We start from the raw sequence: 72,089 nt of genomic DNA, 5'->3' as shown, positions 1-72,089 counted from the left end.
TATCCAGAATGTGCCGAATCAATAGAAGAATGTAAAAAAAATGCTGACAAGTTAAATCAAACACCATTTGATTAAATTAATTATTGAATCTCAAACTAGTATATTTTTAAAAGTCTGAATCTTCTAAAATGCATAAACATATTTTCACTCACTCTCGTATATATTTTATTTAATTTGATATTGAATCATTTGTCAATATTAACACTTTATTTGAAAAATCTAATAACTTGATTATTTTATAAATTGTATAATGAGTTTTTTTCATGACCGTTTGATCGGTAGGGCCGTATTATTATGTACATAAAAGATGCGGCACCACCTCCACATTACAAGGGTGGAATTTAGCTGACCGTCAGAGGTGGATAATCTGCTTTCATCCCTTCAAATTATCTCCACCCCCTCCTGCCCATCCCTTTGCGTTGCAAATCTACTGCGTAAATGGACAAGTCAATCGTAATAACGAGCCCTGTAATTGAACGCTAGTACAGAACAGACATTAGAATTAAATTCTTATTAACATTTTAAAATACTCACATACAATATTTTTACAACTGTTAAATATGAAAATGGCTTCTCATATTCAACACGAAATTGAAATGAATGAAAAAAATGTATAAATATCGTTTTATCACGTGGGTAGGGGCAGGGATAGGCAGAGAGAATAGAAAGCCACACCAATCTGGATTTGCAGACGATCTTCGCCTTTTCCATATTCTTGCATCTCCTCATGCAAAGTGCCACTTATATAATTAGCTCACCATAAAAGTGGTTTAAAATTTAATTTACATTTAAAGCAATAACTTTGTGATTTTCCATTTTATAATTAAAATATAACTTTGTTTTAAAATGACTATAAATATTTTATTTTAACTTAATTATTATGTCTACCGGTTTCAAAACTAACCGCTTCTTTTTCAAGACTGATAAATACTAGTATTAATCAGTCTTGAAAAAGAAGCGGTTAATTTTGAAACCGGTAGACATTAAAATATTTTAAGTGATTTTGAAACAAGGTTATATTTATATTACAGTTTCAATTTATTACCAACTGTATACTTCAAACAAATATCACTTCCATTTTTAAACATTTAAAATAATACCTTACGAACCTTTATAAGAACCTCAGAAGCTTACACACATAACCTCAAAGTTTGTAATAAAGATAAACAACAAATATATGTGTTGCCTACTTTCAAAATCCGCCAGATCCATGTGAGTCGATTTTACAAAAAATGCGAAATTCTCTGGGTAACATTTATGCTTCAAAGATTTGTCTATCTTTTGATAAAATATTATGAAATAGAGAATTTTCTTTTTTTTAGTATTTAAAAAAAGCACGAAACACAAACCGATAATGACGTCATCTTAATTTTTGACCTATCCCCGCTCTCTGATTGGCCGATATGGGTCAGAAGGCAAGTTTCATGAATATAGCGGAATTTGAAATACAACGCTGTTTTTAAGTATTTTTAGCAGTGTTTTCAAGTAAATAAATATTTTAAACAATAAACCCTATATTTGGCATTCCGATAGAGTATTTATTTTAAAAGCTTATAGATTTGGATCTGGCAGATTTCGAAAGTAGGCGACACATATAATATATTCAGGTATATGTTTGTATGTATAGATATAAAATACACTGTAATTTTTTTATATAAATATTTTTTAATTACTTTAACCTTACAACAATGATGATGTCCCGATAGGTATGGCTTTTTACAATTTTTAAGGAATAAAATTAATATTCTAGTCGTCTTCATCTCATAAAAAGTATTTTAATTTATTTTCTCTCCTCCATTGATCCAGTCTCCCCGGTCTATATTGCGTGTGAGCAAACTGAGCGCCTCATATAAAAATCCCTCAAAAGGATGAGATAAAGGGATGAGAATCAATAAGTCGAGGGAGTATTTGTCCAAACATACCTTCGCCTTGTAAGATAACATACGAACTAGTACTTACATATGCTGTAGATCTATATCCGCTTTATGCCACATTCGAGGGCCAGCTTTACTACCTTCTTTCATTCATTGATTTACTTTGTGATAATATCTTCAACCTTCATCCTTAAAACTTCTCATCTGCACTCGAAAGTGCATAGAGCATTACATCATATAACCGCAGTATTATTTTGGTCGTTATTAACACATTAAGGAAAGGTGATCAGACCTCCGATTCAATATTGAATAAATATTAGTGTGAAAAAAACATTTAAATTTTTTCTTGAATGTTTTACGCGGATACTTTGTGGCACATTTTATAAACTTTATAAAATAAAACAACTTTGTTTTAACCACTTTTTCCAACCGGTTTTGACAAGAACCTTGTCATCCTCAGTCATGAGTGTTTCAACGTTTTAGAAATAGTACACAAACCCTGAGGATGTCAAGGTTCTTGTCGAAAACGGTAGGAAAAAGTGTACCAATAAAATGTGGTTAAAATAATATTTTTTTTATTTTATAAACATTCATATTTGTTTGACCCCCTCCTGGGAATCGAACCCAGGACCTCCAGAATGGTAGCCGAGCTTGTTGACCATTACACTACGTAGGCGGATAGGAGGGATAATATCTATCCATATTTAATTTCAGTATTTCTTGTTCAATACCACTGTATCTTAAAATGTACATATTGTGACATGCATTCCGCATCATTTTCAAAATCCGTATACGGGGGATACGGTGTTTGAAAGTGATACGGAATGCATCGAAACACGTGTCACAATAGATTTTATTTACCATATAAAACATCACATTTTTGATGGAATGAATTGTAATACTGTAATGTACAATTGTAACTCTGTCTTCGTGCAATAAACGACTAAGTTAACAACGCGTCTTTCCAAAGCGGTACCCTTTGCACCACTTGGGTGAAAATAGGGTCGAAGGAACCTTTTTTAAATGATAAATTAAATTAAATAAATGGTATTGTAATTTAATAAATACATAAATATAGTTACATGCATTTGTTACCAAAATACCTACTGTTATTTTTCCCCCTGTGAAAAACCATTCCGCCCATAACTTAATATATTTTTGGGATGTTTGCATGAATTTTCAGGTCTTTGCATGCAATGGTCTTGGATCCCTTTTACATGTGGTTACGATTGAAATGATTTAGAAGTATGGCTGATTGTGGTGCCATCAGTTAGAAGCAAATGTAATGTTTTTTGTCTTAAATATCATTTAAATTTTTGTTTATAAAATCATGAAAATTCTACCCATTCGTGAGGATGGCCAGAAGTTTTAACTAAAGAACACTTTTCCTTACTACCTACTTTACCACTTTATTGAGCTTACCTACTTCTGTAATTAACATTGATTTGAGGTAACCTTCAACAGTAACGTCATTTATTTTATTATTTTATCACCAAATGAAAAACCGTCCCTGGAACCCTCAGAAGAGAAGTAAAATATCCTTCACTTTATTCAGTCGGCATAAAATTCCTTTGTAAGTCAATCATATGAGAGGGGACGTAATATTAGTATGGGGCATGAAACGAGAAGCCTTAGGATACATAAAGATTAGTAACGTTCCTCGTCTGCTTACAGAGGAGATGATAGCTTACAATTAAGTGCAATTAGCCTTAAGTATTGGATTTCAAATGCTGAGACGATTGATATATTAAAATAACAAAATTTGATTTCACTATCCATAAAGCCAGTAAATAACGGAACAATGTATAAATGAGCTTTTTATAAATGGAAAATAGAGGTGGGTAGATGTAGCATAGATCGTATCTTTCAGCCATGTAGTATTTGATTGCATATTATGAATATATCTTGGTTTATACAATTTTATAAATATTTATTATTAAATGAGCTTTCGGTAAGGGAAAATTACATATTCTTATTACCCAATATGCTCTTATACTTTAGAGTAAAAAAGATCTTATGTTATTTATTATTTTGACATTTAGTCGTGAGACATGATTAAATTATAAACAAAACACTTAAAAATTTAATATATTTAACACGTGTGTATTTTATTGTTACGACTAGTTTCAGAAGCATCAAGTCCAAAAATATGTATTTAATTCAAGTGGTAAATTAGTGTTTTATTTAGAATTTAGAAGATCTTAGATGCAATTTAACGAAAACAATTTTACAACATTTCGAGTCTGTTTTAATACTTGTTCACAAATCTGGATTATCCCTAATTATAGTGGTTATTTTTCATACTATTTTTTGATATCTCAACATGGAAAAAAACATTATTCTATCTCACAATAGATGTCGCTAGTGAAGTTGCTAGTGATTCAAGCATAATATTTCGAAATTGGATCATATATGTGGAACTTCCAAGAATTTGAGGAGTGTGGTTGTCAATCATTTGTGCGTAGAATTGGTGAATTTTACACGTGTGTAAAGTGATCACTTAAACTAGTCTATGTCAGTAGTAAACCCCGTAAATACCCAGAATTCTTCATCTATGTTGAGATGTCAAAAAATTATACTTCTTTCATTCATTGATTCGGCACTTTGTTCATCTTCATCTTTCAAACCCCTTATCTGCACCCGATAGCGCATACTGCACTACATCATATAAACGCAGTGTTATCTTGATAGTTATTAACACATTAGGGAAAGGTGATCAGCCCTCCGCATCAATGAATGAAGGAAGTATTATTTTTAACATATTCTTCTTTATCTGTAGTGCTTTCCAACATGCATTATGTGAGAGAGAAAAAAGAGGGTAGAGCAGCGTTCAGCCACTCCACTCCACTACACTTTAGCTCCATAAATATTAATCATAGTTGTTCTACAATTCCCGGCTCCGACGTTTATCTTCCTTCATTATAGTTTTACATCTCCACAAATATAAATCAATATTGAGATGTTAAAAAGTAATATGAAAAACATCTTAATAATATCGTGTGGGGTGTCTATATCTAACTGGGTTTTATCAGTCTACCTCATGATAAAACCCAGGGGACCTTGGACCGATATTTACCTATAAGGCCACCCCTGGCGTATGTTTAATTCATAGCCGAGAAGAAATCCCGCAAGGTGCGAGGCATTGTGGGTGACTGGGGTAGGCACAGGTGGCAGGGTGAATCCGCCGAGGGGACGGAGTGGAGATTTCTATATTGAATCCCAGACCTTATTTAAGCGAAATGAAAAGTCTTTCGTCGTGTTTACATGATCGTAGCCAGACTCTGAAACAGGGAGCCGAGGGATGAGACAGATAAAATTCAAATTTAATATTTAAATTCCTTTCATCCGAGAATCGGTAATAAAGACTTTCATATAACGGAGATGGATGATATTCGGGCGACTTCTCGGAAGTAATAGAACCAATGCTGTTTTATAACCATCTTTGAAGTATTTTGTTTGCGTGAAAGCGATTGAGATGTGACGCTTCTGTATGCATAATGAGGACATCAATGAGACCAGGATATTATAATTATTTTGCAGGACCCGAATTCTTCATGACGTGAGCTTAACAACCTTTAACAACTTATATTTTTCCTTTTGACAAAAATAAATGTTTGTACATATGTATACGTAAATATAAATTTAAATAAAAAATTACTTACCAACCACCACGCCACTTCCGGGAGGAGCAAGCAGAGAGAATAGAACGCCACACCAATTTGACTTTGCACACAATTTTTGCCTCTTTTACATTCAGACTTCTAACCTGATCACTTTCAAGTACATATTTGAAAAACTTGATCATGCCTAGTTTTAATCGGTCTTTTACTACATCCACCACATTCGCCTCATCTATAGAATTCTCATTTCTTAATAGAAATATATATATATATATATATATATATATATATATATATATATATATATATATATATATATATATATATATATATATATACATATATATATATATATATATATATATATATATATTTATATATATTTAACAATTAAATAAAATAATAACAATTTGCTTATTTTAATACAAACTTGTTGCCTTTCACTTCGTTTTTTTACTATGAATTTTTATAAGGAAAGTAAAAGTAGGCAAGAAAAGTATGAATACTGCACAATATACTATACCTAATATCGTCTAATCAAAACAAAAAAATCTAGTTTCTTTCTTACAAGAGGCTGATATTTAAAATGGTCGTATTGTTGACATGATCTTTGATTAAATGATGGCGCAGTAATCAGTCTTTAATCATAAAAATCATACTATATTTTCGTGATAAATCGCTATGAAATGCATTTATTCATTTGGCTGAAATGCTCGTAACGCTTCCGACGAATACATAGTATTTCTGACGCACCACTGTTGACAATGAATATACAATTTCCCCATTTCCGGAGTCAGCCGATCGTCCCGATTCGAACTGAATGCATCACCTCTCTACAGCTGCACATTGTACGCGTGTACGGCTCTGTACGCCTGTGGGTCTCTACGTTCTTGAGATGGTAGTAAAACTATTTTCCTTCGGCGGATATGAGCGCGTGGAGCGTAGGAGGCCTTCGCTCGCGTCGGTGTGCGTGCGACACATGTAGAAAGAGGAAATCGACTTGCCAATCCTGTGATAATACATAAAGTTCTGTCGTGGGGACCACCTGCTGGGATGATGACATAGGCGTTCATAATCCCTTTTTTTAATTCATCCTATAAATATTAAAGACATAATATGACGATTTTTTAATGATTCGTTAACTAAAATTTGGTCTTTGTGACTTGAAGTGATCCTTTTTCTGGGAGTTTTGGGCAGTTTTCATAAGAACAAGATTTAAAAAAATTATATAGACCGCACACTGGGAGCATGGGTCTAAAGAGAGTTTTTGAATAAACTACGCCCTCAGGTCGGGGTAGCAGGTAAATGTATATATATATATATATATATATATATATATATATATATATATATATATATATATATATATATATATATGTATATATATAAAAATATATACATAAACACATATATATATATATATATATATATATATATATATATATATATATATATATATATATATATATATATATATATATATATATATATAATATATATATATATATATATATATATAAATAATCAGTAACATTATGCATGATACTCAATCCTACTTACAACTTAGCTTTAGAAGAATCACAATATTAGCTCAGCGACATCACCAAAATAAGTTTAAATTTACGCCTCTGAACTTGACGACAATGGTGTCTTTTTTGTTACGCGGGAACTTCCTTCGGCAGTGTATAGACCGTAAGACTAGATCATAAAAAATCTTTATCATCCACTTCTCTTTACTATCCATTACTTTTTATTCCCCTCTCTCATCAAAATGCTCGACTTAAAATACGACTGTACAAAAAAGTTAATCACCGCGAGCAAGTGTGAGCGTTAAATTCTCCGAGTCACATTCATAAAGTTATTACTTATGTTATATTACAACACGAGCCGCACCTGGCGCGAATAAAATACTGTACTCGGTAGCGAAAAACCCTTTTTGGAAACATTTTCTAAGGCACTCTTTGTCATTGACATTAGACGACTGGCTATGACAGGTTGTAATGTCAACAATAGAACGGATCTGTGTTGCCACAGCCAATCCATTCATCTGATTGGCTTCCGTTCCCGCCACAATCCCGACACTAGGGATGGGACTCGAAAAAGATAAGATCGTTTTTTGATATTTATCCCGTACAATATTTTACCCTCGTATAAAAATCCTACTTTATTTAACACAAAAAAATATATTTGATCGATTTCGCTACCTAGTAAATAAATTTCGTATATATTATAAAAATAACAAACTAATAAATGTATATAATATTACAAAAATTACCTTTATTCATACATATAAGACATTTATACTAAATAAAAAGAACTCAAGGAACTATTGATATAATTCAGAAAGGTGTGTTGAGATAGAATGAGTGAAGAAAAAACAGTAAAACAAATTTATTAAGCAAATATGATTGGTAATAGAACCAAAGGAAGACCGAGGAACACTTGGCATATTGGTGCGGCGTTCTCATCTCTCTGCTTTCCCCTACGGGGAAGTGAAGTGATAATCAATTACCTGGTTTTTTTTTATATTGTTTTCAGTAAATTTAAAATCACGTTTTGCTTTTTCGTTATCATTTTAAAACAACTTTTTGGCTTCTTAAAATTCTTATTTCCCTAAAACCTCCCCGAAATTTTTTTTTGTAGATTTTTTTTTATTCAAATAAGTTTATTTGATTATAAGTATTTCTATTCGTCCTCCAATTTTTTCAACCCTCCCAAAATTCGAACAAACTTTGTCGAAAATCAAAACGATGGCCGGTGAATATAATTCTAAATATCATGAAACGTTTAGTTAAATTTATATAATTAACATCGTGATTTGTGAATCAACTGAAATGAAATGCACCTTTATTAAGCTCAAAAAAATTCCATGGCCACTATCGATAAATGGATTTCCCGAACACTAAAGATCGATTTTCTAAAACCGTCCCCTTTTCCATCCTTATAAATCTTACTTCGGCACTCGTCCTAAAAGCTGAGACCCATTGAAAAGCCATGACAGGCGCAAAAAGAAAAGACGTCCAATCAATGTGCTGGTTTTTTCATCTAAGCAGAAGGTTCAACCATCAAAGACGATACCAAATTGGCTGTTATACGTTCGTGGGAGGACAAAAAGCTTTTCAGTCCGACACCTTGATTGGGAAGGCTAGTAGCTTTGGATCGTATGATAAATCTACGTCTACATAATAGGGGCAAGGAATATATGTTTACTGATTTATTGGGATTCATGTTAAAAACATTTTAAATCGTAATCGATGCAATATACTGGAAGGTTCTATGAGACACAGCCATGGTAGACACAGATTTTTGCGCAATATGGTTCTATGAGATATAGCCATGGTATACACAGATTTTTGCGCAATAAGCCATACTTTATTAATTTAAACCCTTACACAATATTAAATTGTTTTAATTTAATTTTTTGCATGACAATTGATTCAACAAAATATAGAAATGGCTTTAAAACAAGTTATTATCTATTTTATGTATTAAACGCACTGTTAACTGTGTGGTATGGTAATATAACACTCTCATTATAATGCATCGTTCAATTTGTATAAAACCACTGAAGTCACCACTTCTTTTTTACCGGTTTCGAATAACCGAATATTCCGTAACCGTAGTCATTGTTTTTAAGTGGTATTACAAGTGGTGTTTTTAAGTGGTATTACACATGGTTTTGAAGTGGTATTACACATGGAAGTGGTATTACACATTGGTTTTCAAGTGGTGTTTTTAAGTGGTATTACACATGCTGAACGATGAATGATAAGGAGAGTAACAATTTATAATCTTTGACATTTTTCATGGTACAATTCTTAAAAAACTATATTGTTATGTTTTACTTCTATTTTATACATTTTCTTGCTTGATCAACTCGAAATTTAAGCAAAAAAAATTAAAAATTTCCGTTAAAAATAAAAAAAGACCGGTTAAGGCTACTGATACTTAACTGATACATAAATATACTGAAATATATAAGAAGAAAAGTTATTTATTGTTTATGTACACACCTGTAAAAATTACATGTAAAATATCTCAGTTATTTACAGAATATACTGGATATTATTTACAGAACATACTCGTATTTGTAAGATTTTTATTTTATGAAAATTTTGTATTTAACTCATTATTTAAATAAATTATTTTATTTCTAAAGTTTCCTTAGCGGCATAGTTTGGCCACTAAAAGCTGCATAGGCTATATTTTAAACACGGACGCGTTGGAACATAAATGATAAAATTTTACGTTGTCCAGTTTAACGTTGATGAGATTACCTCTTTAATGCTTATGAAGAAATAAAAAGGCCGTAAATTTCATCGCACCCTTATGCGATACATAACAATATTGTTGTACATTGATGTCAGTGAAGGTGTTTGCCCAAAACAGAGTAACGTGTTTCTTTTTTCATTTTTCATTTTTACTTGGTGAATAAATATTACTTTTTGGTATTTATGAAGTAAAACTTAAATTAACAATGGATGAATATTATTACAAAGTCACTGCCGAATCAATTAATGAAATGTTTTTTTTTCCTCTACACTAATATTTTTTTTTTACTTTTGGTATAACAATAAAATTTTCCAAAAACTGTTTTCTCTAATTCTTACCCGCACGCAAAGATGCATAGGGCGCTACACTATACAGGAACAACGTAATCTTGATCTTGATAATATATGAAGGAAAGTCCTTTCCTGTAAAATATTTTAAATCTATAGCAATTAATAAGGAATGCAAAATCACTTATATTTATTTTAACTTTTCTCCCGCTGGAAATCGAACCTCCAATACTGTAACCAAACGCTCTAACTATCATTCAATGAAGGCGGATTACTAAATCCATTTAAAAATAATTAAATCATTTCCTTTTTGATATACTGTACCGAATAAAATACATGCCAATAAAAATTCAATAAATAAATAAATGACAGTACTCAGTACTTTAGTACACTAAGACCTCACTTTGCGTCGTAGATACGTTCCGAAAGATTCTCCGAAATTTAAACAAAATTTAAATTTACGAAACGTGAAATTACCTTTTAGAAAACTTGAAAATGAGTCTTAATTCAGTAACGACGCAAAGCGAGGTCTGATAACATATTTGAAAAAAAAAGATCATGGAATTATCCTCATTTTAATTGTTTTCCATTGTTGAACAGTTATTTCTAAAAAGATCAGTTTTTTTATCAAAGCTTTTGCAACAAAAGTAGGAATATTACTAAAAAGTCTTCCTGATTCATTAAAAATAGACAGTTTTGTGGAGAATGGGTTCTGAAATGAGGGTCTGTGTGTAAAAGACATATTCTTTTGTACATTCATATTATGTATATTCCACCTTGCAAAAAGGATAATTCAGGATAAATATTAAATTACCAGCATAACATTTTTATTGTACGTTTAAACATTGCCAAATGCTTGTGGAGCGAAAATAATTATAAAAAGCCCTCGCATAACTCATAAATTCATTTTGATGATTTTCACCACATTTTGATTCGGCCTTTCTTCATCGTTATCTGCGTGTTACCATACTTTGGAAATTATATATGTGTACTAGTCAAGCAATAATCATTAAAATAATGATTATTGAGTGATCTATTTTTTTATAATTTTTACCAGATGGTTCATTAAAAAATACATTGCAAGAGTATTTTGTATCCAGAGCTTCTGTACCAGTTTCCGGAATTTGGAGGAACTTTTAATGAATCATTTACTTCTAATTACCTGTACATTTCAAGAAAAAACTTCAATTTTAAAAAAAAAAAAAAAAAATTCACCTTTAGAAAAATTTTCTGCCCAATAATTTTTGGGTCAAAAATCTAGTCGAAGTAGGTACATTAGATTTTTAACCTTTTCTTTTTTAAACAAATAGGCAGGCTTTTCAAATTGCTTATTTTTTTGTCCACCTCCGTAGTGTAATGGTCAGCATGCTCGGCTACCGTTCTGGAGGTCCCGGGTTCGATTCCCGGGGGGGGTCAAATAAATATAAGTGATTTTTTCACTATAATATTTATTCAATATTACCCTGGACTGGTACCTGTAGCGGAGGGCTGATCACCTTTCCTTCATGTGTAAACGATCGAGATAACAATGCGTTTATATGAAGCAGTGCCCTATGCACCATTGGGGTGCGGATAAGGGTTTTATTATATATTTTTTTCATCAATTCACCATTATGATATTTATTATATACAATTCGTAGAGTGAACATACGGAGTCTGGTAAATAGAAAAAATATAATATTATTCAATATTCGTTCACTTTGTGTAATACCACTTAACTGTTGAACGATGAACGATAAGGAGAGTGTTATAATACCATACTGTTAATATAGAAATTCTTCTTAAATCCAAAATAAAATAAAAACACCATATTAAAATCTATACCCTAGAAATATTTGGAGTAAAGACCGTTTCACTTCATTTTAAACGACATTCCCTTATTTTTCCTCGATTTAGAATAAGACAAAAATGTTAAATGTGTAGTTCAAAAGTACTCTTCGTTTCACATACTTAGTTCATTCATCGTATAAAAATGCATTTTAGATTATTATTCTAAAAAGCTTGCATGTCCTTTGAGGTTATGTCAAGCAGTTTCCTATTTATGCGCCGCACATTCATTATTATATGTCAGGAAACCGCATTTGCTCAACACAAAGCGCCGCCTAACGTGGAGAACGTAAATTAAGGCACAGGAAATGTAAACGAAGTCTTTAAATAACTTCAAGTTTTTCCTTACCCTTTTCATAACCTCGTGTCAAGATGTCTGCTTTACACATTACGTCACCGTCCTCAAAAGCATTCCGTTTTTAAAATGTTTTCTCACATGCTGTGTCTAGGAACCTACCCAACTACATACTTTACCCTTTAAGTTTTTCTCCAATTGGTTTTCATATTATACAAACTTGGAAAAGCTTCACAAAAATGTTATGGAATAATTCAAAATTGTCACAAGTAACTAATAAAACATGTTAAGCTATTTCAATGATGAATGCATGAACGTGTTTATTTTTTTTTTAAAAAAAATCTCTGACTACAATAACTAAGTGTCAAGAAAGTACTCACAGTGCTATCTAGTTATAAAAGGCTGACTTAATTCATAAAAAGTTGAGTGATTAATATGTATCAGTGTGAATTTTAACAATTTCAGGCGACCAAAGGATGTTTCAACTGAAGTGAAATTGTTGTTGCAGAATTGCAAAGGTAGGCATTTAAGGGTTAATATCATTTAATTATTGATTTGGCGTTTAATTTGGAGAACTCCATTTTAGTTTATGTTTTAATTTTAAATCAAACACAGATTTCTTGAGTCTACTAACTTAGTAGACTCAAAAAATCTGTGTTTGATTTCAAATTAATACATAAAGTTAATATCATTGTTGTAAAAAAATATTCCCTTTGTCCAACAGTGTTTGTAAGTGTATTATAATATTTTTTAAAGGTCTTTAATAAATTACTAATATTGTTTTTATCAACTTTTAATAACAAGTAGGAGATATTGAACTTACAAGTGCATTTAGGAATTTCTCTCACATTAAACAAGATAGCACCATAACAACATACCTCTTTTGGTCAAGATAACTTGACATCATTTCCTAAACTGAAAATATCTATGAACAAATAAGTATTTATATTAAAGAGCTTAAAAAGTTCTTTCTCTATATTATATATAAAGTTGAGTAACCATAGATGGTGCCAAAAAATCACATGTGAAAGAAAAAAAATACAACTTTCGAAATGTGAGTACTGTGGTTGCAAATCATGGTCATGTTTATAAGATGATCACTTTTAACAGCCGGTGACAGGGCGTAAGCCCTATAAATACCCAACATCCATATTTTTCTTCATCTTTGTTAATATATCACCATACACAACTTGTTTTGAGAACTACAGTTAAACTAACAGGTTAAATTAACAGGTGAAAATACAAGCTTAAAAATAAAAGGTTAGTAGAACATTCGTGGTTCACGAAACTAGTCGTGTTTATATTAATTCAAAAAGTGGTGTTTTATAAGCACTTAATTTTAACATTTAGGTAGTCGTATTATTCTTCAAAGATAATGCCAAATCAATAAATAACATTTTCGACACACTCAATGGAACATAGGACACCACATCAAACCGATTTCAACTTGATCGATAAGAGTAAAATCGCTTGATATTCATATGTAGAAGAAAAACAATACGTTTTGGCTAACTAGAGCCTTAAAAATATTTAATACTCATATCTCCATACGGTTTTATTTATTACATTTATTAAAATATGGTACCTCGGGGAGTATTATAATCTCAAGTCAGATAATAACTATAAATCAGTCTTCTTATTCTTTATTTATGCGTCTCGCCTTCAAGTGGGCAATTTCACATAAAAATGTTGAACCCAACTCTAGATATCCCGCGGGAATACTAAACATTAGGTATGCCAATACTTATGTAAATCCCAGATAAAATTCAATTCAAAACTAATATCAAATTTCACATAAGTACGAGTGATTTTTAACAGGAATGACCATAAGAATAATGAAATGAATTTTCCACAACGATCAACATTTTTTGTCTAACGTAATAATAATAAAAATTAATAAAAAGCTTCTTTACATCTCACCAATAGATGTCTCTAGTGAAGTTCTAGTGATTCAAGAACAAGGTTTCTAAATTGGTTCATATATATAGAACTTCTAAGAATCTGAGTAGTGTGGTTGTCAATAATGGGTAGAAATGGTGAATGTTACACGTGTGTAAAGTGATCACCTAAATCAGCCTATGACGGTCGTCAGTCCCGTAAATGCCCAGACTTCCATATTCTTCTTCATCTTTGATGAGATGTCAAAAAATAATATGAAATATCAATAGCTTTTTTCTCTATTACACACTTTTTTTCTAAATTAATAACCCGCAAAGCTTTAGATGCTTGTCTGCAGGTAGGATAGTAAGGATAGGGAGGGTAAATGTGAAAAATACACCACAAACACCCAGACCAATTGGAAATAAATCTTTCTAAAATTAATTTTGCAATTGGCGGGATCGAACCCGCGACGCCATTTTCGCAGTCAAGCGTCTACCCAACTACGCCACAGCACCTGCCTTAATATTACTTTTTTTTTAATTATAACCCACAAAGCCTCTGCTTATGAGGCATGTCTGCAGGTAGTATTCTACTACTGTTACTACTACTATTGTAAGAACATGGAAGGTAGATGTGAAAAATACTTCACTAATACCCAGACTAGTTGAAAATAAATATTTCTTAAACTAATTTTATTATTGACGAAAATCAAACCCACGATGCCAGTTTTGCAGTCAAAAATCCACCCAATTATGCTACGGAGCCTGCCAATCAATTGAGATTCTTTTATTTTTAATTCACTTAGTACTATACCATATTATTAATAACATTTTTCGGATGATTAAAATTAAATTTAGATTTTTTTATTGATAACTTAACATAAGTAAAGATAATTAAGGGTGTTTGGATATTAACAGGGCTTACAACCTATCAGTGTCTGTTTAAGTGATCACTTTGTACGCTGTATAACATTCACCATTCTACCCATGATTGACAACCACACTAGTCAAATTTAAAATGTTTTATTTATGCTTCAATTGCAAATATGTATAGTATGATACTTCGTCGGCGACACCTATGTCGAAATTATTAAGTTTTCATTAGTAGAAGCTTTCCTTGAATGTTTTCACGATTCATCCAAAAAAAATTCCATGCTTAGAGACTGAAAATGAAAATATCGATGCAACTCATTTTTAGACTAAAAAATCATAATTTTGTGTGTTTTTCAAAATATTGTGGTATACATAATTTTTAAAATCTCTTTAATATAATTTTTATTTCTTCCAGTTTCCTAATGAACTGATTCTTACTTATGACTGATTATTATGATATTAAAAACTTAGTATTCTTAGTGTCCGCCTCCGTAATGTAATGGTCAGCACGCTCTGCTACCGTTCTGAAGATCTCGGGTTCTATTCCTAAGGGGGGTCAAATAAATATAAGTGATTTTTTCACTCTTATATTTATTCAATATTACCCTGGACTAGTGCCTGAAGCAGAGGGCTGATCACCTTTCCTTCGTGTGTTGACAATTAAGATAACGCTGTGTTTGTATAATGAAGTGCCTTATGCACCATTTGGTTCGGATAAGGGTTTAAATTTAACTGAAAAAAAATCTACAAAAATGTATGTAAAAAATTACTATTCTAAGGACATTAAACAGAATATCAAATCATTAATATTTTTTTTGTAATTTATTAAATCGGTTTATCACGACGTTATTACTTCAAAGATTTATTAAAAATAAGTCTGTAAATAATATTTCTTGTTGTTTTTTTTCCACCACGTGTTGTGGGCTAAGAATTGTTTGGTGGTGAGTTAATGAGACTGTGTCGAGGGGTGGAAGACGGTAGCAAGAAGCAACCCCAGCCCCTAGCGCTAATGTAATTCGAAGGATCGATTGAAACTCCATCGGCAATTAATCTTACCGAGTAAGGCGAGTTAGAGCAGCCATTAGCCAACTATCTGGTCTTGTGGCAGCAAATAACTGGTCTTAACACCTTTACTGAGAGAAATCGGTTTCGAAATGAAATTGTATTCTACAGCCTTCGTTTTCCCCATTTATAAGTCGTTCATTTTATCTCGTTAAATGAGATTTTACCAACTTCAAATATTTTTCGAGGAAAAACACTTTTACGGTATCTTGAACGATTTCTCGTATTTTGTAAGGTTTCGGTTTTCTTAAATCCTCGTTATCTTTACTAATAAAATTAAACCAATGGTACTTTACTAAAAAAGTATTTTTTAAATACTACAGAAATACGTTAAAAGTTTAAAAATTACTGAATCACTCAACAATACAAAAAGAAATTAGATTTGGTACCGCAATAAATGATTTATCCCAAAATAGTTAACAATTTTTTTTATTATTACTTTTTGACATCTCAACATAGATGAAGAAGAATATGAGAGTCTGTGAAAAAAAATTAAAGATCTCAAAAAATAATATGAAAAATAACTCCTATGTTTGGAGATAACATAAAAATTCAATGAAATTAATGAAAAATCTTCAACTTTCTTATACGAAACTTACTTCTTCTAAGATAAAAGATATCAAAATAAATATTTGCTCCAATTTGGCTAATAATTCAGACGGGTACGTCTCAAAACCGGTAGACTGAAATCTTGGTTAGTGGTTATTAATTACAATACTGACATTGAAAAAATAAGCTAAACTTTTTTTTCACGAAATAAATGTTATGAATTTTAAAAATATTAATTATCTACAATTCTTATGTTAGAAGTCAAAATAAAATATAGAACTAAGGCAAAATAAAGGAATGTTGTTTTTTTCATTTTGAAGATAAGGTATCGTATAATTATTTTTTTAAATACACTTAATATTTTTCAAATGGAGAAAAAACCTTCAGGTTTTACCTAAGAAGATCTGTTGCACAGTAAAAAGTTCAATAAGTGGCATCATATTTATTTTTAATACATTGTGTTATATTTTTAAACTTTAAAAACGTTCTCCAGAAAAATCAAGTTTTTTGATTTATGACGTTCTTGAAAGGAGTGAGCGATATTCCATATAGATGTACGATATAATACATCAGTATTTTAATATGTTGTAATTTTGAACACATAAAACAATGTTGAATTTATTTATATTGAATTTATTGGTTTACGATAATACTTAAAATATTCTTATCCTGTGCAAGTAAATCAAAATGTGTGTGTCGGGTTGTGGTCCCGTGATTAGTGTAGCGGACTCTTGAGTCAGAGTTTCTCGGCTCAAACCCACTCTACTACAATTTGATACCTATTTCTAATAATGAACCGCTTAGGCTCACAAAAATAGTATGAAATTGAAGTATTTTTGTAAATAATAAAAAGACAAATATTTCTTTTTTTTAAATAAAAAAAAGACTAAATGAACCTACAAAACCTCCAAAATACATTTATTTTGCAAAAGATCGGTGAGACACAGCTAAGGAAATTGAAAGTGAAGGTTGCAGAGCACATCGGAAAACACCAATTACGCTATTTGTCGGGAATGGAAACAAATGGAAGAACTGTAATGGAGTGTCTTGAATGAAAAACGAAATCTTAAATTAAGCTCATTGGCTGGGGTGGTGATACCATAGATTTGTTTTAGCTGCACTACTATCTCAAACGGGAGATATAATGGAAAAGCTTATTGAAATAATATATGCAGGAAACAATGTATTACATAATGTGACGAAGTGTTATTTTCAGTTTCGGATCTTTATTTAGCATCTATAGAAAACTAATATAATATTATTTTTTTGGTATTTATTTCATAGATACATACATTTTTTTACTAAGTATATGTTTTACGGCCCTTTGGGCATGGCCTGTGTTGATCCGAAATACTTACATGTTAATACATTTTTTAGAATCATTCTTTTTTATTATGAGTTTATGTACATTACATACGATAGATACAATAACAATTTACAGCATAAAGGTTTTACAATAAAAAAAATACACCTGGACTTTAATTAATTCACTTTCTACCTTGTCCCTTCCAACGATTATTATTTCTTATACCTTATAATGTGTCATGTATTTGAGATGTCTAAACGATAATAATTTTTCCAAATTTGATAAACACGTTTAAAATAATATTCATTCCTTTATTTTGAAAAAAGTATAAAAGTATTACACTCTAAGAAAAAAATAAACTCATAACATAATTACTGAGTACATTATTATTCAACCTAAAAAATTGTAACAGATTTGCAACAATAGCATTTGACTGATGACGATAAGATAATCCGTATTATTTTACTTGATATAAGTACTTGATTTATTATTTTTCATGTACATAAATTTAAAAGGTTAACGATTGATAAGGCCAAACTAAGAACTAGGATTGCATATAAGTTGGAAATAGTGGTGAATGTTTCACATGTCGCTCACTCCTTTCAACAACGCCATATAATATATCAAAAATCGTCAATTTTCAATTGTGCATGTTTTCGGAATGCCCGGATAATGTACTATATCCCAGCAAAAGTAGCATATTTTCAACTTAATATTTACCCTCTACATGGCAGAAAGTGATGTTTTTGCATTTGGATGAAAAGGTGTTGTTTAATTATTTTTTTAAATATACTAAATATTTTTCAAATGGAGAAAAAACATTCAGGTTTTACCTAAAAAGATCTGTTGCACAGTAAAAAGTTCAATAAGTGGCTTGATATTTATTTTTAATACATTGTATTATATTTTTAAATTTTAAAAACGTTCTCCTGAAAAATCTAGTTTTTTGATATTTGACGTTGTTGAAAGGAGTGAGCGAAGTGTAAAGTGATCATTTAACCAGCCTATGACTGTGATTATCCAGATGTCCATATATTTTGTCATCTGTGTTGAGATGTCAAATAAACCTTAATACTTTTAAGTTTAGTTTCAAATGTGTCTAAAAAATTAAATGAAAAAATATATTATAAAATATTTTTTTAGTAAAAACGGTTCTTTGTGAAAAAATCTTAGTTCTTTACTTTGATATTCCTCTTACATAATATTAGTTGCACTTTGCTCTCGCCGTCTAACCACACCTCCATTCGCTCAAAATCTCAAAATAATCAGCTAACAGTAGTTTCTAGCGTGGAACTTTGTGTTTGAACTTACACCGCCACATGGCAACTTTCTCCTACTGGATAACAGCCCCGAACCGAACCTTGGACCGTTAAAAAATAAAAACATCCCCTGACTAGTTTTATAACACCGCTAATGCGCTCACTTGTCGTGTGGGGGGTTTTAACAGCCACTGCAGCTCTGCATGGTGTGGGATAGAGGATGTTCCAAAACGGGCCAAAAGGACGATAATACCTCCCCCACAATTGAATTCGAACAGCTTTTGTGAACGTAATAGGATATTTCCATACTTTTGTTTTAATGATTTTACACGTTCATATTCAAATTGAAATTGTTATCAGATTAAAAACAATATTTTTAACCACTTTTTTTAAGTACTTTTCTTCAATCGGTTTCAACAAGAACCTATCATCTTCGGGGATAAACAAATACATGTTTATGCTTTTAAAATGTTTATCCTGTTTAGGGTTAACATTTGTAGGTTTATCCATGAAGATAACATGGTTCTTGTCCAAACCGGTCGGAGAAAAGTAGCTATAAAAAGTGGTTAAAAACAAAGTTTGTTTTATTTCACAAAGTATATAAAATGTGCCCCGCGAAAAACATTTAGGAAATAAAAAATTATCAAATCAAAAGTAAACAATTGCAATGCACAGATTGACTTATTAAATTGATGAATCTTGGTAAAAAATCTGGGTTTTGTCCACTAGAAGTTATTTATATTGACACCTCAACATACAAATATAATAGTAAGATCTATGTTAAGACATCGATATAATAATTAACTCTTAGGTGAAGAGACCTAGATATATAAACGAAAGTTATTACAAACATAATTTAAAATAAATATTGAATTTAAAATAAACATTTATTATAACAAAGTGACTACTAAATCTGGACAAACAAATATCTAGACACATTAAAAATTTTAAGAGCTAAAAGTTAAACTTAATTTGGATATATATTATGACAAAGTGACTGCTGAATTAATGCTGAACAAACCATAATATGGACATTATAATGTTTTGACTAAGATAATTACATATAAATTGAAATTGAATATATTTAAATAAACGTAGGCGTTCAAAATAGGAGACATGTTTATTTAGCTGCCCAATCTTCGCTGTAACTGCTTGCTTGCACACTGGAGGGTCGGCCGTCGGTCGGAAGCCCACCCCAGTCGAGGATTTTTCATATTTTTTCCATAATCCGCCATAGGTGGAGTGAAGCGCATTTATTTGCTTCAATTTGCCCCGCACCGCACCGGAGTGGTCCCAGGGGATGAATTCAGGACTCCCTCTCGTCTTCGTTCTTCCGCTGCTAGGAGACCAGAAGGGTAGGAGGAAATCTTCAAGAAAATCCGGCGCGATCGCCAACTCGAGGCTGAAGTATCGGAACGAACCTCTGGGAAATTTTCATATTTCAATCTGAATAGTTGAATTTCCCCTTAGCGGCGTTGTGACTTGGAGATTTGAACCCATAGGCGAGTGCACATTTATATATGAATTGAAATATAATTGAAGCATACGTTTCAATAATTACATCCATCAGATTTGCAGGAAATAATATTTGCATATCAGTATACGAAACACTCTCTTTATGGTTCATCGTTCACTTTGTGTAATACCAAATACAATTTTAAATGGTATTACGCAAAGTGTACGATGTGTTAACTTGATCGCTATAGTTATGACAGGAGAGTGTTATATTACCATACCACAAAGTTAATAACGCTTTTAATTTTCAAAATATATCAGTATACGTAATAAATCTTTATATATCATTTTATGATTATCATACTTTTTGTCTTTCAAGGACCTTTTTAACCATTATGTATGCTTATTATCTATTTGAAATATCATTATTACTCGTACCTTTACTCGTATTTTAATCTTAGTTTTTCATTACAATATTTATTAATATCAGATAGTGACTTATTGACCCTACGGGTTATATTGTATATCAATCAAAATTATAGGTGTCTCATTTTAAGGTGATGCATCTACAATTTTAATTTGAAAGATGATGGAAATCTAAGCAGTAATCCATTTTAATATGACATTAAGAGCAGGATTTACCTTGCCTAAATGTAAATACCGATCAGGATAATACTGCGTCAATACGATACAGTTCCCTAAGCAATTTTGATTGCAAGTAAGGGTTAAAAAAAGAATACACCATTGTTGAGTATAAAACATCAAGGTACAAAAAAATATTACAAATTTACATTAAAATATTATCCATCATTTTTTTATGAAAGAAGATTGAAGTTTGAGCATCCCAGGGTTACAATATATCAATTGATAGACTTAAGTAATCATTTTATACAGTTGTTGTAAGTTCACCATTCTGACTATTATTGAATATCGCATTCATTTTGTTTAAGTTATAAAATATATATATATATATATAAATATTTGTATATATATATATATATATATATATATATATATATATATATATATATATATATATATATATATATATATTTATATATATAAATATATATATACATAAATATATATATATATATAAATATATATATATATATAAATATATATATATATATATATATATATATATATATATATATATATATATATATATATATAAATATATATATATATATATATATATATATATATATATATATATATATATATATATATATATATATATATATATATATATAAATATATATATATATATATATATATATATATATATATATATATATATATATATATATAATATATTATATATATAAATATATATATATATATATATAAATATATATATATATATATATATATATATATAATATATATATATATATATTATATATATATATATATATATATATATATATATATATATATATATATATATATATATATATATATATATATATATATATATATATATATATATATTATATATATATATATATATATATATATATATAATATATATATATATATATATATATATATATATAATATATATATATACATATAAATATATATATAAATATATATATATATATATATATATATATATATATATATATATATATATATATATATATATATATATATATATATAGTATAATGGTCCGCCTCCGTAGTGTAATGGTCAGCACGCTCGGCTACCGTTCTGGGAGAACCCGGGTTCGATTCCCAGAGGGGGTAAAATAAATATGAGTGATTTTTTCACTGTAATATTTATTCAATATTACCCTGGACTGGTACCTGATGCGGAGGGCTGATCACATTTCCTTCATGTGTAAACGATCAAGATAACACTGCGTTTATATGATGCTGTGCCCTATGCACCATCGGGGTGCGGATAAGGATTTTATTATATATATATATATATATATATATATATATATATATATATATATATATATATATATATATATATATATATATATATATATATATATATATATATATTTATATATATATATATATATATATATATATATATATATATATATATATATATATATATATATATATATATATATATATATATATATATATATATATATATATATATATATATATATATATATATATATATATATATATATATATATATATATATATATATATATATATATATATGTATATATATATATATATATATATATATATATATATATATATATATATATATTTATATTTATATATGTAATGATCTAGGATTTCTTTCACATATGCAATTGGATTTTGATAGATTTGGAAGTATGATTTGAACTGATAATGGCGCCCTCAGATGCTCAGCCTTCCATAAGAAAACGATATCTCATGTTGAGATACCTTTAATATTGATATTTCATCCCTAGGTGAATAATCCAGTATCTGTTAAAAGAAATAATGAATATTTCAACATAATTCTTGTCGAATTGCAAGTACTAGTGAATCATAAAATAACTATGCTTCATTAATAAAACTCGGTAAAATTAAATAATTCATCAGGCACTATCTGTTATGAATTGATTTTTACAAAAAAATGAGTATCTACATAAAGAAATGGAGGAAACTTTCGTTTTTCCTCTAGTAATGTGCAGTCATGGTTGTGCCCTATAATTCCGTTACTAAGCCGGAACGTTACCGTGACGACCGGAGACAAAAGATGCCTCCGAATGGTATTGGACCGGTACAAATTTTACGTTCAGAGAGAGGAACAATACAAATTGCAAGGAGAATTTCCCTTTACATGACCGTTCAACTGCACACAGACATTTTATTTTACTGTGAAGTTGCATGCAGAGCTATCTACGTTGTGTTTTTTTTCTCCTCACGTTGTATTTACGTGAAATGGATCACGCTGTTTAATTAAAAAATCAAATTATTTTTTCACGTTTTGAGTGTGTCCAAATACTCACTTTGTGAACAAGTATTTAGACACACTCAAAATTATCCCTATCCGCGTACAAAATTGGTATACAGAGCACCGATTCATTTTGACGCGGTGTTAACTTGGTCGGTAGTTATATGATATACGGTCTTGCAAATTGCTAAATTTAGTAGTAAAATATATTAAAAAGGTTTGATCTGATGTAAGTAATGGAGCTCACTGCAAATGACATGGAAAAGAAATGGATGGTAAATAATTGTTAATTTTAATTATGAAGAGGAAAAGGGGTATTGACATTTAGTACAAGTTTTTTTAAGAGAAGATACTCTTAGGGTGTACGAATACTTTAAAAATCATTCATGTTATAATGAATATTTATATACTTATGTGTATAGATTTTAAATTTACCTTTTGGTTGTTAACGTTTTTTTTTTTAAATAGTGATTTGAAAGTTATATTAAAAATGATAATTTTTAAGTTCCACGCAGCAATTCAATAATATCCTGAAGGCAAAGTAGTAAATCTTATCATCCAGTCATGATTTTGACACTTAAATATTATGTGTAGTAAATTAAAAATACACTTTTGTTTGTGTTAACTAAGTAGGCAATCAAACCCGGGACCTCTATCTATTTAGACAAATGTAGTAACGATTACAGTACGAAGGTAGTGAATATCCGAAGCAAACTGAATACAAGACGCTCCCTTTCACAAGCTAAGAAGCCAATATTGAAATAAAGGACGTTTCGCATTTGGAATATCATACCCCCTTTAGCATCCCCACGAGAAAACAAATGCGATCAAATTAATTAAACCTCTCCATAATATAATTTTCTTGCCTCGCGGGAAGTGGCTTTACCCCGAATGGTGTTGTTCTTCGTTCGCGAAAAGCTTGTCGGACGACTTTTTGTAAACTCGTTTTGATTGGAATAACTTTTGTAATTTTTAGAATGAAAGGCGCCGGCATTGCGAATTTCCGCGGTGGTGAATCGTAAACTAAATAAACCCGATAAGTTGAACGAAAAGTCTTCAATCCATCGCCTTCTCGACTCTGGTATGACTCTGAATTCTTTACAAAAATGTCAAAGCCTCAAATGAGTACTGACCTTTAATATTTCGCTACTTGAAAAATTAACTAAAATACAAAATAAATATATTTTTCAGATTACGTTTTAAAAAACTCAAACAACTATATTTTTTCAATTGATTCGGCCGTCACTTTGTGGTAAAATCTATCCATTTTTAATTTCAGTTTTACTTAGTAATTACCACTATTTAATTTAAGTTTTACTTTTTAAATTAGTTTTACTTAGTTAATAGTGGCATTTACTCAGTAAAACTTAAATTAAGAACTACATTTTCTTCTGAAATTAGGGTAACATGTAATATTTAATCCTTAATATTTATTATTTGTAATTGTGTTTGTCTGATTTGTAATTGTATTGTCATAATCAAGCCTGTTTCCAACGTTTTATTGCCTAATTTCCAACAACAACAAAAAACGATTTCATAATACTGTGCAAGTAACATGTTTAACTTTTAAATGAAAAAAATATACTTAAATGAATAGCAGTTTTACATGATAAATATCACTTTTAACTTTACTTTGAAAATACCACTAATAGTGGTATTAACCAAGTAAATATTCAATTTAAAATAGATATGTCACTTTGTGATATATCCCCATCTGTTTTTAATTATTTTTTTTTGATTATTGAGAATATAAATTATTTCATTGATTTACATTTTGTCCGCCTAGTGTTGTACTTACCGTATTTGGCTACCATGCCGAGGGTTCATGATTCGATTCTCTGAAGAGTCAAAATAAATAAGTGTTTTTCACTGTAATATTAATTTCATATTACCCTCTACTGGTACCTGTACAGTAAGAGTGATCACTTTGCCTTCATAACTATCATCTTACCTTTGCATCAATGTAATGCAGTACCCTATGCGCTAATTAGTGCGTATAAGGGTAACAATTATACTTAACATTTGGTTTTTAAAAAAAATGATTTTGAATATTGTTATTTTTTTAAATATAAATGTATTTTATTATATAAGCAAACGAAATCTTCAAAATTCTATTTCAAGAATTGTTTAAAAGCTTCCAATTTCTATGAGTGCCTAATTTTTCAAATAAAACACAGATACATAAATTACCATATTAGTTTCCATTTGTTTTCTTTCTTTTTAAAGTTATCCAGATCCGCACTTTACTTTTTTATAAAATTTAACTTTTATTATAATTGTCATATTTAATATGTGAAAACAGCCACGCCGATAATTTAATGCAATTTATCTTTAATTGAATGTTAATTTTATACAAAAGTAGTAATTAGACATGCGAAAATCGAACCCTTCACCTCATTGGTCCCACAACAGTTGCGTATTAATGCTGTGCTTATACCAAATTTTCTTTACCAGATACTCGGTAGAGAAAAATATATTGAATTTGACTGATAAATTTATATATTTTGGTGAATATCAAGAAAAACCTATCAGCCAAACATTTCACTACAAAAAACATGACAGATTTTTTTTTTCAATGAAGTAAATATATATTTTTTTAATTTATAGATTTTTGTGTGTGTCCAAATCCTTATTCACAAATCTAGATTACTGGGCTTAGGAGTTATTTTTACATTTTTACATCTCAACAAAAATGAAGAAGATTATGGAAGTCTGGGTATTAACAGGGCTTATGATCTGTCATAACATGGCTAAGTGCTCACTTTACACACATGCAATATTCACCATTCTATCCATGATTGACAACCACACAACTCAAATTTTTGGAACTCCTACATATATCAAACATCTAAATAAGAGGATCATAAAACAACCATAGATAGCTCTAGTGAACTCACACATACAGCGTCATGATATTTATGATATACGTAGGAGTTTAAAAAAAATAGTATAGTGGATGTCAATCATGGGTATGATGGTGACTGAAAAGTGATCTGTAAAGTGATCATTCAACCAGCCTGTGGCAGATTCTTACTTTCACCTACCATCTACCTAGACTTAAATCTACCCAAACTTCCATATTTTTCTTCTTCTATGTTGATATGCCAAAACGTTCACCTGAAAAACCTTGCAAAAAGGGTGGCAGTTCTATTTTTGATGTTTTCACGTACCTACTCTTTTTATAGCGATTTTTATGGCGCATCAACCAATTCTACAAATAAGTTTATCGAGGTATACGAGATGGACTCCTTTCAAGTTTACCCAACCGGAAACAAAACCGAGACTTCATGAAAGGCGGCGAAACGTTCCAACCTACGCAAAGGAAGCAATCTATTTAATTAAAATAAATTCATGCAAGGCCTTCTTTAATCATATTTATTTTGTTGCCTAATCCGTTACTGTACACAAAAGATATTTATTTTGCTCCGCCATCTTATCTTCGATTCCAGATTTAACTTTTGGAGGGAAATAATTCATTGGAATCGCGCGGGAAAGTGTTTTGAGCCTATACATAAAATAACAATAACTCCAGCCTCCGGCAAAAAGGCATAAAGCAACCAAACATCTTGATTTCGTTAGTGGTTGTATTTATAAGTCAAAAGCAAAATAACGGAAATATAATTGCTACGATAAAAGTTGTAAGCGTGTTTCGGCAAACGCCGCTAGGGATGCGACAACCGTAGATCGATTTCCGAAAATGTCGATTTCATATCGAACAAAATTAAGTTGTTACACATCAACGAAAAACTTTTATTCGAAACTTTTGTTCGTTTTGATCTAAAACAAATTTGACATGATATATTTTAACTTCCTGGTATCTACTTCCGTTTATCGTGGAATTATTTAGTTTAAAAAGTAGATTACGTAATATGTATTCATTGTATTATTATTTGATGAAGAACTTTCTGCGATAGGTGTGTATAAATTTTAAAAGATAAGCTTGGCTCTTTTACAAGGCATTAGATTCCCGCCGCAAGAACGTCCACTGCTGACAGTACGTCGGGAGTTTTCGTTTGCACTTCGGGACGCGGACCTTACTTTGGAGGATACAAAGAAGCCGGCAGCTGACAGAAGGCCCTGGAGGCAGTTTGTGGAATTCGTATACTTTACAAAGGCAGTGAATTTAGATAAATGAAACTAATGAAAACACAAACCACATGAAAAAATCCAAAAACATTGTAAAACAGTATTCTAAAAATAACGTAATAATTTTTTTGACATCTCAACATAGATAAACAAGAATATGGAAGTCTGAGTATTTATAGAACTTATAACAGAGATTTATAGTCATATACTGGTAGGCTGGAACTAGCCTATGACAAGTCATAAGCCCTGTAAATACCAAGGCTTTCAAATATTTCTCCATCTTTGTTAAGATGTCAAAAAAAATGTGAATAATATAACCTTTCCAAATAATGTTACCATTATATTATTTACTATTTTACGGTAAGGTTCGGCTAATTGAAACTTAATGAAGCCATATTTTTGGGGCAAAACTAATTGTTAAGTGGACGATTAAAACAAATATCGCGATTCCGTTACGACTTCCCCGCCCTAGAAGATTTGCGAAAGATGCGCAGTACAATATCAGATACGGCGCGAGGGGTCCCGAGGGACTCTCGGCAAATAGCTTTTAAGATTCAGACGAATTGGATAAAACCAATTTCATAGTCTGTATTAAATGAATGGAGTAGGAAGGTACCTACCCTCTCGGGGAGGCCGCGGCAAGAGCACGAAGCCAAGACATCAGGTTGGGTACATCCATTGCTAATAATAGGGATGTACCCGGCTACAATATGCCGATTGAAGTATGACCAACCCTAAAACTTTATTTTCACGATTTCAACAAAATTATTTTAGGGTATATCTTTAAATTTTAACTGGACATTTAAGTGCTAAAATAATACACATTAAGTTAAGATTTCACATAAATTTAAATACTTAAATCGATTATATGTATATTAAGTTACAAAATAGTAAGAAAATAATAGTTCAAAACATTTACATATTTTATTACGTTCGAAATACTAAATAATTCAATGCAATGTACATTTTAAGGTACACATAAATTTGAAATCTTAAAATGAATGTCAAAACCATACTTTAGTTTATCATATTCTCAATATCATTAATATTTAAAGCATTAACTTTTTGGTAAGTCATTTTTCATTAACTTTTTGTCATTCACTAAGTTTATCAAGTCATTCATTTGTCATTAACTAAGTTTATTAAGCCATTCATTTGTCATTCACTAAGTTTATCAAGTCATTCATTTGTCATTCACTAAGTTTATCAAGTCATTCATTTGTCATTCACTAAGTTTATCAAGTCAAAACTGACATAACGTCGCCATCTTGGTTTTTCACTATCGCAAACTGTTTTATCGACGGAACACTTTTTGAATTAAAAAAATGGAGAAATACATTTCATTGCATATACATATAAACAATTGTAAATTTAAATATTTTAGCCATTGTCCATAAATCTTGCAGTTTCTATAACAACTCAAATATGATTGGCTGGCGAGCGCTGGAAAAAAAGAAAGAGGATTTAAACATTATTTCAAATATGAACATAGTTTTCCTTCATTCATGATGATGTAATTCATCACTAACATAATAAAACTACGTTTTTAGAAAAAAATACAATTATTGGTTAAATGAGTTATTTAAAAATATTGTATAAATATAAAGATTTTCTTTAAATAAACATGTTTTACAATTGAATTTTAAGTTTTGTATTTCTCTCAAGTGATAATTTAATTTATAAATATACCTATATATTTATTCCGATCCTGGAGGTGATGTTTGCAAGCCTCCAAATTCGTATGACACATACGAATTTTAAGCTAAAGCAAAAAAATGAAAATGATATTTTCTTAGGTTTCTCATGTACCTATGTGATTATAATCCAGGATTCGGACCTATCATACTAATATAAGAGTTTCTGCTCAGTAAAAACCTTCTTTTCATCTCACCAATAGATGTCTCTAGTGAAGTTCTAGTGATTCAAGAACAATGTTTTAAAATTGGTTCATAAATTTTGGTTCATGGCCTATGACGGTCGTCAGCCTCGTAAATGCCCAGACTTCCATATTTTTCTTCATCTTTGATGAGATGTCAAAAAAAATATTTTAACCGATTGATTATACCTATTTTAAACATGTACCGATGGCACCCAATTTCAATGTACATCTTACATTGTATAACTGCGTCAGCCTGTGCTACGTGCAAGTACAATGTGACTTGGAGAATTTACATGAGCGCGCGTATACGGGAACAATGTTTGCTCAATCCGAGCTAATAGAATTTTCTATCTGATTGGAGAGATTTTTGTTCTGCCAGCCCTAGAACACGACATGGCGCAGTTTCCTAAATGAAATGTTAGATCCCGCCCGGGAACAATGTTCGTTTCTTGTACCTACCAATTTCCCGCGTTTTATTTTCATTTTGCGGTAATTTAAAGACCGTTCACTCACATTTAGGAAGATTACGTTTCTAAAAATTCAATTTGCAAATTTCCTCCGATATTCTTAAACCCATCGTAAACATGGATATTTTATATCGGCAAGTGAAATTTATTATTTTATTTTTTGTTTATTTCTAGGAAATTGCTTTCATGAGAAAATGTCAAGTCGATGTAAAATTATTAAGGCAAGGTAATTAAGTAAATCTCTAGCTTTTCATAAAAAAGTACTTTTTTACAATCTGTCTATTTTATACTAAATATCTTATTAAAAATCCAGAAGACGAATTTTAAAGTCTTAGATAATAAGGACAACACAAAGAGAATTTTTTGTTTAAAAAATATTAATATGTCTACAAAAAATAATAAATTTTGGTGATATGGAAATCTGAATATTTGCAGTGTTCGTTGGAACTTTTTGGTTTGAACTTTATATACAATAGTATGTAACATTCATCATTATACCCGTAATTGACAATCATATTACTCGAATTACGAAAAATTCTACAAGAGTACCTCGCTAAAGTTGACTAAATATGTTACATATTTTATGTATTATAATACCTCCTTTACATTAAAATTATTAAATGAATTATCATGAATAATACAACGTCTCAAATCAACGTCAACGGAATGCTTCTCGATTAATTTTAAACCTCCACAAGAAAGCTTTAAATATCATTATTTTCATTATTAGCTTTGCTTTTATCGTCAAGGCACTCGACATGTTTTAACTCCCAAAGTAGATACCTTCTTTACGTACCCCATTCGTGGAATTCCTACCAATTATACGAGAGATAATTGAAACCTTTTTGTCCCGCTAAATAATTGGAATTTTATTGCGTTTTCCCCCTTTGATGACGAATTCGATCCGACGATTGAATAAACACCCGAAATATGGTTATCAGTGGTACAGAAAACTGCCACGTTATTATTACTCTACCTGAGGGGTGTTAAATATTTAAAATTATTATTTCCCATTTCAAATATTGTATGTCATCTCGTTTCAGAGAAATTAATTCAATCATTATATCATCTCGAAGAAGTACAAGTATTTAATGTGATGTAGTATTATAAATATTATATTTTGACAACTCATCAAAGATGAAGAAGAAAAAGTATGGGCATTTACGGGGCTGACGACCGTCATAGACTGGTTTAAGTGATCACTTTACACACGTATAACATTCACCAATTCTTATTATGAACTAATTAGAAACATTGTTCTTGAATCACTAGAACTTCACTAGACACATCTATTGGTGAGATGAAAAGAAGCTTTTTTATTGAGCAGAAACTCTTTTATTAGTATGTGAGATCCGAATCCTGGATTATAAGCACATACATGAGAAACGCCAGAAAATATCATTTTCATTATTATTATTTTTGCTTATAATTTGACCAGTTAATTTATTTACAGATTTGTGAACAAGTATTTGGACACATTCAAAATGTTGTAGTATTATAAACATAATCTAAGGAAATTCATACTGTAGGCGTCTCACAGAGAGGAAGCGAATATGGAAGACTTGACTGTTTATGGGGCTTTCGACCTTTCATCAGCTGGCTTAAGTGATCACTCGGTAATTTGTAACTTGGACCATGTTTGAACATCCTACCACCTATTTCTTGAAACTTTAATGAATGCAATATTAATGTTTCCATTCACGTAATACATATACGAGTTGAAAGTGACATTTATCATGGTTTTTGTGTGCGACATATTATTTTTATTATAATATTCCTTTTTTAAGCACCGTAAGAAACTTCAGTATTTAATGTCACTTTAGAATTAAAAAACTCAGTTTTTAAATTACATATCATCTTTTTTATTTATATAGATTTACTCATTCAAAAATTGTAAACGATGTTGAATGGAATGATTATTCAAGCTTCATTATAGAACTTACGATACGAAATAGATGGTTGTCTTAAGAAAATAAAAATAAAAAACAACTAGAGAATATCCAATTGCAAAAATACCGCAATAACAATATTTTGCTATCGGTAATGTAAACAAGTAGTTTATTATGGAACAACCATATAGTCAATATGTTCTAGTTTAGTACCTGGAATAGCCTTGGGGGCGTAAGGCATTTCCTCCCTCGTGCGATTAAACAATGGAGGGTAGGAAATCAAATAAAAAGGGCCACTTCGCACTTGGATAAATTTTCTTAAAACGTCTCCATTAAAGTCGGCAGGAAGGGTTGTTAACAAACAATCCCAACTCGTTTCAGATATAGCAAATGTTGGCATAGTTTTAGTAAAACGAGCTATCTACAAACCTTTTCTTATTAGAGTAATAATTGCTGAAAAATCGAAATTTTAAAATCGAAAATTTTATGAAATATCACATGAAATACGATATTTCTTGATATTTTTAATTATCATTGAAAACCAATGATTATGTGTGTAAGCAATCTATGCCTCTTATACGTCTATAAGACGACCTATTGTCAAAGTCTGGCGGCATTCAAACGGATTTTGTTTAAACACTTTCATAAAAATAACCAAATGATAACATGGGTGGATATTCGGGCGTTCTAATTTTCAACTATTTATTTTTATTTCATTTTATCAGATAGTAAATTATTCACCCTACGGACGAAATATGAATATTATAGATAAAACTGAAAATGAAATATCTATCGTTTTCTTGTGGGTGGCTGAGAATTTCAGGGCGCTAATAGTAGTCAATAGTGACCACACTTCTAAATCGTTTAAATACTATTCGCATATGAAAGGAATCGAAGACCATTGCATACATACAACTAAAAATGAATGCATTATGGATATTTAATATTGGGCAGAATGGTAAACATTACACGAGTGTATAAGGTGATTACTTAAGGTCACAAGCCCTAGGATTCTCAGACTTCCATCTTCTTTCGCAAACGATAGATGTTTATCTCAAGTTGAGACACCTGTAATATAGATCTTTTTTTCGTTTATACCAAACCCTATTTATCATGAATACCGTGCGCGATGTGCGAAGACCTTCTATCTAACATTTTGAGTAAAATTGAGTTATCTATACAGTTTGATACGAAATTCAATTTCTCAGAAGAACTAAAAATCAATGTTGTGTTTCATTTATACAAAACAAGACATTTTTGGAATCCAATTATCGAAACAATAGAAGGCTTTCTTCGCCTCCAGCAACATATTATGGTTTTTGTCAGAGGTATTCGCACATTGACGTCGATATGACATATATGTGAATGTAATGATTAATTAAATTTCCTAATAAAAATGCAGAAAACATTCTTGGCGTCAAGTTTGTACTTAGATATCCACAAAGTATTTGAATACACTTCGGTTGACTGCTAACTTTATCGACAGTATTTTATTAGTATAGTATTTTTGGTTTGTGTATTAAATGTTAAATCAAACACTGATGTAAGTTGTATTTTATTGTTTTAAAAAAAAAACACATTAAAAATCAATTTTGTGACAATTGTTTCCCCTAGTTATGGCATTTTCAAACTACACTAGGCGAAACAATTGTCACAAAATTGATTTTTATTGGTTTTTTTAATAATAAAATACAACTTAGTAGACTCAATGAATGAGTGCTTGATTTAAGATTTCATACATAAATTTAAATAGAGTTCTACAAATTAAACGCCAAATCTATAAATAGTATTTTTGGATTTAATCTAGTATTACAAACAATTTAAACGAATGTTATTTTTGAGAATGATTGCTTAGCAAATTATTGAAAATAGTATTTTTTAAATTTAAATAAATCAAAAAATTCATATCTACGTACTGCACAGTTTTTTTTAAATTTCAATTAAAATTTTAAGGGCCATCATCTTTCTTAGGAAAGAAAATGTACCTATTAAATTATTTGTCATTTTGAGTTGCGATGGTGATATCAAGTGTGTAGAACTATCTTCACTGTAGATAATCGCTTTAAATGATTCAACACGTGTACATTTAATATCTCTGAACCGATATCGCGTTGTTTCCTTTCTGTGCTGGGGTCCCGTACTGAGGGATGAACTAGTGGAGGAGAGGGGCTCTTATAATAGCTATTGTAGCCATCAAAGGGTTCAAAGGGAAGGGTTTGATATTTATTGCCTCTACAAAGATTTTCGCCCTCATCTACACAGCAAGTGCGAAGAATATAAGCCTAGTAACAAAGAACATTAAGCGAATTTAAAAAGCACCCTTAAATATGTAATCATTTTTCATTGTTTCGAATCCTTTATTCTTAATTTTATTGAATATTTATTTTATTTTATTGAAGAGTCAACCAAACATGTACCATGTGTTATATACGTTTTTATCTATAATATATTAACCCATAATAAAAACCATTTTTTCATTATTAATTCATCTAATAAATGTTTATCACTTATTAAAGATTTTTTTTTAATTTGTTTCGATGCATGCTGCATTATTTTCAAACTCACATGTGCATCGAAATACGGGTCACAATATATTTTGAGAAAAACTGATATTTACTACGTAAAACGTAATTAATAATGGATAGATAATACCGCAAACTGACTGCCGAATGAATTAAGGAAATTTTTAAAAATTGTGGTCCAATTGTTTGACATATATGTAGGTTCTAACCCAATTGGATACAAATTTATTCTCAATTTCAATAAAAGGTCGCTGAATCCAAGAAAAATAGATAAAAATATATACAAATTTCATGATAAAACAAATTGTTTTAAAATTTAAAATGTATGATTCTTCAATTATTGAGTATAAATAAAAATGCCAAGAAAGTATTCTTTTTTACATACTTTATAAAATAAAACAACTTTGTTTTAACCACTTTTTATGGGTACACTTTTTCCAACCGGTTTTGACAAGAACATTGTCATCATCAGAGTTTATGTACTTATTCTAAAACATTGAAATACTCATAGTTAATCAAATACTCATGGTTAAAACAAAGTTGTTTTATTTTATAAAGTTTATAAAATGTGCCACAAAGTATCTGAGAAAAACATTCAAGAAATATTATTCAAATGTTCGTATAACAGGTTTTTTGAATGAAAATACTATCTAATATTTTTTCCACATAATCTTATCGTATAATTATTTTCATCAAGACGATTTAACCTTGTTACTTCAATTTTATAGGGTCTTGTTAAATTTTATATAAACTGCCAAACGCAAGCATTACCACGCTCCGTTTTCTCAAATCTCAACGAGACATATTCGCTATGTTTATTGACAGTCTTAAGAACAAATTCGAGGAAAATTATAAGACAATATTTCAAAGTTAATTACGCGCTTGATGAAAACGTTTTAATATCATAAAATTAATATACCCATTCCATTACGTGGAGAAAGTAATTTTCTCTGGTTTTTATGGACCGACGTCCCTCTTTTCAAATTAAATCTGCCAAATAAAAAGCTTCTTTCCATCTCACCAATAGATGTCTCTAGTGAAGTTCTAGTGATTCAAGAACAATGTTTCCAATTGGTTCATATATATAGATCTTCCAAGAATTTGAGTAGTGTGGTTGTCAATAATGGGTAGAATTGGTGAATGTTACACGTATGTAAAGTGATCACTTAAACCAGCCTATGACGGTCGTCAGCCCCGTAAATGCCCAGACTTCCATATTCTTCTTCATATTTCATGAGATATCAAAAAATAATATGATATCTACTAAAATTTATCCGGGGGATTTTTTTTTAATATATAAAATAATATAATGATATCTCAACGAAGATCAAGAAGAATATGGAATGAAAGTCACACGTGTAATATAAATTATTACACGTGTGACTTTCATGATTCTACCCATTTATGACAACCGCATTACTCAAATTTCGGGAGTTATATTTATGCTTCAATTGAAAACATCTTGCTCATACTACTTCTTCTGGTTGGCACTACTTAAATTTCGGAACTCACAAACCGCCTATAAATGTGATTATCAATGTTTATTAACTTTATAATTTCACCAGTTCTTTTATTAACAACATTTTAAGTTTGTCCAAATTCTTGGATTTGCACACACTCGAAATGTTGGTTATCTTTTATTACACTTTACTATTTACAAAACATTTTCAAATAAATAGTAATTATATTGAAAAGTACCATATATTGGGATGATACGTGTGTTTTTTTCTACATATAATTATTCATATATGCCATTTTGATTTACATGATTAGTTTATTCAGTCAAACGACCTTACACCCTCATTTATTGAACGATTGAGGGTATTGGTTTTTATCATGTCAAAATCCTTTATTGAGTTAAAGGCAGATTCGAATATACTTTAACCTCTCATTATTTATACGACGCCGACGTCTCTACCTCTCTATACAAATATTGCTTTAGCAATCATTTTAAATAGGTACTATAAAAATATAGACAAACTTAACATTAAAGTTTTGAATATAAATACTGTAAACAACAGTCATAATTACATTTTTTTTAATAGAAATAATATGTAAACTATTATAAGGCCAGACAAAAAAATTACAGTAGCTCTTTGAACTTGATTTCTGTGGTGTTATGGCGGTAACTGATATGATGGAGGTTGTACTTTTGGCTGATTTTTACCGATATTTTTTTACATTCAAGTTTATTTTATTGTAAAATATGATATGTTTATATTATTTTTTGACATCTCATCAAAGATGAAGAAGAATATGGAAGTCTGGGCATTTACGGGGCTTACGACCGTCATAGGCTGGTTTAAGTGATCACTTTACACACGTGTAACATTCACCAATTCTACCCATTATTGACAACCACACTACTCAAATTCTTGGACGTTCTATATATATGAACCAATTTAGAAACCTTGTTCATGAATCACTAGAACTTCACTAGAGACATCTATTGGTGAGATGTAAAGAAGCTTTTTATTAAGCAGAAACTCTTATATTAGTATGTGAGATCCGAATCCTGGATTATAATCACACACATGAGAAAAGCCAGAAAATACCATTTTCATTTTTATTATTAAGCTTATAATTTGACCAGATAATTTATTTACAACATTTTGAGTGTGTCCAAATATATTATTTGGACACACTCAAAATGTTGTTATGATATGTTTACATACAAATAAAACACACACAGCAAAAGGTTATCCTAAAAATTAACCAAAGAATGGCGTATATACTCCTACCATTCCAACACAAATTTACTGTATTTACTCATTAAGTTTAATCATTACTTTTATTTTGTTCATTCTAGCAGATTTTGAGCTGTTTATTTTATTCTAATCGAATTATCTATTCATCATGTTTAAATTGAAAAACTTTTATTCTACCTATAGCTCAATAGTACTAAGATGTAATATTATGGTAATCCAAAAAAAGTTGGGAATTATTCTTTCGAAACAGGAAGTAAATATTTTCTTCCGGCGAGTTTTGGCAACAACCACAAATTTATAAATCCATCTAAATAATAATCAGGCGTTTAAAAAATAATTTACAACGAAATTTTTCTTCGTAAAACAAACTGTGTAAAAAAACTCCGAACGGGTATTCTGTCTGTGATTAAAATGCAAAGTAGGCACTTCACAGGGAAAAAAATAACATTGAATTCGCATTAGATTCCATATTCAAATTTCTCATTGCCTAATATCAAGTAATGCTAGGCTGCTAGGCATACCATTACGTAGATGTGTTGATCAAGCACTTCTGTGTAGGTACTCGGAGTATTATAGAGTAGACAGGGGCGGGTAGGTGCGGATTGCCTGTGCGAAAATTTGGTTCTGGAAAGCTATTTAAATATTTGGTTAAGTGATTCAGATGGATGTATTAGCATATAGTCCGCCGCGGCCTTTTATCTACTCACACTCAAAGCGCCAAAAGCCAGTAGACATTTCCAGTCTTCTGCTTAGATTTCTTTGTTTTGTTATTTTACCGGGGAATTAAGATAATTTTCTATGTTCTGTAAAATATACTGTGTTTTTGCGTACGTATAAAATACTTCTTAAAAAAATCCGACGAATTATTTTGAATAACAGACTAAAATAACGGTTTATTTTTCAAATAAAAAAATGTATTTTTACAATCATTCAACAAAGATAAATAAAAATATTAAGATGACCAATATAATTTTAACAAGAGTCAAATATTGTAGATGTGTAATTTGTACAAAAAAAAACAATTCCACACTAGGATTATAACTCGAATTGATCGTTCACTTAAAGCTCGTCGCCTTAGCTGCTAAATTACATCGCCTAAATGGCTGTCATTTGTAAAAATGGAAAATGATTTTCTTTTGCTGAAAAACAAGTTCAGACTATTCATCATATTTATAGCATATTTTATATCTCTACCAGAATATTTGTTTTCCAAATACTTAGATTTACAAATCATTTCTTTATACCAAAATTTAAAAGGACCTATAAAATAAATTTTAAAGTTACATAATAAAAAAAGGCAAAGCGTTATAAATTTTCTTTAAAATATTCATTTACTGAGCATAATATCGCACTTTTTACAATGAATTAATATCTGAACATGAGTATAGGCATTCCGGCAACTTTTTTCTCGGATACTTATTTTTTTAAATTTTCAACATCAATTAGACGAAACGATGTTTGTGCTTACGCAATTGCAATCTACATATTTAAATAATTCGTCAATATGATAATACATGGTATTGTAATGGATATTTGAAATCATATTTTTTAAAGTAAAAGTGCATGTTTAATCTCGGCTCGTAACGCATGTTTGTGCTGAAAAAAACTTAGTGCATGTTGGTCTGCGTGTCGACCAAAAATCGCATGTGTTAAACATTTTGTGTAGTTTTAAGTGTGTAAATGGTGCTATGGTGGTGAGGGGTGGTATTGTTTGCATGCTGTGGTAGTGATTGTCCTGACGAAGAGACGGGTACGTCTCGAAACCGGTAGACATAAAAATCTCGGTGAGTGGTTATATACGAATATTATTAACATTTTTGTAAAAAAAAAATAAGTAAAAAGCTTGATATAAAGTGAGTTCCGGGACGTTTTTTGTTTAAGAAAAAAAGCGTAGGACCGTTCTCAGCTATGAAAAGATCAAAAATCGAAGAATAAAGGAATTTTAACTACCACTCCAAAGATTTTTAATGAAATTCTTTACTACGTCATTCTCAAGTTAAAATTTATACTTGAAAAAGGAAAATTACTTATGTATTCAGGAATGGAAGATAAAAAATATGCTTTTTATTAGATTTCAAAGTCGGTAGGTAAGTTTGGTTGGATACCTCTATCTACTCTTGATAAAAGTCGAGACAAAAGTCTTATGTAAATTCGGCATTCAAATTCGTAACTTGCCGACTTGGATCTTCCTTACAGTTCCTTAGTCTGCTGTTTATCTTGGCAAAATGTACACCCGCCACACTCTAAAGTTAGTTCTAGTTTTGAGACAAGCAAAGCACAGACAACATTTCGTAAAAACTGTATTGTAAAGTACGTAGCCATTTGCAGTTGTCAAACTATTTAATTGCTTTTATAAACATTTAAATGAAAGCAAAGGAAGCTTCACGACTAGGAACTGTGATGTGTATCTACATATTAATGGGATACAACAGACGAAGTGATGCAACAAAATCAGGCTTAATAGATAAATAAATTATCAAGTGTGTTTTCAGTAAAATATAAACGAGTATATCGCCATTACTTATTTTGCATAAATTTTGTTTGAATCACCTAAACAATTGCTGTTGATAACCGGTTCAGGAATCTGTATTCCTTCATGAGATCAAACAGTTTGATGAGAAAATTTTATCTTATGAAGGGAGAATCTGATACTGGTTTTTTAAGTAGTGTTGGTTTTTAAGTTATTCAAACAAGGTATATAATGAGTCATAATACTTATACATCATACCACAACATAAAAATACTTTTAACGTACTAAATACCACAAAAAATTACACTATTTTGATGTCTCTTAACTGTTTTTGCAATCATATCCTATTTTATATGCATGTACGTACTCGAAATAAAGGAAAATCGTAGCTTGTAACTAGGGCATGCAAAATTACCACAAAATTGCATCACCGGTAAATATATTAATACCGCTCATCGGTAATTAGGAGGGTGTCACAAAACGGGTTTACCGGTAATCTGACAGTAATTGTAAATGTTTCAAAACTTAAATATTTTGATATAAAACAAAAGTAAAAATAATAATATTTAACAATGGATCTTTAGAAATATCACTAGATAATCAAATCATGATCTCTGTATTTCGGATTCTCAACACCTGAAAAAAATTGTCAATTTTTGGTTCAAACGATCTAACGATATTATTTGATACTAATACGAGTATGCAGTAGTTAAGAATTACACAGTTTATTTAATTACTTAGTTAATAATTTTATATAATCAGTATTGGATCCTCCAACGCTTGTGGAAAATTAAATTGTACGAAATGAACAGTGAAAATATATAAATTATATTACATATAAGAACGGTGTTAAAATCTGTTTACTGGGAATTCAGTAATGAAATTTAGCCATATTACAGTAAACCGGTTTACCGAAAACCAAGAATGCGTGCCCTACTTGCAATGCAACATACAAACACTAAACTACGAAACATTGTGCAGGGAGTTTCCTTGTTTCGGTTTGGCGACAAGGAATAGTGTATCTCGGGTGGATTTGAACGCACGGTTGACTTTTCGAGTGTATTTCGGCGGAAAAATGCAAACAGCAGCACTAATGAAAAGGTTGCAAACACTTCCCGTATACGCTGTTCCATCTCCTCTCGGGAAACACAAACTAAATTGCATTAAGTAACAAGGAAGCAAAACGGTCTAAATAATTTTGTTACATCATGCAGATTCTCGGCAGAACTTGATTGGGGTTAATTGAATCACAATAATAGTAAATATAATATTATCGTAACCCTGGAGTACCTACTAAGGTTGTTTTAATAATCTGCTAAGGTTATTTTTTACAGCTTTAAAATAACAATAAATATTTTAATTTATTATGCTTTATTAAAAATATAAAAATGCTGTATTTATGTTCTTCTTCTTCTTCGTTTTCTAGATCCTAAGGATCTGTTTGTGCCTCCGCTTGTATCTCTTGGGATGTTGACTCCCAGCTGTCTTTCCACCTTTTTGGAGGTCTGCCTGGGGGTCTGCGTCTTTCAGGGATCCCTGAAGGGCGATAGGTGGATGTCTGTCATCTGACATTCTTTGTCAGATGTTCATTTTTCATATTTATGTTGTGTTTTTTAAATATTTTCAATTTACTTTTAATGTAAGAAATATATATTTATTTAAACCAACTTTAGTATTTCGAGGTTAATCGTGTATTTTTGTCAACAAATCAAAATAGCCTACTCAAATTAAAAACATATATTTCATTATTATTATATAAGGGCTCATATTTTATTCGTACGAATTACATGGTATATTTATTTATGTAAAAAAGTACTCGATTGCGAAACAGGCGTCGTGGGTCCGATTTCTGCCAATTGCAAAATAAATTCAAGAAAGGTTTGTTTTCAATTGGTCTGGGTATGTGTGGTGTGTTTTTCCCATTTGCCTTTCCTATCCTTATTTTCCTACCTGCAGACAAGCTCTAAAAATAGAGCTTGTCTGCAGGTAGGAAATTTATCTCGAATTTTAATGTTTGTAATAAAATTTTGTATTAATTAAGATTTTAAATAGGAATAACCCAAGAAGCTTATATTTAGAGGCTTTTTTGCTGGTGGAAGGTATGTGTGAGCAAAGTAATAAATATATATATATATGTACAATACATCATCCAGATCAACTGCAATATTTGTTGTGATAAGCTGGAATCGAACTTGTATCACCATTTCTGCAGTCAAGTGTCTACCATACTCCTTATTACTCCAAGAGGTCAGTCTATTTTCAATGTACAGAACTACAGAAACTACAGAAAAAACGTGTTTTTCCAATTTTTCATATAGTAAAGAAATGATAATATTTTTTATGTAACATAAATATATTAAAATGTTCATTAAGAACTCCATATGATTTGTTTTTAAAATAATTTCGATTATGTATTACTATGTTTCATTCAAAATATTAATGTCCTTAAATACTTTTCAGTCTGCAGAAAACGAGAAAAGTTGTACTTTTTTGGTATTAATGTTCTCCGATTGTATGTATTGTCTGACTCTAACTCACAGTTTATTACCAGGACTGACTTGAACAGTATACAACCAGTGGTGGGACTCTAGCGAACTGGTGCTTTTGTTGTCACACAATATTCCGATTGAGATTATGTATCAGAGCACGATTGATTTGATAGGTCTCCCATTGGATACCTGGCACCCAGTTCTATCAGTATAAACTTGATTAAGAAAATGTAACCACACATTTGATGACACTAGGATTAAAAAAAGGAAAATCAAAGCATGTACATGACAACCAAAAGGCAATTTGGAAGTATTTAAATAAAACTAACTGAATTTCTTTTATGTACTCGGTTTATTATTATTTTTTTTAGATATTTCATATAGGATGTAGATACCCACTTTGTTACAGCGCTTGTATATATATTATGATTTATGTTCTACAACATTGTTACATTATTAATTAATGTTTTACTCAGTAAATACCACTATTTCTTAAAATCTACTGTGACACGTGTTTCGATGCATTCCGCATCATTTTCAAACGCCGTATGGTCATACGGTGTTTGAAAATTATGCGAAAAGAATAAAGAATGCATCAAAACATGTGTCACAGTAGATTTTAAGAAATAGTGCTATTTACTAAGTAAAACATTAATTAAAAATGGATAGATTGTACCACAAAGTGACTGCCGAATCAATTAATGAAAAAAATTGTTACATTACTTTTAATTGACTTTTAAATCTGTACCTTGTATTATAATTGGAGCATTCTCAGTTGTTATATGAATATTATTTTTATGTGTAGAGTAAAGAACAAAAAAATTAATAAAAGTAATAAATATTTTTTTAATGGCGGGGGTGGTACCTAAAGGGCGAACCGGTTCTTGAAATTTTTGAATCCCATCACTGTATACAACCCCGCTCTACTACAACATACTATCCCCATACCCGCAAACCATTTCATTTCATATATTTTTCATGATTTTGCATTGAGTGTCATCTTTGTTAAATAATTCAATAAATAATCACTCAGATAACCATCCAAATCTTAATTTGTAATTCTTCCCAGGATATGCCCAAGCTGTAAGTACCAACCTATACACTATACATATATACATATATTCTTTTACGTTTATTTCTTTCAATATGCAATAGAATAATTTAACTGCATTACAATGGTCAATATGCTTTTCTTAAAAAGTAGTTAATGATTTCTACTCGCATAATTTTAAATATTTTTATCGATAACGTTAAATATTGAAAATTTATACTTTACAGACTTTTCGACCCATTTTTAAATACTGCTTAATCTTCATCATTTTCAAAATAATATCGAAAAAAATCAAAGACATGTTTTCTTTTAACATTTGCTATATTTTAGTAAAATTTACAGTAAAGCAATTATAACATTATTATGAGAAAATGTTACATATTTACAAATAATTTGTATGTACCAAGTAATAATCAAGATTTGAGTTTAGACACTTCAAAAAATAAAAGACATCCAATAACTTAAAAAAAAATAAAAGACATCCAATAACTTAAAACACATCAACAAAAAACACAATTAAATTAAGCTAATTCAAAACTATAATCACTTCTCAGTTTCAAGAGTAAGTTTCTAAATATTAGTGCTTGTCGGCGTTCTAGTTTTAAGAAAGATAAATCTATACAGAAAATGTTTGCAAGTAAATATTCATGTTTATGACATGTCGTCACTTTAATGCAGAACTATCCTTAATTGCATAAAAGTCGATTTCATTTTTAATAACACATTATGTTCTTTTTGCTACTGATTTTATTATGCAAAATTTTTTAACGTAAATAAATAGTTATTCAAACACAATGAATTTAAATATTAAAAAATATACAAAATGATTAATAAAACTAACTTTCAAAAGTAAATTGCCTTTGAAAACTGAAAAATATTCAATTAAAATAAAAAGGTATCCTTGCAAAATTTCCTTATATGCAGTTAGGATAGTTCTGCATTCAAATTACAATATGTTTTCTATATTTACACAAGTACATAATAATTTAATTTGAACTTCTATGCAGATCTTTCCTTCCTGTCTTTCAAGATGCTAGTAATGAAGAACTCTCCAGCTTTGTAGGACGACCTCACGAGGGGACCACTGGCGGTGTACAGGAACCCCAGCTCAGCGCCTTTTTCTTCCCAATGCTTGAACTTCTCTGGTGTTACATACTCCACAACCTTCAAATGTCTCTTTGTTGGCTGCATGTATTGACCGAGGGTAACACAGTCCACTCCGACCCCTCTCAGATCTAAAACAATCGATAGTTTGGAACAAGCTACAACTGGTGTGACATTTCAAAACTAGAGCAAGATTTATATATTGTCCCTATAAACATCTCAGTAAAAGGACATCCAATGAAAAAATCATTTAAGCTGTTGTTAACCTTATAACAGCGTTAACTTTGTTACTGAAAGATGCCTGTGATTACTTTTATCATGTATTTAGTTAAGAAAGATTTATTTTCCTAAACAAAAACGTTCCATGGGATTCATTGTGCCTTTTTGGTACTCTATAATACACTTGTGTCACATTATTCTTGAAATATAGCATAATATAAACAAATAAGATCCTAACATAAATAAATCAAAGCACGCATCGTGCGTCACTCTTACCCACTGGCGATGCGTAGCGTCGAGAGTGAGACAGATATAGGGCATGATTATGGCGCAGACTAATTACCGACCTCAAGAAAAATCAGGGATCTGTTCTTTTATTTATCCTTGTGATGTTACAAATTATTACTCAGATATTTCAACAGATGTCATAAGGCCAAGGATTGAGGTAATATTTTATCCAAAGTTCCACACTATGAAAAAATCCCTCCAAGTTGAACTGAGGTTCGAAACTTGGAACAAAGTAAAAACACATACGCTTATGTCAGCCGCGTATGGGGCATGTTTTGTGAAAACACATACGGTTATGCGAGCCGCGTTGATCCAGTTAATGCATGTTCTCTCAAAAAATACAAGTTATTTATATTCTGGTACTTTGCCAACATTTGTTTTAATCCTATTGGAATCGAATCTGAGACCTCAAGCATTGCAGAAAAATGCAATAGTGAATAGGTTGCTACTGAAACGCAGACAATATGATGCAGAAGATACCAACAAAGATTAAGGACCTTTTTTAAGAAATTTGTCCCAATCTTACAAATGTTAAAAAAGTATAAAGTAATGTCTTGTAATATTTTAAGTCTTGAAACTATTTTACCTTTCATTGTCTTTTCAACCTCTTCGTCAGTTTCTCCTAGCCCCAACATTATCGAGGACTTTGTTATCAGATCAGGATAAACATTTTTAGCTGTTTTCAGCACATTTAATGTTTGCTGATAGCTAAAACCAAACATTATACTTATTTTAATGTTGTGTACATATTATTAATGTCATGCATACTTTTAATATCAATAGAATCCTTACCCGGCTCTCATGTCCCTTACAAAAGGCGTCAACTTTTCAACTGTTTCAATATTATGAGCAAACACATCTAGCCCACTCAGGGCAATACGTTCTATACATTCGGCATTTCCTCTAAAATCTGGCACCAAGCACTCGACCAATATTTCTGTATTTCTGAAAAAGAAATAATAATCTTCAAGATACATAATTTTTCATTAATATTTTGTTTTATAAAATGCATATTCAAATTTACGCTCACTGTTTTTTTATCTCCCTAACTGTTTCGGCAAAATGAGAAGATCCTCCGTCAGGCATATCTGTGATAAATATTCCAAATTCATTAACTGACCCAATAACCGCATTGTTCGCGACAAAGAAAATAACATAATTTTTTATCCTCAAGGGATTGGCTATACATTAGCAGGATCTAAGTAAGGAAAGCTAGTACAAGTAACTGTATCCAACACAGAGTGCCTTAGTTATTAACGTAATCCTCCATTTTTCCCTATATTTTATTTTAACCTTTTCTTCTTTCTCCATATACGAGTAATTTTCAACCTTTGCTTTTTCACTTGTGTCATCTATATCCCTTCAAATATATATTCGACTCTCCTCCTAGGTCTAGAGCTGATTGCATTACTGTCATATGATTGGATAATTCAAATTAACACCATGTTTATCTGATATAATACTCTTTAAACCATCTTGGTGTAGATAGGGGTTAAAAACATAAAAAATAAACATGATGGGAGTAAATAAAATATCAATGTTTAGTTTTTAAATGAAACAATATGAAAATATGAATATGGGTCAGGAGTTGTAATAATCGTCGAGTATGTATGAGGAGATGCATGAATATAGAAGAGGCGAAGAATGTTTGCAAAGACAGAGTGGTGTGGCGTTCGATTTTCTCTGCCTACCCCTGCGGGGAAGCGGCGTGATGGTTAGTTAGTTTTTTTTCAGTATGAAAATACTTTCTAAAGAAGTTAATAATAACTGGAAAAATGATCAAATAATTTTTTTTTTAAATACTAAGTGTAGATTACCATCTCGGTCGACAGAAGTCAGTACAACATAGTTGAGTCCCCATTGAGCAATAGCATGCGCAGTATTCTTCGGCTCATTGGGATCCGGAAGCGGAGGTGCTTTGGCAGTTTTTACAGAACAAAATCTGCATCCTCTTGTACAAGTGTCGCCAAGTAACTGAAATTAAAAAATCATTAAGTACCAGTTTGATTTTTAATTTATGACAAACCAAAATTCTAAATTTCAACTAACTAGCTCCTGTCAAAATTAAACATCTTAAATCCATTCAAAAATGCATTAAATGTTTTCAACAGTAAATTTTTGATAGAATCAATACGTGTTTTATATTAATAAATAAAATATTATCCTTTTTTTACTACTTTATTTTTGGTTGTATTTTTTAAACGGTTTTGACAAATACCTTGTCTTTTTCAGGGATCGATAGGTACCCCGTTACTTACAAAATTTATTGTTATTTTAACCAAATTATTAAATAAAAAGTGCATAGGGCACTGCATCGCATTGATGCAGTGTTACATTGATAATTAATTATATGATAGGAAGATCAGTCCTGCGTTTCGGGTACCAGCCCCAGGTGATATCAAATAAATATTTATGTGAAAAAACACTAATATTTATTTTGAAGTATCAGAAAAAATACACAAAAACTAAATATTTACAACACCAATGCCAAATTTAATAATTAATGTTTTTTGTAGACAGTTTTCTGCATCTGCGATATTGCTACGATATAATCGGATACACAAGTACCATTCTATCTAATTTATTTTTTTGTAAAAGTCTCCAATAATTTACAAAAATAAATTTAGAATAATAAAGATAGGTCGACAAATGGCATTCTTGTATTATGATAACCTTAGGTCAGATAATAGAGTTGTGACATTATTTTTCAACTGTGATTATGCTTATCTCAAATTTGTTTATCATTTACAGTGATTTTAAAGTTATTCGAGGTTATTTCTAGTAAATCGAATAAAATAAAATAATAAATGTGTTAAAATAAATCCTCCCATAATTAAACTGAGCTATATTTTGGTATATATATATAATAATAAAACCCTTATCTGCACCCCAATGGTGCATAGGGCACTGAGTCATATAAACGTAGTGTTATCTTGATCATTTACACATGAAGGAAAGGTGATCAGCCCTCCGCTTCAGGTACCAGTCCAGGATAATATTGAATAAATAGTAGAGTGAAGAAATCACTTATATTTATTTTACCCCCCCTGGGAATCGAACCCGGGACCTCCAGAACGGTAGTCGAGCGTGCTGACCATTACACTACGGAGGCGGACGAATGGTATATATAAGTAGTATAAAAAACGCATTACTTATGGGATGACTTAATGTATAATATTATAGGTGACTCAAATTGAGACGAAGCATCTATCGATTTTATATGAAAGAAGATGGAAGTCTGGGCATCCCAGAACATACAATATAGAATTTGGCTAACTTAAGTGAAAAGATGCTCAGAGACTTCTATTTACTTTCTTATAAAAACGTTCATAAGTATATCTCCAACGACGAGGTACTACGATTGATCAAAGAAAGGAAGCACCTACTCACGACTATCTCCAAAAGACGCGCCGAATGGATCGGCCACGTGTTAAGACAAGAGGGTTTCCTGCACAAAATAATAGACGGGACGATCGAGGGAATAAACGCCAGAGGACGCCCACGCCGCGAATTCCTAAGCGACTTATACGAAGACATGGGCTGCTGCTCAACGTACGAGGACCTGAAGAGGACTTCCGAAAATAGGCGAGAATGGCGAAAGAGATGTCATCTGTTGCTACAGACCAATCCGCAGGATTGAGACCAGAGAGAGAAAAAACGTTAGATGCTTTGTTTCAAGTAGAGACACACATAACATATATTGATATATCATCCGTAAGGTAAATAATTCAATGTGTCTGATCTTAAAATAGCACAGTCCCTAAACATAAAATATTTCATCATTTTAATTTATACTCTTGACTTCAGCCCAGGTAATTGACAGTGAAATTTTATCCGAAATAATGATAAATAAGTGCTAATTACACCGAAAAAAAAACCCTAATTTGTCTTTCTAATTTCAGATTGATATAATGAATAAATATATCAAATGAAAAAAATAAGACCTCGAAATACACACATGGCAGTTGTGTATATTCCCATAAAATCACTTTGTAAACGCATATCAACAGTCTGTATAGTTTTAAATGCACATTAGCTAGATGCAGGACTGTCATTTCTTGTCCAAACTATGTCCAATACTTCGTTCAGATGGACAGCGACAGAGGTATGTCCGTCACACAATACTTGCATTTTGGAATATTCATATGTTGAGCATTGGACAAACAACTAACGAAATACATGTCTCAATGTGAGTGCCTTTAAGAAAAGGTCTTGAAGTTGCTAACAACCGTCAGCTGGAGACATATCGCTCACTCCTTTCAAGAACGTCATAAATCAAAAATCGTCAATTTTCAGTTGTGCATGTTTTCGGAATGCCCAGAAAATGTACTATATCCCAGCAAAAGCGGCATATTTTTAACTTAATATTTACCCGCCATAGGGCAGAAAGTGTTGTTTTTGCATTTTGAAGAAAAGGTATTTTTTAATAATTTTTGTAAATATACTAAATATTTTTCAAATGGTGAAAAAACCTTCAGGTTTTACCTAAAAAGATCTGTTGCACAGTAAAAAGTTCGATACGTGGATTGATATTTATTTTTGATATATTGTATTATATTTTAAAACTTTAAAAACGTTCTCCTGAGAAATCAAGATATCTTTTCATTAAATTGGCGGCAACACCATATTTTTCCAATAAGTAGGTAGGTACTGATGTGAAGTTACCATAATAGTTGCTGTAGCTGTCCCATGTTTACCTCCTCCCCAGCACTCTCCAATATTAGGACACCTTGCTTCCTCACAAACTGTGTTGAGATTTAATTTTCGTAGTTGGTCCTTTAATTTGCTAAAATTAGACCCTGAAACAAAATTCAAGAAATATTATAAATAATGAATCAAAAAGTATCTCTTTTTATCTTAACACACTAAGGACGGGAAATGTTTTTCTACCCGTTCGGTTGATTGATGCTTAAGGACGGGAAAGGTGACCTTCTGCGTCAGCCTTATTTCAATTTCAGAATAAAAAGGATTATTTAATGTTTTTATATGAATATTATGTATCAATCTCTCTGTTAAGGTCTAAACTATATGTACACAATTATCAAATCCCATTGCCAGTGGTCCCCAGGCGTAAAAAACACCCGTTCGAAATGTGTTAATTCACACCAAATGATGCATAAGGCCCTGAAATGTACTGATTATGGGAGGACATATAAAATGAGTATCTTGAACATTTATTCTGTTGAAAAGGCAGCAACTATAATCTGATGTTTAAAAAAAGTTCAGAATACAGTACAACCTCGATATGATGAACTAACGCTTGTGAGAGGGTGCTGGTTAAAACCGAAGTCAGTTATTTGTTCTCTGATTTTAATTAAGAAATTTAAGATCTATAATGTGATTTTAAATGCATATAAAAAATATATATAATGTGATTTTAAATGTAGGTTTCTCAGCTTATGCATATAAAATTGGCATATCGCCCACTCCTTTCAAGAACGTCATAAATCAAAAAACTTGATTTTTCAGGAGAACGTTTTTAAAGTTTAAAAATATAATACAATATATTAAAAATAAATATCAAGCCACGTATTGAATTTTTACTGTGTAACAGATCTTTTTAGGTAAAACCTGAAGGTTTTTTCTCCATTTGAAAAATATTGAGTATATTTAAAAAAATAATTAAACAATACCTTTTCTTCAAAATGCAAAAACAACACTTTCTGCCCTGTAGCGGGTAAATATTAAGTTAAAAATATGCCGCTTTTGCTGGGATATAGTACATTTTTTGGGCATTCCGAAAACATGCACAACTGAAAATTGACGATTTTTGATTTATGACGTTCTTGAAAGGAGTGAGCGATATCTCCATTTGTCTTTCCCAAAAGCGGTTGGAACATTTTTTTAAATGACTTTTCTGACAAACCTGTTGGTATAGTAGTCTTCAGCCAAGGGGGTAGCCTTAACCTCTCATTCTCTCCCTTTTCACGTTTTAACTTCCCGTCATATTCCTTCCAATCTTTCACAGGTTCCTCGGCTATAAAATCATGAAGCGCCGGTCCATCTTCTAATTTCTTTCGGATAGCTTCCAATTTCGATGAATGGTTACTGCGCACATCCTGTAAAAATATGACATAAGAAAGAAACATTCATTAAATGATTGAACAAATAACAAAATTATTGCATACCTTTATTTTTATGCCTCCTAAACTCTTCAGACACGTTCTGTGCATGATTCAAGTATTCTATTTACTAATTTAATGAAAAAATCACATAAATATTCCAAGGGTAAATTTGACACAAGCGTAACCTCAAATAACAAATTCTGACAGCTGCGCGAAAACTCTGCGTCAAATTGACAGTAACCGGTGTTTCCATAATATAAACGATATTCCCTTAAAAATAAGTATTTACTTAGGAAGGCACTGCACAGAAAAAATAATGTATTGTATGTAGTTCTAAAAATCCTTAAGCATATGAAAATATTTTACTACATATTCTTTTTATTGCGTTCATCCTGTTTTAGAACTAGCAATACCAAATACAGTCATCTGTAAGAATGACGTTTACTTGGTTTGCTTTTGCTGTCATTTCGAGGAAAACAACGGAAGACATGTAGAAAATAAGATGTGTTGCGAGTGTTTTTCATCATGTTTGCGCCAATGGAGAGCATGGATAAGGCCTCTGTGTATTGCAGTATATGCGTTGATCATTATTATCGTAGTGCCTATTTTAATTACGAATTCTATTAACAATGGGTTCCAAAAAAGGGATCAAGGCGCACTTGTCGGTGGGGCTTTTGTTTTGCTGGCGATTCCTATATCTATTTGGGAAATAACTCAACATGTTGTGTATTACACCAAGCCGTCTCTTCAGAAACATATAATAAGGTATGTGTAATCTCGTGGCTTATTTTGAATTTTGATATCCATTTGATCAGTGATTCACAGTTTTTTATCGTCATTTCAGGATACTATGGATGGTGCCAATATACGCCGTAAATGCGTGGCTTGGACTGGAGTTTCCGGAACAATCCATCTACATGGATTCTCTGAGAGAATGTTATGAAGCTTACGTGATATATAATTTTATGAAATATTTATTGAATTACTTAAATGAAGACACGGATCTTGAAGCTTCACTGGAAATGAAGCCACAAGTTTATCACATATTCCCACTATGCTGTTTAGCTCCGTGGGAAATGGGAAGGTAAAGTTTTATTTTTAACAGTATTTACTTACAAGTTTGCAAAGTACATTCAAAATTAAGAATGGTGTGTTAATTAAATTAAGAGATGGTGTGGACATGTGGAGCGTATGATTAAGGAAAGAACTATTAAACAAATTTATAATCTGTATTTTAATAAATGATAGTGTTGTGTTTCAGGGAATTCGTACACATGTGTAAGCATGGCATCCTGCAGTACACTGTTGTGCGTCCCGTCACCACCCTCTTGTCTGTAATATGCGAATTGTCTGGAGTGTACGGGGAAGGAGATTTCCGGGCTGATGTTGCATTTCCCTACATGGTGGCCATCAATAATTTGTCTCAATTTGTGGCTATGTATTGCCTGGTTCTCTTCTACAAAGCCAACCGAGTTGAATTGAGACCCATGCAGCCCATCGGAAAATTCCTCTGCATAAAAGCTGTGGTTTTCTTTTCATTTTTGTAAGTTATTTTGTGGTTAAAAAATACATATTTTGATTCACAATGTGATAAATAACAACACAGATAATGTGTTTAACATAACGGACCTCATATGAAATAAATGAAGAAAAAAACACCATGTACCAGTTTTGTCGCCATTAGAAACTGGGTTTTAAACCTGCGAAAAGAATTCTTCGATAGTGTTTGTAATTACTTAGTAAGTAGATGAACTAGACAAAAATTTGTACAGGCTCTTAATTTTCAAATAATATGATTTAATTGAGATATCATTAAGAACAACTATAAAAAAGAAACCAAATTTACAAACACATAGGTCTGTATACAACACAAAACTGTAACTAGCACAGATAATGTGTGATTTGGTGGTACCTAGGATTCAAAACTTTATTTGTTGGAACGGGATACTCACTTTTGAATTAATTTCAGCTTAAAACATGATGTGTATCGACATCTGTCTAAAAAATTACAAAGTAAATTTTTCTTTTTTTGGTCAGCATTGATTCGGTTCATGTCTAACCTATTCACATGAATGTACAATCATGGCAGAATGGTAAATGTTGTTTAAATTGATCACTTGATAAACTAGCCAATGATAAGCCATAAGCCCTGTATATGCCTAGATTCTGTATACTGTTATTCATCTCTGTTGAGAAGTCTATGAAAATCTTGAGAACCTCCTCATTTGAAAACCATTACAATATTTTGCATTAAAAATAATTGTTCTCATTTTTCAGCCAAGGATTTATTATCAATGTTCTTGTTTACTACAAAGTTATTTCTTCAATATTCGGTACAGATAATCAAGATACCATCAAAACAATTTCTTCAAAGTTGCAGGTGGGTACAATGCAATGAGATTATTAATTATGTTTACATTTTTTCTCACCCTTATGGTGCGGTCATGCAGAAATTTTTCACTTTGTTAAGTTAAATATCAGTGCAATGCAATTAGTAATAAACATAATTGTTTTCAGGATTTCCTTATTTGTATAGAAATGTTCCTAGCTGCTATTGCCCATCACTATAGTTTCTCATATAAGCCATATGTACTGGAATCTGAGGAAACGCCATCTTGTTTTGGGGCTTTTGTTGCGATGTTGGATGTCTCGGATGTCAAAAATGATATTTCAGAACATCTGGGTGTTGTCAGTAAGTACTTGTTTTAATAATAACAAGCAATTATCACCTTTAACATTTTTTTTAACCAGATGTTTATTTTTTGACAAATTCTATCTCGACATTATTTAATGCTTTTTTTTAATTCCAAGGAGGTAAATATAATTTTGATATGCTAGTATACTTTTTTCGGAACTTTTAAGGGCCTGTTATAATTTGGAAACATGCCTTTTTTATAAGATCAAAATCTCAAGCCTTTTCATAATGATGACTCAATTCTATTGAACTACAACTAAGAATTAGTAATTAGTGGACGCCTCGATATCTTTGCATAAGTTTTAATGTGTGTTTATCAATTTAAAACAAGTCTTCTCTGGTCTCAATCTTGTGGATTAGCTTGCAGCAACAAATGACACCTCCTATACCATTCCAGTCTTTTATGTGACACCCTCTTCTTATAAAAAGAAAATCAATACAAAAATTACATGGTGCCCTATCGAGTTGGAACATCTATAAATGTCTTTATAAATATCTGTCTGACTTTGAAGTGTTGAATTTATTTAATCTAAGAATTATGAAGTACCTAAATCGTAACAAACTTGCATTAAACATAAAGGTGTAGACTGACTGGAGCATTCAATGGTAACGTAACCTCGCTCCGACTATGGATGGAGCGCTCGGCTCGCTGTACTGACTATACAAATGCTCGCATCGTAACGTGTTATGTTACGACAAAAGGGCTCCGGTCAGTCCCATCCTTAACACAATTCAGTTAAATATGGGTTATTGTCAAAGTGGGGCCTAATAATATGTTGTTTTTTTTTTATGAAAACAAATGACAATATCATTTATTCATTCATTTATAGGCAGCTCATTGAGCAGACGTCTTAGGGGAAAATCTACATATCACTTGGCGCGAGGTGAAGATGAAAGTTCCAGACTTGTTTCCGACGCTGGCCCATCCAACTCTATTACCAATCCATCAGTCAACACCCCAACTTTCTCTGATGAGCCCCAACCTCCGAACTATGCAGATGTGGTGATTAGAAGTACATACGGAGCTACGGAAAATACTCTTCCATCCCTTAATACACTTGATGATCAAATAACAACACCAGATACTGTTGATAATACCAGTAAACCCTGTTAGATAGTCTTATATGATCAAATTATGGAGATATGTATGTATATTGTATTTTGCAAAACATTATGTATGGAACTCCTTTGATGTGGTAACTTGTGAACTAATAATAATAATAATAAAACCCTTATCCGCACCCCAATGGTGCATAGGGCACTGCGTCATATAAACGCAGTGTTATCTTGATCGTTTACACATGAAGGAAAGGTGATCAGCCCTCCGCTTCAGGTACCAGTCCAGGGTAATATTGAATAAATATTACAGTGAAAAAATCACTTATATTTATTTGACCCCCCCCTGGGAATTGAACCCGGGACCTACAGAACGGTAGCCGAGCGTGCTGACCATTACACTACAGAGGCGGACATACATGATATATTACATGGTGAACTACACATGATATATTATACATTGACTTTTTACATGCAATATTGCAAATTTTCAAATAGTGCAGTTTTAAGAGAGCATAAAGGTTAAGTTTTTTTTTAACCCTAGGAATATTATGATGAAATTTGAATACAAGTTTATATAATTATTGCTTTAGAACAATGATTGACAATGCAGGTGATATGGCACTGAAATATAAGAATGACAATATAAAAATTATAAGAGAATTATTGTAATAGTGCTTGTCAAACGTGGATATATTAAATAATAGATCCCTAGGTCGATAAGATTGTCAAATATTTCCACAAATCGTGCTCACTGATGCGACAAATGGATCAAAGCAATTGAAATGATTGACATTTTGATAAAAGGCAATCTTTATCTCTGGAATAGTCTGTATTTTGTCTATGGTATCAAAGCGGCCGTCAAATTATGTTTATTTGGTAATTAAATTATGACAAAAAAATTCTTTGAATTATGTTTTTCATTTTATCTAACTAAGTCAGGCCCTTGGTTAGTGCTATTGACTCTGAGGCAGAGTTTCTAAGTTTGAACCCGCTGTAACACAATTCAGTTCCTATTTTCAATAAATTAGGCCGCTTAGGCGTAAAAAAATAGGATGAAATCAATTTTTTTTTTATAAAACAAGAATACAAATATTTTTCTTTTTAAAAAAGATTATTTTCTTAAGTTATGGAAGGTAAAACTAAAAAATGATATGAAAAAATATTACATTTTATTTGAAATCGACACTCACGGAAACACATTGACAATCTTTTACCGACCATCCTGGGGCCCATGAAAAGACCTGCGATCAGTGCAACTTGAAATATGTAACTCATCTAAGATGAATTCCTGATTATATAAACCGATTAACTGTTTTGAGGAAACACCAAATTTACTCTCAATTAATTTGAAGAGTGAAAAGTGTCTGAATCCAGTATTCAGTGGATTGTTACTACAATGTATTTTTCAGTGCCAACAGTTTTCATATAATATGAAAACAGGCAATTTCAGTGAAATTATTTGCTATTTACTTTATTTAACTGCATAATTTATGAAGTTTTCAATCTGGAGTTACTTTACATAATTATCTATATTATTATTTCTCTAACCAAATTCTTTTTGTCATAAAATGAAATAATAAACGACTCCATATCTCTCCAAACACTATCAAATTTGTTAATACTGACAATATTTTGAGTGTGTACAAATATTTACACACAAATACTGGATTTAACCCTACCGGAGGATTTTATCAAGATTTTTATTCAAATCTCAACAGAAAGATGCTTTGAGATGGAAATAGGCACTTGGTAGTTAGTGAAGTCAATCAGAAAGAATCTCACATACATAAATTACAGTTTTAGCTCTAACTACTTTACATGATATTTCAACAGATGGATGGCAACACTGAAATTTGTATGTGAAAGGTTGTCAATAAATGGATAATTAAATTTAAATGGTGTTTGTTATACAGTGTATAAAGTTATCTTTAATAACAGGTCGTAAGATCTGTAAATGTCCAAACTTCAATGCTTCCATCTCATTAACTTATTTGTCGCTTGAGATATGTATAAAAATCTTGTTTTTATAGAGGTATATAAAATGGAAGTAATTAAAAATATTTCCATTTTTTATAAAAAGTATTTTAATTTTTTTTTAATGAGGATTAAGAGCATTTATTTCTTTGTTTAGATAAGGTTGAATGTTTTGAAAAATGAATATCTGTGATCTCGAAAAATATATGAAACAATAAATGCAAGCAACTATTGTGTTAGAAATGTTGTGTAGATTTAAAAAAAATGATGTATCATTCAATAAATAAATCTTAACACACTAAAGACGGGAAAGGTATTTTTACCCGTTCGGTTGATTGATGCTCAAGGACGGGAAGGGTATTTTTACCTTCTGCGCTGGCCTCCTTTCCAAGTCAGAAATGAAGGAATTACATATTTAGTGTTTTTATATTAATATTATGTACCAATCTCTTTGTTACGGTCTTAGCTACATGTACATCATTATCAATTCCCGTGCCAGCAGTCCGCAGGTTTAAAAAATACCCGTCCTAAGTGTGTTAATATTAGTATACTCCTCATTCATAACTGTGCATATAATTAAAATGTTTTTAAATATTACAAATTACATTACTAAATACTTGAAAATTTTAAAAACAAGGATTGGGCGCGTATCCACTATGATCTCAAACAAGATTCTGGCAATTTCCTTCCTCCCATTGACAATAAATTTTGACAGGGGGCGCTAGACCAAAAAGGTTGGGAACCTGTGATCTACATAATCTTATTTCAACATTAGTGTTACTGCTATTTGTGTGAATGACTTTTTTGGATTTTTACTCATAATTACTTAAATTTGATCATAATTTTATTCAGTGATATTAGATTATTAAATATTTTTTTTCTTTTAAAATTGTTTATGAATTATAAATGGATAAGAACGATCTATTTTTTTTACACACACATTAGTTTACACTGCAACTGCTGACATGTATTGAATACTTTTTTAACTGGGAAATGGCCATAGTCTTCAAGCTGAAATTGAATATAATGTATTTTAATTTCAAGACAATAATTTTTATATCATGACATTTAATTAAGCTTTTTACAATGATTATTAAATGTCATGTCAACTGTTTAAACGTAAAATTTAAAAGTTTTTTCTACAAATTAAATGAAAAAAATGGCTACTTGATAATTCTATTGCAAACTTATGTATTATGATACAATATTATGTATTATTTCTATCGCCTCGTTTTCAAATGAAGTCTTTTCTTTATCTCAACAGACAAAACAGTTTATTGAATAATTTAATTATCTCATTACAGCAATAATGACTCTTCAAAAAATCTAAAAGATTTATATCTTTAACTTAATTATTGATAACAATTAAGATAATATTGACATTCATGGTGAATTATAATTGTAACTCGTTTTGAAAATTTTAAAATAATCTTTTGTAAAACGTTTACAAAATCATAGCTATATTTTTAATTTAACCATGTTCTATAAATGTATTTTAATAACTTTAAGTCGGCTAAATCTGTAAAGTGGTCATCTGGCCACACAGAAACGGGGAGAATAAAAATGTGATTACTTAAACTAGCCAATGACAGTTTTTAAGCCCTGTAAATGTCTACACTTCCATATTCCTATTCTCAAACAACTTATTCATCTTTGTGCATTTTTGTTTTTAATGTGTGTTATTGAATATTTATGAGAATGAACCGATGATATGTAAAGTTTGCAGATTCAAGTTACAATTTTTATTGTGAGCCATGATATATTCAAATAATATTTTTAAATAATATTGTAAAAATATATAAGTTATTATATAATTTTAAAAAAAGCAAAGAAGGGTTTTTTAGTTTCTTTAATTTTTAAAAATAAACATAATAAGTACATAACATATACATATAATAATAGGTACATAAGTTTTGGAAATACATTTATTAAGAATATTAAATCATATTCAAGCTATATAAGTAACTTTACTACAGTATAATCTCATTCATTTTATACTTTTTAAACCTGATGGTGCTGGATTGCTAGAATGTATGAAATTATTGATTTAAAAAAATTTAAAAAAAAACCCTTATCCGCACCCAATGGTGCATAGGGCACTGCGTCATATAAACGCAGTGTTATCTTGATCGTTTACACATGAAGGAAAGGTGATCAGCCTTCCGCTTCAGGTACCAGTCCAGGGTAATATTGAATAAATATTACAGGGAAAAAATCACTTATGTTTATTTTACCCCCCTTGGGAATCGAACCCGGGACCTCCAGAACGGTAGCCGAGCGTGCTGACCATTACACTACGGAGGCGGACATATTGATTTAACTGATTATTTTTATACGACCAGCATTTTGAGTAATCTGACTACGTATTGACTACAGACTGACAGACGTACCAAATGAGTGAGATGATACTGTATTTGTATTGATTTATTATGCAATAATGATGCACTTTGTTTCATGTGTTTTAAGTGAATATTTTCATAAAAAAATCATTGTAACACAAAAATATGCATTTTTATTATCAACCAACACTCAATTGAGCACCTTTGGATGGATTGTGATTATTTGGAAAAAAAAAACAGTGAATTAATGCATCATTCCATATTTATTGTCACCATATTTTTATATTAAAAAAAGCATTCTAAAAAAGCAAATCACAAAAGATCCAATTAAATTCAAATTTTCTCAATCTTTTTTGATACATACTGGCTTCAAAAACAAAACTTCATAAAATATTTTGTATACAAACTTAATGAAATAAATATTAATATATTTTTTAAAAAACTAACTTGTCTTATAGAATGCAGTGGAAACGGAATGACAATGTTGATGATCTAGCCAAAACACATTGGCACAGAATTTGGACCATTTGTATTAAAAAATCCTATAGCAATGGGTAGAAAAAATGAACTAATAAATGTTCAAAATACAATTGTAATGTAAATATGTACTTTAAAATCTTATAATAGTTACATAATACATATGTACGTAATTAGATCAATTTCATTGTTCATAATATAAACCTAAAACTATGGAATAAAGTAATCTCACAAATTATATGTAGTGTGTGTGCTTTGAGCTTATAAATATAATTTAACATAATTTTTAAAAGAAATAGAAAATCTCATTAATTTAAAGGACCAAAAATTTAAAAATTATTTAAAATGATCAAAAGTGAGAAAACAATATTTATCATTTTCCTTATACATACAAACTGATACACTGGTGATTAATGTATCAAAATAAATCTGTATTTATTGTTAGTAAAATATCAATAAAAAATTTATTAATTTGATAATTTAAATGAATTGAAAAGAAAGAAAGAAAAACTTATTCCAATTATTAATTATATTACATATAAAAAAATTATATGAGGGATCAGAATTTTATATATATTTTTTTAATCATAGTAAAATTTTAATTATTCTAATTAATTATATTTTACTGTAAAAATATAAAATCTTTATACGAATTAAGAGCAAATACTCACACTTATTTGAAAAATTGAGAGTGTAAATTCTGCTTTGAGATTAGGGAGATTTTAAAGTTTTCTTGGTCAATGTATTATAAATAGTTTCCATTCCCACTTGTCCCGCCAACACGCCATTTCGTTCCATGCGATTCCACAATGTTCCCATGAATAAAAAGTAAAACAATATGACTACTAAAAGCAACCGCGGAATATCAATATAAGTTCTCTCCGCCATTCCGACGGTGGTGAGTAGGAGAAGAAACAAACTTGTGGCATAGATGAGATACCTTCTCCCAGAATACTGAAGGGTGGCTAATGCATCTTTACACACTTGTATGGAGTCTTCCAATGTTTTCTTGTAATCCTCCGGTATTGACCGGTCCCTTGGAGATGGAGATTTCTTTATAGACAGTTTGGCGGCCACCGCTTCATGATCCGAGTAGGAAAACTTTTGATTCGGTACGAGATCAGAGAGTGGCTGACTGTATTCCTCAACGCTTACCTATATCAAAACATTTTCTTTTGTTAAATACTATTTTGCAAAGCAGAACAAGGTTAAGGTATACGTTGAAAAATATCAAACTAAAATACACGACTTAAAAACAAAGAAAAATACATGCAATCAGTATCTAATGAAAACAAGCATCTAAAAAAATTACTTTGTTTATTCTATAATCCAAAATGGTTTTTGCTAATGACACAGTACGGCTGTCCAAACTCAAAACACAGTAAGGGACTTTTTTTGTAGTACGTTTTTTTATTACAAAAAATGTACTATGTACTAAAAAAATTACCCTTACTGTGTTTTAAGTTTGGACAGCCGAGTATTGGTCGCCTCAACAGAATTTAAAATGCAATATCTTCTAGATAGAGCAACTAAAACTAGTGTTGACTCAGGATTAAATTAGATCATCGCAAAAACTAAATTGATAGTGATAAAAATAAACTTGATGATCTTATCTAAGATAAATGAGAAATCACTAGAAATAATAGATAACTACCGATTTTTAGGAATGTGGGTAAACCAAAAATAATAATCGGAGCCAGAAAAACAACAAAGTGGTGAAAGAAAATTTTTATAAAATGAGACCAATACTATGCAATACAATAATACCAGTACTGTGCAATCAAATTGATGCAAAAACTAATTATTTAATACAGTGGAACGAGCATGATGCATTCCAGAATCTTACTCATTAAACGAAACATTTTTTGTGAATGTTGTGAAAAAGGAACCTGCCCTTTTTCTGTAACTCGTTATATGTACATATTTTTGCTTGTTAAGGTAGCAACTTTTTCCTTTTTTTCCTTGCTATGCGAATTAATTGTTATGAGAGGTTTCACTGTATAGTAACATGCAATATATTTGAAATTTACCTCAAAGTCCTTTCCAGCATTGTATAGAATATAATCAATTCTTTTCCCACTAGGAAAACGACGACCCTCTTTCGGATCTGTATAAGAATTGGAAGCTCTTTCATTCGTTCCCCATTTCTCTTTTAAAATTTCTTCTGAAACCTCAATTTGAGGTAAAGATACGCAGGCATCTGTCAGAACACCAGTCTGACAAATAATTCTGTAAAAATAAACATGTTCTCATAAATTTCGTCACATATGAAACAATGATAAGAAAAATAAAAATTAATATAATTGAAATATAACTTTGTTTTAAAATCACAATAAATATTTTGTGTATTTTGAAGAACTCAACAGCCCCTCATATTGGAAGTCCTGAAGAGGAGAAGGTGGACATAGGTTGGGACATGTCCTTAGAATGCCACCTGAGAGCATCAACCCCTCATGTCTCTTCTTCCGACCCCGAGGATTCCGGCGCCCCGGAAGGCCGCTGTACAACCATTCACCGACTATACTCAGCGGAACTTCGAGACGCTGGATTGACCTGGGAGGAAGCCAAGGAGATGGCGCGTGACAGAGTGACTTGGAGATGTCTCGTGTTGGCCATATGCTCCACCTAGGGAGCGAACATGGAACATGGAAAGAAGAAGAAGAAGATAAATATTTTATTATAACTTAAGTATAATGACTACTGGCAAGCTTCGAAACCGGTAGAGATTATAATTAAGTTATAATAAAATATTTATAGTGATTTTAAAACAAAGTTATATTTCCAACATTTTGAGTGTGTCCAAATACTTGTTCACAAAATCTGGATTATCTCCAATTACAGGAGTTATTTTCATATTATTTTTTGACATCTCATCAAAGATGAAGAAGAATATGGAAGTCTGGGCATTTACGGGGCTTACGACCGTCATAGGCTGGTTTAAGTGATCTTTTTACACACGTGTAACATTCACCAATTCTACGCATTATTGACAACCACACTACTCAAATTCTTGGAAGTTCTATATATATGAACTAATTTAGAAACCTTGTTCATGAATCACTAAAACTTCACTAGAGACATCTATTGGTGAGATGTAAAGCTTTTTATCTCACCAATAGATGTCTCTAGTGAAGTTTTAGTGATTCATGAACAAGGTTTCTAAATTAGTTCATATATATAGAACTTCCAAGAATTTGAGTAGTGTGGTTGTCAATAATGGGTAGAATTGGTGAATGTTACACGTGTGTAAAGTGATCACTTAAACCAGCCTATGACGGTCGTAAGCCCCGTAAATGCCCAGACTTCCATATTCTTCTTCATCTTTGATGAGATGTCAAAAAATAAAGTTATATTTCAATTATAGAATGGAAAATCACAAAGTTATTGCTTCAAATATAAATTATAATAAAAATTTCATTTAAAAAAAGGTTGGGAGTGCCTGTGTATCGCATGTTAAAAATAAACAACACTTACTTGTAAGCTAAGTCATGTGACTGAGTATTTAAATCGCCGGCAAGAATACTAAGATCAGCACCGGCGGATGTTATTCTGATGAATTCTGCAGTATTGAAAGCTTGTAAAGTTCTATGAGCAAGGTAAATATCCTCTGTGCTATATTCTGCATGTAACTACAAAACAACAAAAGGCATGAGGTTAAAAAGATTGAGAAACTAACAATATTCATAATAATGAAATAATATTCCAAAAGTTCTTACGTGAGCCGAGTACAAATTGATGGTTAGATTGTTGTATTTTATCTTACATAAACCTACACCCTTTCCTCCGAACCAGTCTCCGTGATGTATCATGTGAACATAACCATTTAATGGCCAAGCATGAAAAAATACTTCTTCGATCGGCCATTTTGAAAACACACATACTCCTGATCCCAAGACTCCACTAAAAAAAACATAAAATCACTTTATTACTTATAAAAACCACAGTGGAACATCAGATTAATATTGCTCGAGTTTACGAACATTCTTAACATGATGTTTCAGTTTTTAAATAAATACTTCATTACCAATTATTTTGAGTATGTTCAAATCTTTACACAGTTTATCTTGATAACAATCCTTTGGTCGTAGGACATACAATCTGTAATTGCATGTTGTTAAAATACTTCATTCATACTTCTAATCCCTTATCCGCACCCAATGGTGCATAGGGCACTGCATCGTATAGAAAAAATGTTATCTTGATTGTTAAATACACGAAAGAAAGGTGATCAGCCTTCTACTTCAAGTACCAGTCCATATTAAATCAATATTATATAATCAATATTATATAGACTGAAAATTCACTAATATTTATTTCGTCACTCTTGGGAATCAAACCTGGGATCTCTAGCATTGTAGCCTAGCGCGCTAACTACTACGCTAAAGAGGCGGACGAAAATTCATAAACCCGTCAAACAACTAATAACTAACTCACCATTCTTCAACAACATTTGACAGGTTCGGAGTTTTAAGAAAGAACTAGAGTTATCTTTGTTTTCCAAAACTTGCATATGTAGTGAAATATAGATATGTATGTATCAGTGGCAGTACTTCCCTAGAAGCCCAAAAGCTCGGCTTGCCTAACAACTCCAAATAAAAATGATTAAATCTAGACCAAATGATTGAAAATACATAATTAATGCATGACTATTTTTAAATTATCATCATCATTATTAAACACATCATGATTATTAAACACTATGCATGCCATTATATGGTGATGGTACTTATTGGTTATGGTTAATATCTGAGGAAAATATTTTATTTTAGTAAACATTTTCTTTATTTCAAGCTGATGGCTATAACTTACAAAAGTTACATGTTAGCATATTTTTACAATAATTACAATACATTGTATATATTTATAATACTTTCTGGGTGCTTACCATACTGGGAATGATATGAGGTGAAGAAATTATAGGTACATCATGTATTCACGAATATGAAAAATAATGGGCTTGCCTTACTGGTAAACCCTAGGCACGCCACTGGTATGTATAGTATCCCTAGTAACTCTATAAAACATCTTCTACAAATACAATGTGGCTTACCTGTAAAAGTAATGCGAATACGGAAGAACATCAATTACTTTATTCCGAATCCTAATAAAGTCATTATCATCCCATATTTCTTGCAAACTAACAATATCATGGAGACCTTTTGATAAATACGACGCTATAGCTTCCATTCTCAGTATCCTATCCTTGGAAATATATGGAATCCCCCTAAAACATTGGATTAATGAAAACATCTGAGAACAAATGAATTAGTAGAGAAAATATAAATAATATAAAAAAATTATAGGGATAATAAACTAGTTTTGCCCATACCCAGTGACGTATAGTGTGTACTGCATTGTACGGTAGAATTCTGTTATCTTAATCGTAAATTATGTGAAGGCAAAATGGTAGTTTCAGTGCACATTAAGGAAGAAAAATTAATATTTGGCAACACAAAAAATTGTTCTTCGTAACCTGTCTTATGAACACTTTCAATACATACCTAGGAATCCAATTTGAGAACTTAAATACCTAGAATCCAATTTGAGAACTCTTTATGATAATTAAATGAAACAACCACCACTTTACCGAGGCAGACAAATACATAATAGTATTTTATGAAATTAATATATTATGAATACATTATCTTTGAAATCATTTGTACAATTTATATAAAGAAAGCTTTGTAGTAAGTCAGTTCACTCGAAAAATGTACCATATAAGTTGCTTTCAGTTAATAAATTATTAAAAATAAAACTACCACTAAATGATAACTGAGACTTTATGATACTTTTATTGTGTAAAAAAGTCAATGAATACACTCCAAAAATTACTGTTATATTTTGTTGAATAAAGTAGAAAATGTACTACTTACCAGCAATTTAGGGTTATAACTTTAACGTATATGTCAGAAAGTGCCATTGCAAAAAAAAATAGGAATAAGAATTATTGAGAATTAGAACCAGAAACCCACAAAATACAAACATAAGTCAAAGTGACAGTTCAACCATTAAACCATAGATTGCACTTCAAAACCCACAGATCATATTCAAACTCCAGTGCTGCCATAGAGCGAAAATCTTTGTAGCCCAGCAAATTTATCTAGAGCGTGTTGGAATTTTTTTAAATGGCGTAGTTTTATAAAGTTTGCAGTCAAAAACATTTTTACTATGGAAAAAATCCGGATCCCTCGGGAATTCTTCAAATTAATATGGCGAAACGAAAATGGGGTTGAAATTTCGATAGAATGTAATATGTGTTTAAGATTTTAAAAAAAATCAAAACTCTCCAGTGTCTTCATCCATATTTTAATACATACCCTTATTTTTTTTCTCCAAGTACAAAATACATTACCACAATAATATATATTATATAAAATATATTTTTTTAAATTTTATGGTTAAAACTGATTTTCTCGCTATTATTTTTCAGATATTTTAAATTAAGTATGCTTAGAGATTTAAAAAATTGGTTCCAAGTCATGGTGGACTGGGAATAGGAACCAGACTTTAGCAACAGAAAACTGACACTACCACAGGAATACAATCCTGGTGGTTACAAAAAATATATTTTTGATAATCGGCAACCGATTAAATACAGTCCAAGATAATTGTAAGTTTGCTTTTTGTAGGTATACATATATTTTATACAGTTTTGACAAAAAAAAACTTAAAACCTACTCTGCGAAAATGGTTTTCATATGTTGTTATTCCTTCTTCAAAGTACTAAATGAACAAGACATTTGTACAAATAGATATATCATATATTTAATAGTAAAATGTACAAAAAATGTTTCAACACACTTTCAACACAACTAAGTACAAATCTACATCTATCAAATATATTGACCCCTCCTACGTATCCATCCCGTCATAACCGCTAAATCATATTTTACTCAGAGATTTGAAGATTTATTTTTATATGAGTTTCATCCGAGAAAAAATTATCTTATTGAAAATATTTTAGTGTTTGTTGGAATCAAAGATAATGTAAAATTCATATGATGTATATTATAAAAAAATTATTAAAATTAAAAACAATATATTACAATAGTGTATGTACAAGGGGTCAATAAAGGTACCTAGTATAGGTAATTATATATTATATACCTACAAAATAAAAACATTAAAAAAATAATTCAATACTTAACATACCAACATTCTTGTTTCCCTTTTTATATCATTACAAATAAAATATCTAGATAAGCATACCCCACAAAATAATTTCAGACTATTCTACTGCTTTCAACTTTTTTGATTTCCACTAATCTGAATGCACGAAATATGACTGAAATTTCTTTAAAGAAAAAGCCAAAAGAGTGTGCTATTGGTTCAAAAATATCTCTTATGGATGTCAATATATTGAATATAAAAATCAATGGTGGTTGAATTAAACCATTGAACAGTGATGTAAGTAACGGCTTCAAAAAATAATCTGAAAATAGTTGAATTAATCCAACCGTCAATGGACGGACAATACTGAAGAGAATAAATCTGAAACAGAAACAAAAATGTTTTTTTTTAATTGAATTTTTTTTTTCTTTGACCACTATCCGCACCCAGATAGAACATAGAGTACCATTTCAGATTGATATGGTGTCAATTTGATCACCAATTACATAATGGTAAGGTAGTCAATCCTTCAGTCCAACTCCCCAAATAAAGTATGGAAAATATTTGATAAAATACAGATGACACAAGTAAAGGATGGCAGGGTGAAGGAAAAGGTTTAATCACAAAAGAACTTGTACAATATAAACAGTTCCCAAGTTATGCAAGGTAGTATGAGTATACGCTTGCAGCCCTGAGTACTCTGACTATTGTTTCTATTCTGCATTTTCTAACAACTATTCCTTTTGTCAATATAGCAAATCTCCTTCACTCTGAATTATAATGTAATTGCAGTTAAATATAAGATTGCACTTTCTTGCAATAGTGATTGCTATAATACTAACTACCAAAAACTGGGTTAAAATTGACTTTACCTCACTAACTGCAAAACAAATGAAGTAACAAGAGATATTGCGACATTAGCCATTCCAAATATTTGTGCCCAAAACCTCGTCGCTGCAATTTCTGTTTTTTCAGCTAAATAATCAGCACATATGGCAGGTGGACAATCAGTTGTATTATAGAATGCTGCATTTCCGTGATCAAAATAATAAAGCTCTGCCTTTTCTGTGAACCCTGTTGATCAAATAATACTTAAATTAACACGCGCTTATAATATTGAGCTGAAATACAAAATACGACAAGTAAACAGAATCATATTTGCATATATTATATCGACCCTAGCCCGACCAATTATTGTAAATACCAGAGAGCTGAAGATTGTTTTTTTCAGAAAAAAATCTACTCCAAATAAATACGGGTATATTTGATTTGGAAAAATTGAGCACATTGGAGCAACCCTTTAATCAGTACTAAGTATTTTTTTCCCAAATGAAATGTATGTTTATATTTAAAAGATTTACAAAACATAATGATCTTTTCCTAACTGTCATTTATAAAAATTTGCAATGAATGAGTTGATATGTATATACAATCATAACTGTAAAGGGTAATGCATATTTAAAACGATGACACAATGGTTTGAAATTGGTGGCCCTTTACCTTAAAAAAATTAAACATCATTAACATTAGAGATGAAATTCACATTTTAGTCAATGACCATGAAATCTCTCAGACAAGCAATAGTTCACATAAGATGAGATCAATTCATGAGAAAAGAGTTTACCAGGTAGATTGACACAAGCTTCCCCAGGATAAATGGTATGACGATTTTGATATGGATTGTCAGCTTTATATCCATATCCGGCAGTTGTAGAATTTTGTTTCCATACATCACCAGCTTGGTCCTGAAAGCAAAGCATGTTAATCTTTTTACTAAGCAATAAAAAAATGCAAACCTCCCTCCCTGTGTAGGAAGAAACCTTGGAAACATTGGCATCTGTATTTTTAACCTTAGCTGCAAGACACAGAATTAACTTTATGGATATTATATTGACTATTAATATGATATCTACAAATGGGCACTCATAAATAGTATCTATGTTTTGATGCTCATGGTCTCCAACTCCATTACCTGACCAAAACAGTATACTGTCCACTCTCCTACTACCGCCTACGCCTGCCAATGATTTTATTAGGTGATTTATATAATGTAATTACATAATTACCCTTGAATTTGTATTTTCTACAGGCCGATGATCGTTGAATGTTGTGTTTTTATAATTATTCATAAATCCAGAATAGTTTTTCATATTTTTTGCTTCATTGTAATTAGTAGCAGTATTACTTTGGTTCATGTAATGACTGCATCTAAATAAAATAAATAAAGAGTAATTTTTAAGAATGTCTTAAATAGTATAAAATATTTTCTCATTTAAAACATATTTATTGTAATAAAAATTATTACGGTGCATATGGACATGCAGATCGATTTGATATAATTCCACTTGAATATCTTACTGGCTCCAAATTTTCCATTTCCTTTTTATAAATAGGGGATGAAGAAGCACTGCTGATGCCGTCCTAATAAACATTTTATCAGTATCAGATGTTTAATAATTAATTTAATTAAACCATTTCCGCTCCCTATGTGGAACATATGGAGTCCACAAACTGTCTCCAGGCTTTTCTGTCGGCTGCCAGCTCCCTTGCATCCTCCCAAGTCAGATCTGCATCCCGAAGTTCTGACGAGAACTGCCGACGAATTGTCAGCAGTGGTCGTTGATCAGATGTTTAGGGTCATTATAATTAATTCATAATTTGTGCAATACATACTATGAAGGTAATCTGGAGATAATTTGAAGTCCAAATGCTGAAAATTGCTTGCATTACATTAATCCTCTTATATGGCTGTGAAATAAAACACCTTACAAAGGCCCAGAATAGCCATTAGCTTTGAAAATGGGTGTCTATTACAAATTTTAGGCAAAGGGCATTGAATTTGTAAGGAACAAGGAAGTAAGGCATAAATAGCAAGCAACGCAATATCACAGCTGTTGCCATAAAAAAGCTATTCAGTTCTTTTTGCCATATACTTCGCATGCCTTCCGACAGCTTTCATAAAGCTCGTTTCTTTTAGAGGGCAACAAGTTCCCAATACTGATAATTTGTCAGCAATTTTCTAAATCTAAACTTCAGGGTGCAAACCTAATTTGGGAGGATGCAAAGCAGCTGGAGTCTAGATAGTTTTTAGACTCCATAGGAAGCTCCATGTAGGAAGCGAATATGAAGTTTAGTAATTAGGTGATGTACCTATAATATATATGTACATATTTTGTATTTGTTTTATTAACATACCTGAAATTGTACTTTGGTATTTTTTGTTTCCGTTTGAACACCAGTATGACTCGTAGTAATTGGACCTTTAGTTCTTATTTGAGAGTCTTCTGACGTTTTTGAGTTTTTATTCTTGTGATGATTTTTTATCAGAACCTCAAATAAAATATTCAATATAACTTATAAATTCACTTTTTTTAGTAAATAAAGCTACAAAGAAACTTCTACATCTCTCATTATGTAAATAAAATTAGACCCATAAATACTAAATACCAAAATATAGTAAATACTAGATACTAAAGCTAACTTAATTGAACAAAAGTAATTAAATTTTGGAGGACTTTCTTATATGTATACTGAATAATAAGCAATTGAAATACAAATCTGAATTTGTGAGATTAACAAATTTAATTCCTTTCACAAAAATATTCAACAAAACTTTAAGAAAAGTATTAATAAAGTGATTGAATAATTGAAAATGAGTACCTCTACATATGATGTATTTGATGAGTTGGTTACTGTGTTCTCAGAGATATTAGACGAAATGGTTGTATCACAGGCAGATTCACATCCAACATCTATAGGGAACATTGGAGTAGGTGGACCCATTGTATCAATCACATTGTGAATATCATCATGCAAAGAGCATGATGCTTTATCTAAATATTTGTGAATATATCCCAAATATATAATACCTCATAGCAAAGTTAAGAAGGATGAAAACTACAATAAAATATGTATTTAGACAATGTCAAAAATATTTTTAACAAACCTGGTTTTGTAGAGGAATGTCTCTGCAATCTTGAGCAGTCTTTGGGCGTACAAATATTTGGTAAACTCTCGGACACCATTCTTGTATAATAATATAATATGAATTACAAAAATAAAGACATTAATTGACAAATGGTAAAAGCGTTAATTTTATTAAATGTTTGGAAGACAATAAATGTGGATGTTCTTGTTTCAAATGTATTTTTGTAGACATTTAAAAGTAGATACTCATAAATTAAATATCTCACTCACCACCGCATTAATATTGAAGCATTTCAAATAAAATATTTTAGTAAGTATATCTAATGACATTTTTTTCATATCCAAGCATTATACAAAAGTTAAAAAGGTGGACCGTCCATTCATTAATATATTCCTCATAAATCAACCCCTGCTCCTACAATACCCTTTCTAGTGATTATTATAGTATGTAACTAAAAAAAAACACAAATAATTTCAAATTAGTTTAATTTATAAATAATATTTACAAACATCGAATACATTTAAAAATACATTTTAAAAATATAGCCTTAACATATTTTATGCAGTTATAGTTTCTTTTTTTTTAAGCTGTAAAAATTATTATGGAGCTTGGAAAATTAGAAAAATTATATTATTATACAAGATACAAGCATTATCAAATTACAGTTGAACTTCTATATCCCAAAGGTAAATCATAATAATAAAAAAGTACATCACATAGAAAAATGATGGTAAAGAATATATTGAAATATTCAATGGAATTACCACATACTCAACGCATCCTAAGATATTGTGTTGCACTGTACACTAAAAGATAATTAGTTTTTTTCTCTCATATTTCTTTGCGTAAACTGGACATTGACGGTCAAAGTGCGTGGTTTACTATCCCAAATTTGGTAATTCCTTTAATAATAACCTACAGCTGCATGTAAAAAAGTTCTTGGGTAAAAATAATATACCGAGTATTGATATCATATTAGACACTTAATTATTATGAGCACGGTATTGAGGGAAGACAAATTTTTGGAAAACGTTTTGTTTAAAAGAAAGAAAATGTTCATTATATTATGGAAGGTAAAACATATCCTAAGGGCCTACACTCCATGGAATAACATGGAATTTTACTGTCCGGCACGTCAGTTAGCATATAAAACGGATGATTGGCTTGGATTAGCTTATACTTTTGTCCATCTTTCTTCGGATCGGTGTGTGAACACGTTGTGTGTAAATTCACGCTAAACTGTCGTAGTCGCTTTCATTTTTCAAAACCGGACTGCCGGGCGGTAAAATTATGTGTAGTGCACAAACGCCCTAAATGTTCAATGTTCAATAATAAAACTCACTATTGAGAAAACTTACCTAAATAGAATTTCATTACAATATGGAAGTTCAACTGCATTACACTGCGTTTACACTGAATGTAATGTTTTATTTTTGCACAAGACACATAAAATAAATCAATTGCATGCAAGATATATGACAGTGAGTAAATATATATTTTTTATTGTAGGCGTGGTACAACCTTAAAACTTTTATGTCAACCTAACATATTAAAATCCAGTAACATTTAATAAAATATCAGTTATATTTTATTATTTGATACTAATGCCTAAATATATGAAAACACATGAAGCACAAATCAATTATCTGTTACAAATTACAACATCAAAAATCTTACTTGTGTAAGCATTATTGGTCATACCAAGTTTCCTATGCAAAGCATTATTTCATATGCAATCATATCCCATTTAAGTACATCAGTCCAATTGTTAACATTTATTTTATACATAGATAGATACTTTAAAAA

The 72,089-nt window shown here is 30.7% G+C and overlaps 4 protein-coding genes across 6 annotated transcripts; 1 reads left to right on the top strand and 3 right to left on the bottom strand.

The window, feature by feature from the left end:
* Positions 1-43,327: 43,327 nt before the first annotated feature.
* Positions 43,328-50,906, bottom strand: Las (lipoyl synthase, mitochondrial). Its single transcript, XM_088261680.1, has 8 exons — positions 50,765-50,906; positions 50,503-50,695; positions 49,302-49,435; positions 46,454-46,610; positions 45,667-45,724; positions 45,429-45,581; positions 45,223-45,344; positions 43,328-44,260 (listed from the first exon to the last, which is right to left on the bottom strand). The coding sequence occupies exons 1-8, from the start codon at positions 50,807-50,809 to the stop codon at positions 44,025-44,027; spliced, it is 1,098 nt and encodes a 365-aa protein (XP_088117806.1). The 5' UTR covers positions 50,810-50,906; the 3' UTR covers positions 43,328-44,024.
* Positions 50,907-51,153: 247 nt separating this feature from the next.
* Positions 51,154-55,491, top strand: LOC148308450 (transmembrane protein 184C-like). Its single transcript, XM_088261678.1, has 6 exons — positions 51,154-51,466; positions 51,546-51,785; positions 51,963-52,244; positions 52,979-53,081; positions 53,219-53,393; positions 54,227-55,491. The coding sequence occupies exons 1-6, from the start codon at positions 51,204-51,206 to the stop codon at positions 54,508-54,510; spliced, it is 1,347 nt and encodes a 448-aa protein (XP_088117804.1). The 5' UTR covers positions 51,154-51,203; the 3' UTR covers positions 54,511-55,491.
* A 4,320-nt stretch (positions 55,492-59,811) lies between these two features.
* Positions 59,812-65,278, bottom strand: nSMase (neutral sphingomyelinase). Its single transcript, XM_088261679.1, has 6 exons — positions 65,119-65,278; positions 64,296-64,469; positions 62,962-63,145; positions 62,720-62,874; positions 61,276-61,474; positions 59,812-60,400 (listed from the first exon to the last, which is right to left on the bottom strand). Exons 1-6 carry the CDS (start codon positions 65,163-65,165, stop codon positions 59,957-59,959), a joined length of 1,203 nt encoding a protein of 400 aa, XP_088117805.1. The 5' UTR covers positions 65,166-65,278; the 3' UTR covers positions 59,812-59,956.
* A 426-nt stretch (positions 65,279-65,704) lies between these two features.
* Positions 65,705-70,451, bottom strand: LOC148308448 (uncharacterized). Of its 3 annotated transcripts, none has more exons than XM_088261748.1 (8): positions 70,302-70,451; positions 70,016-70,188; positions 69,551-69,685; positions 68,661-68,776; positions 68,422-68,563; positions 67,980-68,100; positions 67,228-67,429; positions 65,705-66,736 (listed from the first exon to the last, which is right to left on the bottom strand). In XM_088261748.1, exons 1-8 carry the CDS (start codon positions 70,378-70,380, stop codon positions 66,469-66,471), a joined length of 1,236 nt encoding a protein of 411 aa, XP_088117874.1. In that variant the 5' UTR covers positions 70,381-70,451; the 3' UTR covers positions 65,705-66,468. The 3 variants fall into 3 exon arrangements, with proteins under 3 accessions (XP_088117874.1, XP_088117875.1, XP_088117876.1); XM_088261749.1 differs by having other exon boundaries at positions 70,016-70,107; XM_088261750.1 differs by having other exon boundaries at positions 65,706-66,736; positions 70,016-70,252; positions 70,302-70,429.
* Between the last annotated feature and the right edge of the window lie 1,638 nt (positions 70,452-72,089).

The sequence above is a fragment of the Brachycentrus maculatus genome, unplaced genomic scaffold (genome assembly GCF_059751285.1).
Source record: "Brachycentrus maculatus isolate JH-2025_06_01 unplaced genomic scaffold, ASM5975128v1 h1tg000166l, whole genome shotgun sequence".
NCBI classification, from domain to species: Eukaryota; Metazoa; Arthropoda; class Insecta; order Trichoptera; family Brachycentridae; genus Brachycentrus; species Brachycentrus maculatus.
This window is presented reverse-complemented; position numbering and strand designations above follow the sequence as displayed.

Coding starts and splice junctions, on each gene's coding strand:
- Las (XM_088261680.1), bottom strand. CDS start 50,809: ATGCACAGAACGTGTCTGAAGAGTTTAGGAGGCATAAAAATAAAG. Junction 49,436..50,502: donor GAAGACTACTATACCAACAG/GTTTGTCAGAAA, acceptor ATTTTGTTTCAG/GGTCTAATTTTAGCAAATTA. Junction 46,611..49,301: donor CAGCTACAGCAACTATTATG/GTAACTTCACAT, acceptor TTTTAATTTCAG/TTACTTGGCGACACTTGTAC.
- LOC148308450 (XM_088261678.1), top strand. CDS start 51,204: ATGTGTTGCGAGTGTTTTTCATCATGTTTGCGCCAATGGAGAGCATGG. Junction 51,786..51,962: donor GCTCCGTGGGAAATGGGAAG/GTAAAGTTTTAT, acceptor GTTGTGTTTCAG/GGAATTCGTACACATGTGTA. Junction 53,082..53,218: donor CAATTTCTTCAAAGTTGCAG/GTGGGTACAATG, acceptor AATTGTTTTCAG/GATTTCCTTATTTGTATAGA.
- nSMase (XM_088261679.1), bottom strand. CDS start 65,165: ATGGCACTTTCTGACATATACGTTAAAGTTATAACCCTAAATTGCTG. Junction 63,146..64,295: donor TATTCGCATTACTTTTACAG/GTAAGCCACATT, acceptor TGTTTTTTTTAG/TGGAGTCTTGGGATCAGGAG. Junction 60,401..61,275: donor ATGCTGGAAAGGACTTTGAG/GTAAATTTCAAA, acceptor GTTTTGATATAG/GTAAGCGTTGAGGAATACAG.
- LOC148308448 (XM_088261748.1), bottom strand. CDS start 70,380: ATGGTGTCCGAGAGTTTACCAAATATTTGTACGCCCAAAGACTGCTCA. Junction 69,686..70,015: donor CAAATACATCATATGTAGAG/GTACTCATTTTC, acceptor ATTTTATTTGAG/GTTCTGATAAAAAATCATCA. Junction 68,564..68,660: donor TCTGCATGTCCATATGCACC/GTAATAATTTTT, acceptor TATTTTATTTAG/ATGCAGTCATTACATGAACC.